The following is a 72089-nucleotide window of genomic DNA, read 5'->3' as shown; positions in this document are numbered from 1 at the left end:
GTTCTGTGGACGAAAGGTCGAGACAACAGCTGGCAAACACCAATTCAAATAAGCAGAGTTCTTTTATTCTTTACACTTCTTGATGAGCAGAGGGTGCTTGCTTTACAGAGCCTGTCAGCTTTTTCGCACTGACTCTCTGAAGTGCAAAAGCCCCATCATGGGGGGTCAGTTGTATTTTATAACAGAGATCTTCAAAGAAGCTTGTTAAAAAAAATAAGCTCAGTTTCATCGAAAGGTCACAGAACATTCTTACAGAATTTGTTGATTACAATGGAAAGCAGAAATTCTAATCTTTTCTTATATTTTTAATTAACCTTTTCAGAAAACTTGTCATATGTTTGGCATCTTAATTGGATGATAACCTTGGCACTGCTGAAGCAAGCTTGGGTGTAGCCAAAAACTGCATTCCACACACTGGCAGTCCTACTCTATGTGAGCACGCTTACCTAGCCATACAGAGAACATGCAGATTTTCATACAGAAGCTAGCAATAGATTTTAACTTCCATTCCACAGTTCCCTGCCTTGCATCCTGTGTTGGCTCGGATTGGCTCCAGCAGACCCCCGTGACCCTGTAGTTAGGATATAGCGGATTGGATAATGGATGGATGGATGGATGGAATGTGTGGTTTTCTTTTCGCTAATTAGAATTTCCTCTCGTATCACTCAAAGCGGGGTTAGGTGGACCGAAGACTAGAAATTGGCGGCTGTGGGCATGAGTGTGCCTGGCGATGTGCCTAGGTGCACATTTCATTAGTACAGTGACCATCACATCCAATTAAACTTATTTAACATTTTTAACACGAGACATAAAACACTTCATAGTGGAAATCTTGAAGTCTATGTGTTTACGTCACTTGGAAGATTTGAGTAATTCAGCGTTTTTAGTGGTAGCAGAAGTAAGTATTCAGCTCTGACCTGTCTGTTCCTTAAATTTAATGTGTGTCAGCAACGCCATGGTATGGTTGATTTCAAATTCTAATATGTGAATTGTATTTTATAAATAATGCTATGTGTAGTTGGCAGGATTCACACCTGAGCGGGGATACCCTAATGGAGTTCAAGTCCATCGCCTTAACCACTCGGCCACGACTACCTCACCTGTAGAAACATGAGCTGCAGCAGGTGGATTACAGTAATCTGTTACACTTACTGCCTTTTGTACATTTGCATGGGGTTTTGGCTTCTTGTATTTCTCCCTTACTGGTTTCCTCTTTTTTGCACAACTATAACACTATATTTTTATCTTTTAGGTCATTAACCAAAGCATAGATTAAAAGCATCTAAGTCCGGCCCTATAATGACCATACATTCTGCAAGTGCTATTTATTCTGTATCAATATATTATTTGAATTTTTCTCGGCTGAGAGTTAAATTCTGTTTTGTTGCCGTCCTTTTTTAGCTTTCTGATATATATATAGGTTGAGTAATTTGTTGTATACGTTCGACTTCACTGTATGCAATACTGTTTTCTTCAAATACAATTAAAAAAAAAATTATATGATTTTTCTTACAGAGCTGCTCGAAACATAATTGAAACCCTGGATCGGCATGGGGGGGTGGGATGGTGGGGTTTGGTTTGGAGGGGTGGTATGGTGGGGTTTGGTTTGGGGTTGAGTCGACACTACTCGGTGCCCATAGCGGGCTGTCTGTACTATTAGACTTAGACAACATGCGGGAGTTTCCGCCGTTGGTGCCCGGGTCGCAACATCAACGGTGCCCCACATATTTCCGAATCTATGGAGTTGATATCATATAACTTTCCCCTTTCATTTTATTTATTTATTTATTTATTAATTTTGCTTTGGCCGTCAGGTGCCACACCCGGCAAGATGCAATGCTTGTCGCCCAGACCTAAATCCGCCACTGGCTCAGCTCCACTATCCTTTACTGTTACTCTGTCATTGAGACACCGTTGATACAGATTGACAAGGTAATGCATTCCTAATGAGGAAGAATTTTAAATGATCGATTAACCCATTCATAAATACTTTAAGAATTAACAATAAGAAACAAAAATCCCCTTCATGACGCCTTTCCGCAGCGCTGCAGTTTTCTTTCACTTTCGTTTATTACTTTGCCTTTTCACTTCACTATTATCATGGCGATTTCCTCTGGTGATGCGCAATGTTAAAGGAACGCACTCTACATAGTTACTGGCCTTTGTCAATTTAATTTACTGGTCTGAAAATCATTGCAATATCATACTGAGACAATAAGGATCTGTTATTTAAAAGGCGAAAAGGGGCTTGAATCGTGCTGTGCTACGTTCTGTATGGGACTTCCTTTGCTTTCGCTTTTATTTAAGAACAAACACTGCAAAACGTGGAGCTTCTCTACTTGAAGGAGTGCAAGGAAAAATCCAAAATGTTTCGTTGGAATTCAGGTAAGAACAGTCGGTCAGTCCATTAGGCGACACGGGCGGCCGCCGTTATCTGAGGGGCGCTATTGATGAAAGTTACCCGCTGGGAGGTCTGCAGTTACACTGCGTTTGGGGGGTTGGGGGCAGTTTGTGAGACCTGAAGGGGCACGAGAGGGAAACAAATCGTCTTAAATATTAAACCAGCTACCCGTTTTGGACAACGATGGGCGACCTCCAATGTGAATTTCCCCTTGGTATTAATAAAGTTTCTATCTATCTATCTATCTATCTATCTATCTATCTATCTATCTATCTATCTATCTATCTATCTATCTATCTATCTATCTATCTATCTATCTATCTACAAATGGGCTTCGACCGGCACTGTGTACGTGTATACGTTGATAGATAGATAGATAGATAGATAGATAGATAGATAGATAGATAGATAGATAGATAGATAGATATTAATTTTAGTGTAGATAGATAGATAGATAGATAGATAGATAGATAGATAGATAGATAGATAGATAGATAGATAGATCTTCTAGCAGAAGTAACTTTCAGACTGTTTGTGCTGCATCTGAATAATTATAGATTTTTGCGTGACCGCTATTAGGAGTCATTTACTTCAAACAGTGCCGTAGTTATGGCCTAAAGTCCATCAGAATGTAAAAATATGGTTAAAATTCACCGATATTTAGATAAGGCGGAATTATAATCTTGACCTGTAATTTTTATTACCACATTGTACCATTTAGTGCAGGTGGCACGGTGGCGCTGCTGTTTCGCAGTAAGGATTCCCAGGTCCTCCCTGCGTGGAGTTTGCATGTTCTCCCCGTGTCTGCGTGGGGTTTCCTCCCACAGTCCAAAGACATGCAGGTTCGGTGCATTGGCGATCCTAAATTGTCCCCAGTGTGTGCTTGGTGTGTGTCCTGCGGTGGGCTGGCGCCCTGCTCGGGATTTGTTATTTTTCTGTCCTCTTTCCAAAAGACACCACTTTGTCACCAGTATATTTAACTAGCTGAAATACCCAGCGTTACCCGGGAGGAAAATAAAGTGTTTTTTTTTTTTAATTGTTTGAGAAAAATATGATTTAAAAAAAAAACACAACTTTAAAAATAAAAATAAATTAACAAACAATGAAGATTCACCAGTGGTCTTCGGGGTTTGTTCCTGCCCTGCGCCCTGTGTTGGCTGGGATAGGCTCCAGCAGACCCCCGTGGCCCTGTGTTAGGATATAGCGGGTTGGACGATGACTGACTGACCATTTAGTGCATAGCTGGAACCAGCGCTGAAAACGGCACCAGAGCACTGACACATAAACTCAAACTCAGTCAATTCTATCTACTTAATATTCTCCCATATGACAATTTTTTTTTTTTTGGTTTATTGATTACCTTGGGAAAATCCCTTCCATCAGAGGAAAAACGTGAAACTCTGTATGGAAGTGATGAGGAGTGAATTGACCTCAGGTTCTCTAGGGCAGTGGAGCAGCTCCTTTACCCACTTATAGCTACTGTATGTGATTCCATCCATCCATCCATTATCCAACCCGCTATATCCTAAGTACAGGGTCACGGGGGTCTGCTGGAGCCAATCCCAGCGAACGCAGGGTGCAAGGCAGGAACAAATCCCGGGCAGGGTGCCAGCCCACCACAGGGCACACACCCACTATGGACAATTTAGGATTGCCAATGCCCCTAACCTGCATGTCTTTGGACTGTGGGAGGAAACCCACACAGACACGGGGAGAACATGCAAACTCCACGCTGGGAGCACCTGGGAAGCGAACTCGGGTCTCCTTACTGCGAGGCAGCAACACTACCACTGCGCCACCATGCCGCCCACTATGTGATTCAAATGTCCAAAAAAAAAAAAAAAATTCAAGATGACTCAGAATATACAAAAAGGAACTTCCTATTATCTTTTTGCCTCATGACTATAAATAGGGCATCTTGACTATTTTAAGGTATTTGGAAATATGCTTAGTTAAATATAAGCTCTCTTATGTGCAATTTCATTTTGTGCTTATCCTGTTTTATCCAGTTTAAGGATCCTAAGGGCAGAGCCAACCCAGGCATAGAACATGAAACGAAGTTTGGATGTGGCACCAGAGGGCACAAACCCTCACTCACTCTTTCTCCCATGCTGGCCTGGTCAGAGCAGGCAGTCGACATGTTAAATCCTCCAATCTCTAGAAAAATAAGCTGCACAGGGAATTATGATGCTTTGATCACAGACTTCTCTACAAGTCCTTTCAAAACGTGGAAAGCTCTAATTTATTCTTAGATTTTTGTGATACATTTAGCAATTGAAGCTTCACTCATATTCAGCAATAAAGTGTAAGGCGGGTTCATATTGTGCTTTTTCCTGAATTTTCACCTGAGTAAGCAAAGGAGTTTTTTTACATAAAATTTAACGTGCCAACTCTTATTTCTCATTTTTGCAGGAGGTGTCCTTTTCACGATCACCCTGTGTTGCATCTTCACCAAAATCAGTAAGTCTAAGATGAATTATTCTTTAAAACATTTGTTTGACAATTATTACACTGAAATGACATGCTTATTGCTTTTACTTTCTGTTAATTGTAGATCCTTTTAAAGTGAATTGCACTTCTTCTTACATTGTTAATCTAAATGGGAATGCCACCCTTTCCTGCATTGTTGAAGAGAATGAAGATGATGAGGTGGCCATTGTCACTTGGGCTAAAGATAAAACCATCTTGGCTGAATATACTGCACAAACAACCGAAAAAAGAATATCTGAATCACCCAGATTTTTTGTCTTTGAGGACCACATAAAAAAGGGAGACATATCTTTGACCGTCATCGGTGTGCAGAAGACGGACCAGGGGACCTACCAGTATGCAGTTGGCACCTCAAAGGCGTATCGTTCTGGCGAAGTGAATGTACAAGTTTCTGGTAAGTAACTCCTCTCGTCTAATCTGATGCACAATAATTGTTGATTTATAGAAGTCATAAAACTTTAAACTCTTAGATGCACCTGAACAACATTTTTCATGTTGTTATAGTTGTTTGCCAGTTTGTTTAAACTCAGGGTTTAGACCGGGGGTTGCCAACTCCGGTCCTGGAGGACCACCATGGCTGCAGGATTTCATTTTAACTCTTTTTTTAATGAGTGCCCTGTTTGTGCTGCTAATTAACTTCTTGTGAATTAATTTTAATTTAATTTCTTTTTTAAGATTTGTTCCCCTGAATTCCTTTATAGTTCCTCTGAATTGCTTCATTTCTTTCCTTAAATGGCACCAAAACAGAAATGAAATGTGAAGTGAGGGAGTCAACAGAAGACCAACTAAGTCAGGACCTCAAACTCCAACCAGCTGCTTAATGAGGTGCCAATTCTTGTCGTCAATTACACCCGTTTTTTAATTCTGTGGCTTGTTGCCGCTCTCGTGGTGCAACAACGGACATTTCTGAAATTGCTAATTTTCTCTCTCTAAGAGCACCGTTAAAATTTTTGTAGACCTGAGCAGATCAACATTACTGAGACCTTCATTGTTCTTTATTTTCAGATATTGTATGATGGACACCAGTTGTTTTGACTCATTTTATATCTCATTATTGTTTGGATGCTAATTAAGGAAAAGGAAACAATTAAGGGGTCTGAGTCTTCAAGAGCAAGTCTGTTAAAATTAGTTCAAAAGAAGTTAATTAGCAGCAAAAACAGGTAACTCATTAAGAAAAGGGTTAGAATGAAAACCTGCAGCCACATTGGCCCTCCAGGACAGGAGTTTGACACCCCTGGTTTACTCTGAAGTCTGTTGCTGTTTCTGTGAAGATAAAATTGACCTGAAATTATGGATTATTGGAATGAAAATTAGCATTGAAATAGGAATGTTATATATTACATATATATATATATATATAGGCAAACATCTGCCACGCCCTCTGAGATGCGAGAAGCAGACCATAGAATGTTACATAGTTTACTGTCAAATAATACAAAGAGTACACGACACTTGTTTTGCCCTCATTTGGGCTCATCAGGCTTACACACTCACTGCACCCCTCGCGGGGATCGAACCTTGGACATCAGCGGTGAAGCCTCTTTATTCGGTGCCACGGTGTGTGGTTCGTTTATTTGACGGCCTGGAGATCGGAGTAATTACATTCATAGCATTCGTAGTCTGAGTCCCAACCTGCGTTACATGGTAGGTAACCACCCATACAATTCAGATCGGGACTCAGACTACGATCGCTATGAATATATATATATATATATTGCATAGTTTACTGTCAAATAAAGCAAAGAGTACACGACACGTGTTTTGCCCTCATTTGGGCTCATCAGGCGTACACACTTTACTGCTCCCCTCTCGGGGAATCGAACCACAAGCAGTAGAGTGTGTACCACTAATGAGCCCAAATGAGGGCAAAACACGTGTCGCGTACTCTTTGCTTTATTTGACAGTAAACTATGCAACATTCCATGATCTGCTTCTTGCAACTGAAAGAGGGCACCGTGGCGGATGTTTGCCGAATGCCAGACCAACCACAAGCGTTACCTGGTAGGTAACCACCCACACAATTCAGGTCGTCGAGACTCGAATGATATATATATGGTTGAAATAGTTTACTGTCAAATAAATGCAAAGAGTACGCGACACGTGTTTGTACGCCTGATGAGCCCAGAATGAGGGCGAAACACATGTCGCGTACTCTTTGCATTTATTTGACAGTAAACTATTTCAACCACTCTATGATCTGCTCCTCACAAACTGAGGGCACCGTGGCGGATGTTAGCAGATTGCTGGCCAACCACAAGCGTTATCTGGTAGGTAACGACCCATACAATCAGATTGTGACATAGACTTCGAATGTCGTGAATATATATATATATATATATATATATGCAGTGTTCAAATGTTAGAAACATTCATATTTTTGATAGAAATTAATGCCCTTTTTCTCATGATATTAAATATTAAATTGTTTTAATGGTACAGCAAATGGCTACAACTGCTTGAAATGATTGATTGTTTTTTTTTTATTTATTATTCATATATAACTGCAAATTCCCATTTTCAGCAGCCTTTCTTTCAGTGTCCTAATGGTCAACTCCCTTAGCATATTCTTAATTAGTCATGTGTAAATGACAAGTGGTTATTAGAGAAACCTTTGTAATTGTATTATCACTGCTAAAACCTTTTATTCTGTTCAATAAAGAGAAAAAATGTATCTTTCCTTGGGTTGCAAGGTACTGGCATTGCTCAATTTGGTATGTTATTAATGAAGAAGTCAACTGAGGACCTGAAAAGCATTTGTTCCTCACACTACACACTCTGATGCACTGATCTTCTAATGCAGTTGTCCATCTTGGTTTTCCTCTTGTTTTTCTATCCTGGTCAGATCCAGTTGTTCCTCTTCTCTCAAGACAATAATAGACACATTTGCATGAAATATCCAGTTGTTATGGCAATCTGCCTCATTGAATGACCTTCATCGTTCATAAAAAATAACAATAGACTAACATATTTCTTGTTAAAGCTGTTTCATTTTGGCCATTTTTGAGCCAAGAACTGAAATTTAGGAATACCAGAACCTTGCAACCCAAGAAAATACTTTTTTTTTTCTTTAATAAACTAGGGGGCTTTGTCCCCTGCTCACTTTGCTTGCCAACCCCTTGACCCGCACCAGCACTACGCACCATTGTGAAGAGAGGGGCTGAACACACCCCAAGGAGACACATTTGCTCCTCCAAAACCCCTCTTAATCGGTGATACAATGGGAATCAAATAACAGTTGTTTTTTTTTACTTCCTCTTTGCTCAATCAGCTGCTGCTGCTGACATGCTGCGTGATCTGCATTTCATGCGGCACTTCAAACATTTAAAAGCCTGTACAGCAGCTGTCCTTTTGTCTTACTGCTTTGTCTCTCTTCTCCCCCAGATATCCTCAAACTCTATTCGATCTCTTTTCGCTATTCCATTATTTCACTGAGTAATATTTTCCATTTGTTTGCGCTAATGTGATCTTTGCTCACATTTTTGTGAGACTTTGAATTTTCCTACTTCCATTATCTCTAACCTGCTGTTCATGTGTATAATGGGACTTGCTTCCAAAGGTTGTAAGTATAACGTGAGTTGACCGTCTCGCGGGACGTGAAAAAAAAATATCACATCTCCAAGCAGGAAAAAAGTCTCGTATCATCCCAAGATTTTTTTTTTTTATAATTGAAAGACAGAATAAGAGGTTTAGGCAGTGATAACACAACTACAAAAGTTTATCTAATATCTAATTCACATTGAAACATGACTAATTAAGGACAGGCGAAGGGATGTGACTATTAAGTCAGTGGAAGAATGGCTGCTGAGAAGTAAAGAAAAGAAATAAATGGAGGGTGACAAGGCACAGTGACAAGTGAGTGGCACTTGTGTACACACAATATGTAATTCTACTGCCTATGCCTAAACTAACTATCTATCTATCTATCTATCTATCTATCTATCTATCTATCTATCTATCTATCTATCTATCTATCTATCTATCTATCTATCTATCTATCTATCTATCTATCTAGTTTTTGCCACCAAAAAAATGACACTGGGCAGATATAAAAACAATTTTTTTTTCCCCTAGATGCAGCTATTCCCTATCAGCAGAACTCTGTTGTGAATGAGAACTTCATCCTGCATTGTAAACTCCCAGTCTTACTCAGCGAACAGGTCATACGCTTCACATGGAGTAAAGGCAACAAGACCTTAACAGCGTATACCAGAGGGGAGGAGAGAGATGAGACATCGGGATTGCTCCGATACCATCTGGAAATGAGTCGTGTTCATGATGGAGACATCGCCATGAGCATAAGCAAGGTGCTGGAGTCTGATGCGGGAACCTACCTCTACAGCTTGGAAACTGATAAGGGTCACTACACTGGGGAAGTGGAGCTTTATGTGTCCAGTATGTTTTTTTTTAATTCCAGAACTTACATTTTGTTTTCTGTAGATTGATAGGGAGAAACATCGATTGTATTTTTTCTTGTGCATTTTGTATAGATGGTGAGCTCTGAGAATCCAAGATGAAGTCTTCATATATTTAGAGTAGGGCTGTGGGATACGTAATTCATGCACAGAATTTTTATTTCATTACAAAAAATTAGTTACTGAAGTTTATCCCATTTCTTACAGTAATATAATAATATATTATGCATAGTTGAAAGCTGTACAGCCAACCCAAACAAAATTATCGCAAAAGTGCAGATAATTATTGACTTACCCTTCTTTGTGTGTGTGTCTATATATACCGTATATATGGTGCCTATGCCTGTGTTCATGTGTAATGTCACCCATTATCCACAAGAGGGAAATCATGTTCAATGAACAAAGGCAAGTGGCAGGCATAAGATAGTAAATCACGTGGTGTATGTCACATAAACCAGCAGACACAAATGTCTGGAATGTCTGACAAAGAAAGGCAACTAGAAGCACAAAGAAAGAGAAATGACAGGAATATCTGGTGAACAGTCATTCATAAATACACCACGCTATTAAAACAGAGAGACTTGTCATTATACCATTAAGCTAGTTTTAATAAATGGTTGTTTCATTTGCTAGTATCTATTATATGATAAAACACCTAGGTCTGTGTGTCCAGTCCCTCAGAGCAATCTGATTGGTCAGTTTAGCTTTGGTGATGTGAAGAAAGAGGAAGTGTGAGTGTGTGAGACGCACAAGGAGGTGTAAAGACACACACTGAGAGAGTCACCTTAATAATAATAATAATTCATTACATTTATATAGCGCTGTTCTCATTACTCAAAGCGCTACCACACAAGGAGGACCTGGGACACAAACCCATGATCTTTATTTTACTGCGAGGCAGTAGCACTACCGCTCCACCACCATTAAAGGCAGCAAGTGTAAACCTGAACTGGAGGCAAAAAAGGAGCCTTGAAAATAATGACAGAGTGTGAGAAGAAGGCTTTATAGGAAGACACTCGAGAAAGGAAGTACCAGTGAAGAGACGTTCAGACACATGCAAATACAGAAGAGAAGCACTGAAAGTACATGTAGGGCAAGAGATAACAAATGTTTAAAATGATTCTATTTCCTGTCTTTGACAGGTACCATGGCTTATAATATAATATAATATAATATAATATAATATAATATAATATAATATAATATAATATAATATAATATAATATAATATAATATAATATAATATATAAATGTCTACATGTGGAAATGTGTGTGTCTGTCTGAAGAACGAGGGTACAGCATGAAGCTCAAAGAAAGCAACTCTGTCACCAAAATGAAACCACCAAAAAAAGAGGAAACTCACTTAGCCGCTGATATGGAGGCGAGCACATCAGCAAAACGAAAACGCCGAAAAAAGAGAACCTCTCTTAGCTGCTAATGCACAACCAATGAGATTGATTGAAGTGCTAGAATCCATGGTTTTTAGGAGCCTGGGCTTTTTACAGCACGGGCTTACACATATAATATAATATAATATAATATAATATAATATAATATAATATAATATAATATAATATAATATAATATAATATATGAAGGTGAACACCGCAATCCTCACCGGTAAAAGCGAATGGGAAGACGAGATAAGATATAAGGCCGAATGTGTGTTTGTCTGGTATGCTAATCTACACCATAATTACCTCCACTAAATTTTGCCCAGTTTCCCCATTGGCACAGGGAAACATCTTAGGCTATTGCTTCTATCTGAAAATTATTTGGTGTCATCATTTTGAGCAGCACCTCCCCCCACACCACCGAATACCTCTACTAGTATAATTTAATAACAAAAACATTTATTAGTGTAACATATTTCATAACCAAGTCAAATAGCATGGCCCCTAGCTGACTTTGTTCAGTAGATATTGGATGAGCTTCCTAATTTGAGTGTTTCCTCCCAAACTCCAAAAGAGATGCTTAGTTGGATAGGAAACTATATGACAACTGTGTTGTGATATTTTTTCAGGTAAGGCTGACAGAAGTGTTGAGATAAGCCTCAGTAGTCACGTCATGTCATTTTCTAACCTCGCCTAATCCAGACCAGGGTCGTGGAGGTGGGAGAGACGGTATTTCTACTCATTAATCATGGTAATGGAGAATGGCTGACATGCTGCATGTTGTTTAACACAAATAAGAATTTGACTGTACTCTATACTCGTGATGATGGCCTTATAAACCTTATAATTCCACTGTAGATGGTATGGTGTCAGAGTGGCTAGCACAGTTATCTCTCTGCTTCAGACAACCAGGTTTAAATCCCAGCCCAGTGACTATCTTTGCGGAGTATACGTTTTCAAAAAGTGTTTGTGTCTGTTCTCCAGTTTCCTTCCCACATCCTTTAAAGCACGTTAGCCTATCTGACAACTCCAAAATGACCTGGTATGAGCTGTTTATGTCTGCTCATGTCTTTCAATGGCCCATTCTGTCCAGTAATGCTAGAAAAGGCTTCAACAATCCAGAATGGAGTTTCATTGCAGACCATACGTAAGCGCACACACAATAGGAAATGCTAATTAACCTTAAGAGGTGGATACTTGGATGTAGGAACCTGGGACACTTTTGGAAACCTCCACGCCCCATCCATATTGTAAATAGGGAAAATATGCAGACAATCCACAATGACTGAACCACGATAAGAACTCATGGTGTTTGAGAAAGCAATACTAACCACAATGCCGCTCAACAAACTATAGAACAATACGCTGTTTCTCAGTGGTTAGTGCTGCAGCTTCATAACTGCAGGCATCAGGGTTCAATTTATTGTATTATGGAGTCTGCACCATCTCAGTGACATGTATTCTAGGTTACCTAATTCTAATACATTTGTACATCATCAGTAAGTATGTGTGTAGGCCTATGTGCAAGAGCAACCTGAGATGGACTAACATCCCATCCTAGCTTGGTTCCTGTCATGAAGAGCATCTGATGCTATTGGGTTATGTTCCACCTCTGTATGAAAATGTGGTGGAAAAAGCAGTTTTAAAAAATGGATTTGTGGGTAAAATTTTATTTATTTAAAAATAGGAATAGACAACCAAGTAAATTGGATCATAAATTGGTACTGTTAAATTTTGATTACACGGTGAGTATGCATGTTTTGCTGATTCATGTTGTAGTTTGACTGCTTATTGTGAGTTATATATTTTTTTCTTCACTCATACAGCCCCTCTTGAAATAAAATGCAATCATCCACAAACTGTCCAAGCTAATTCAGAAGCAGCAATTATTTGTCATATTGTGGAGCTCTATGGAGAGAAGCTGACCAGACTGATGTGGAGCAAAGACAATAAGGTCCTTGTGGAATATTCTAGGAAGGACACGCAGTGGACAATCAGTGCATTATCTGGATTTAGACTTTCGAAGGACTTAATCAGCGAAGGCAACGTCTCCCTCATCATCAGTTCCTTGCAAGGAGCAGACCAGGGGATCTATAAGTATTTGGTTAGCACTGCAAAAGCATCTAAAGAGGGTGAAGTGATGCTCATTGTACACTGTAAGTGCCATTTATTATTTTTAAGGTCTAAGATGAAAATTTTTGCATACTGTCCAGTCTTAAACATGTAGTCTATGCATTCAAATTTCAATGTTTGACCCCACTTAGTCCATGTCAGAGTAGTAAGGACTGAGGCCCATCCTGTTTTCATTTGGGTTCAGCACAGAAAGGAGCATGGCATGATGCACCAGTTCATCATTGGACTCACTCATACACTCATCCACACATGCTAATAAATGTGGCACAAATTGTTGTATGGTTAATGACGCACATAAAGAAAAACACACACAGACATGGGGAGAGTAGAGAGTGAGAAGTAGCTGGGATTTGAACTCAAGAATCTGGCATTATGAAGCAGCAGCACTGACCTGTAAAACATGTTATTGTGCAATAGACACTTAAAAGTGATTTGAATTGTAATAAATTCAAATATAATTTCAGGTTCTCAGACGTATGGAAACAGTGGAGTCAAGTGTTTGGCAAAGTTAGTGAAAGTTTATATTTATGATTCAGGTGATACTATATTTCCAGGGAAATGCTGTGTTTCACTAAAACATCCTGAAACAAACTGAAGGGGCTTCTGTGATTACGCGTTTTTCCTGCAGAGAAATGCACGGTGGTGCATTATAGTGTGTCTTCATGTGGAAGATATGCAGCATTTTTAAAAATCTACTGCACTTCTCTGCAGTGAAATGAACAAGAGCGATAAGCAGAGTTGATTTAACTGGTGTATGGAAGATTAATTAAAGATCCAGGCCTTTAATGAGCTCTTGGGCACAGCCATCAGCAGTGTGTCTGTTTGCGGAGAGAGTGTTGACCTTGTTGAGAGGTTTACTTACCTTGGCCGTGACATTCATGTCTCTGGTGACTCTTCCCATGAAGTCAGTAGATGGATTGGGAGAGCATGGGGGCTCATGAGGTCGCTGGAAAGGGGCGTGTGGCGCTCCCAATATCTATGCAAAAGGACGAAGGTCCAAGTCTTTAGAGTCCTGGTGCTTCCTGTCTTGCTATATGGTTGCGAGACATGGACGCTATCCAGTGACCTGAGACGAAGACTGGACTCCTTTGATACTGTGTCTCTCCGGAAAACCTTGGGTATCGTTGGTTTGACTTTGTGTCAAATGAGTAGTTGCTAATGGAGTCCCGAATGATGCACATTACCTGCATTGTGAGGGAGCGTCAGTTACGGCACTACAGCCATGTGGCGCATTTCCCCGAAGGTGATCCAGCTCGTAAGATCCTCATTGTTGGGGACCCGAGTAGCTGGACCAGGCTAAGGGGTCGCTCACGTAAAACACCTGGCTGCGGCAGATAGAGGGTCATTTCCGGAGGGTGGGACTGGACCGTGTGTCTGCCTGGGGGGTTGCAAACCAGGATCCCAGGTTGTTTCATCGTGTAGTGGGTGCGGCAACGCACTGTACCAGTGCATGCTCCCCAACTTGACTTGACTTGATGGAAGATTACATGCAGTATGCAGCTGCAAAAAAGAATACAGATAAACATAGAAATGTGAACATGGGTTTAGGGAGTAGTATTCCTTACTTTCCACCACAGAAAACCTTTAAAAGCTACAAAATGCTCTTTCGTGAGTTGTGTGTTTCACATTTGCAAAATTACTTGCAAAGCAAATTTTAATATTAGTTTTGCAAAACTGTATGTGAATGAACTTTCTCTAATCATACACTGTAACATTTTTATAATCTTCTTATATAATACGCTACCATGGCTGTCCATTTGTCTGTCCAGGATTTTAAATCACCTGTAGCTTGCAAACCGTTTGAACTATTGACCTGAAATTTGGTACACATATACTACTATCCGCTTTTGGGGTAATGATTAACCTCCATGGTTATTCCTCTTTTTATTTTAATTTTATTGTAGAATCAACTCTCGGCAGCGGCCAGCAGGGCGGCCATACGGCACATGCATACGGGCGTAGTTCTCATTCCCTACCAACCTTTGCCTTCACTTCCCCTACCTCTTCATATCTTAAATTTATTCTTGAGGCAGATTGAAGACTTAAGTGCCACTTTAAGTGAAAAATAAATGAAAACATACTAAGTAATTGCAACACAAACACTGACTTAATCAGTTTTAATGCAAAAAGATCCTGACGAAAGAAGAGAAGTAGCGGGCCGCTAGGGTGGAGAAAAGAAGAGCTGCTCAGGAAGCAGCAAGCTCATCAACCTCTGAGAAAACGAATGCTAAATGTACTGAGAAAGAGTCTGAATAAACTAGGAATGCTCAAGTCAAGTGTTTTCACTGCACGCTATCGTGCAGTGCGCCGTTACTGGAGGATAATGTTTACTGACCAACACAGCTTTGTAACTACTTATGTTGCTGACTCACATCTCTAAGGTCTTGGATTCAAATTTCTGACTTGGTCACAAGGTCATCAGGTTTTCCAAATACATGGAGGAAAGGTTAACCAGTGATTCTAAATTGGTCCAGTGTGTGTGAATGTATCCGGTGAGAGATTGGTAGCCCTTCTGGGAATGGCTCTTGCCCCCAAGGGTTGCTGATATGGACTCTGACCGCCCTATTACTCTCATGTATGTCCCATTATAAATTTTTAGAAGTTGATTGTCTGAACATCAAAATTCTTCATTTGTCTCTCTATTATAAAAAAAAAAATCTTGGAAGAAGAGGAGACGTGATTGTCACAAAGACACTTTCACATCCCACGAGACGAGTCTTTGTGCCAAGTGATGTAACCACACCTGGCGCAAGAAGGCCCGCGAGACAGGAGCTTATGCAAAGAGATTTGGAAAACTCCTGCATGGTTATGTCAGACACATTTCATGTAGAGAGAAAGAAACGATATTCAGTCACGGGCAGTTATACATTGCGTTGTCACGATGTAATTCCAAACATGGAATCAAAATTCAATGCGATATTGACTAAAAAGGTAAAATCGAAAAGAGATTGAATATATAGACATAGGTGATATGACAGAAGTGCGCCACGCAAAATTCAGATAACGCAGCACGGCAGCAGCAGCAGCAAGCCAGCAGCTGATCGAGCAAAGAGGAGCTAAAAAAAAAACTGTATGTGTTTCCCATTTTGTCACCATTTAAGAGGGGTGTTGGGTGTCGGAGGAGCGGACGCGTCTCCTTGTGGTGCATTCAGACCCCTCTTCACAAAGCGAGCAACAGAGAAGTGAAGTGGTTGGTGTGTAGCACAGGAGGAGCGCAGGAGGGGCACAGGGTGTGTGTGTTTGGGGGATGGGGGGGGCGAGCAAAGTGAGCATTGGGTGTAGCCCCCTAGTACTGTTAAGTAATAATAATTCTTTATATTTATATGCCTCTTTTCTCACTACACAAAGCACTTCAGTGAGTGGGAAGTCACTACAACCACCACCAATATGCAGCATTCACTTGGATGATGCAACAGCAGCCATTCTGGCACCAGTATGCTCACCACAAATGAGCTATTAGGAGACGAAGTGATGAGAGAGATAGTCAGCCAGTTAGAGACAGGGGATGATTAGGACAACAGAATAACTAGGCCATGGTGGGCAATTAGCCAGGACATTGGGATACACCCTACTCTTTACAAAGGATGCCCAGTGATCTTTTATGACAACAGAGAGTCAGGACCTCAATTTTACATCTCATCCAAAGGACAACTCCATTTTTACAGCACAGTGTCCCCATCACTGTACTAGGACATTGGGATCCACACATAGACCACAGGGTAAGTGCCCCCTGCTGCCCCCACAGACACTTCTTCCAGCAGCAACCCAAGCTTTTCCTAGATGGTCTCCCATCCAAGTACTGGCCAGGCCTGAATATGCTTAGTTTCAGGTGGATGACCTGTTCTGAAGTGCACGTGGTATGGCTACAGTTTGTCGCACACTTTTCACACTGCATGGTTCCCTCAGGAATATTTTAGCGTCTGACATAGTTCATTCAAGTACACCATTTTTGCTTCCTGACCTCTGTTAGTTTCAGCTTGATGTGTCCATTTATTTATCGCATGGTAATAAATTATAGGCTCATACATTTATTGCGTTCGCTTCCCGGTTCCTCCCTGTGTGGATAGTGCTTTGAGTACTGAGAAAAGCGCTATATAAAGGTAATGAATTATTATTATTATTTATAGATGTATTATTTTATTTTTATGCACAAAATATGATGAAATATAAAAGTCAGATGCATTACAGACAAACTGTAAGGTGCCTAATGTTCTTGAAAATATGAGTGCAATGCATCTGACATTTTTCAAAATGAAGACTAAAATTCACGAATAATGTCGGGTAACAACATCAGAAGAGCCATAATTGGACGTATTTCATGACTGTCAGCGTAAGCAGGTTTGGATGTCCTTTTTGTAAAAATTTAAATAGACAAAGAAAGACGTAAGCACAAGTACCACGTGTGACACAGCTGCACAAATATGACACTAATTTATTTTTCCAAGAATTTTGGAATGTGCTGAGTAGTACATGTCTACCACATTTTATTGTCTTGTGTTGTTCTACTCCTTTAGATTGGTAAAATGCAATTTGTAACACCTCAGCTATGTGTTTTGTGGTGGGACAAAGGCGCAATTCTTAAATATCAATTTATTTTCAAGGTGCTGATCCAGTTCAGGGCCACAAGAAGTCAGTGTATATCTAAAGAGCACAACTAAGCCTAGATGGAATGTCAGTGTATTACTGGGTACACTCACACTCTCCCCCTACATCGGGACAAATTAGAGTCTCCCCGTTCACCCAAAATGTGGGGAGGAGAAAAGAGATGCTTGTCAGAAAACCAATACATACACTCGGAGATTCCACACACTTAGAGCCAGGACTCTGGGCAGGTGAGATATCAGTTGTGAATCGCGTCACCACCACACCACTCAGCTCACAAAACAGGATTATCATTCTGACTGGTGTTGTGGAAGAACGTTCATTGAAACAGTTTCACCAGTTTCTAAAATGAGCGTTTTATTAGGAATTGCAGTGTCATTTCTGTGATTTTTTTTTTGTACTTTATGGTGTAATTAGAAGAGCAATTGCCTCTGGCTAGGGAGAAGCACATTCTGAATGAGTTATCTCCTGTGTGTGCTAAAAATACTAGAAGTTAAATCATGCAAATGGCTTTACATATCTCTGTCCTTGTCTATTATTTTTAATTGTGTATTTTCTTTTTTTTTTCTTTCAGACAAAGCAAACCACTTGTGGTGGCTACTTGTTCTACTGGTTGTCCCAGTGATTTTGATCATCATTTGGTGGAAATGCAGGAAAACCAAAAATTAGTGTAAGTATTTAGAAAGCGTTACAATAAACCATGTTTCAGCCCTGTAAGGCGAGAGAGCTCCTTAGTACATATGGCAGTTGTCAAGAAAGCTTTACAGAAGGCTTTACTTCATCAAATCACTACAGTTGAATTAAAAAGCGGCCATTTTTAGGTAAAAATAGGTGTGATAATTAAATTAGCTAATTGTAAAACAACTCTAACTAGTTGATGCCTGAGAAGTTAAGATGGTTGTCCTTGGACATCCCAGATAAGGCCCGATTCAGCTCAGGGGCAACTGGGCGACAGACAACTCAACAAAGAAACAACTTGGCGAAATACAACTCGGCGACATCCTTTACCAGTTAGGTAATATTTAGGTTCAAAGAGATTTTTTAATGATATTTAAATGACAACGTACAGCGCCGGAAAATCCACAGAATCGCCTGCTTTATGAGAGTCCCAATATGTTGAGAGTAAAGATATTCCTTAAGCCGTACTCGCAGGTCACCTTATGTATTCTAAATATAAATTTATTTTTAACATTTTAAATCACGTTGTCATTTAAACATAATTAAAAAATCTCTTTGAACCTAACTGTTACCTAACTGGTAAAGGATGTCGCCGAGTTGTATTTCGCCAAGTTGTTTCTTCGCCGGGTTGTCTTTCACCAAGTTGTCTTTTCGCCGGGTTGTCTTTTCGCCGGGTTGTTCTTTCGCCAAGATGTCTTTCGCCGAGTTGTCTTTTCGCTGAGTTGACTGTCGCCCAATTGACAGTGAACCGCCTGATTCATAGACTTTATACTTTTGTGAATTACTTGGTTAAGGTGCACCTTGTTTGATGCTCGAAGCTGACTGAGCAAATTCAAGTATGTTTGACAGCAATCTGTTAGTTCATGTCACTGACTACTATTATTTTTACGATTCACGGTGGTGGCACGCAGTAAAAAGATCATGTCCTACCTGTGCAGAGCTGGTGGTGAAGTGGTAGTGCTACTACTGCCTCGCAACAAGGGGACTAGGGTTCGAATCCCAGGTGCTCTATGCATAGAGTTTGCATTCTCTCCCCATGTCTGCGTGGGTTTCCTCCCACAGTCCAAAAACATGCAGGTTAGGTGAACTGGTAATCCTAAATTGGCCCTTGTGTGTGTGTGTGTGCCCTGCAACAGGCTGGCACCCTGAGCTGGCTGGGACTGGCTCCCACGACCCTGTTCAGGACAAAGCAGGTTAGAGAATAACTGACAATTCATGGTGTATATGCTAAATTAGAAGAGTGACAATCAATCTGGGAATTATAAATCATCTCACATGACAACTTACCCAGAATGTGTGCTGTGATTAGTAGTGTGATCTCCTGAACTTCGCTGGTGCTTGGTCTTTCTGGGAGCAGATCAAAGCAGCTGATGAAACCCTTTTTAAGGGCTCTGAGAGCTCCAATGATAATTGGCACGGTTTTCACATTTGTGTTCCACATTCGTTTGATTTCAGTCTCCAGATTTGGGTATTTGGGTTGGCCTGGAAACAACCGGGCTGGATAAACAAACAAACAGTTTTAGGAAAGATGTCCCCCTTGAAATTTTACTGCAGCTCGGTTTATTGCTGGTCGATCTAAGGTCCAGGGTGAGTGATGAAATGATTGACATGACCAAACATAAACCAAATATAAATGTTAAGGGAGGACCAGGCTTCTGAATGGAGAAGTTGCCCACCCACCCCTGCATTAACATTTTCTGGGATAGCAACAGGAATAAGACATCAGGTCTTTGTCTTTCTATCATGGAGCACTGTATCTGGTGGATTGGCTGCCGTTGCTCGATTGGTGTCGCCCATAATGGTAGCGTCACTGATATTTGTGATACCTTGAAGCTTGTGCTCATACCAGAGGTCAGAAACTTCATGGTTGAGTTCCTGGCACATCGACCAGTGCAGCTCGCCAAATCATAATGCCTGTGCAGGCATTCAGCAGGTGCTAACAGCACTCTGTATCTTATGTGCTCATGAAATGCATGGTGCATTCTTCAACTGCTATTGACATTCATATTATGGATGGCATTTTGACGGAGTCGAGTACTGAGTGCCCGGTCTTGTGCTGGGAATATGAGACTCTCCATTTCTTTTTTGTATCCTGAGCTTCAAAGCCATGCACAAGATGCTTCTTTATCTACATGGAGTTGTTCTCATAGCTTAAAGAATTGGCCATACATTGGCTTCTCTTTCAGTCTTGCCTTCTCGTGCTTTTGCCTGTTCTCTTTCAGGTGGGTCTTCCAGGGATACAGGTGTAGACTCTTTCACCTGAAATTGTTCTCAGACTTCGGTTGCAATTGTGGAAAGCTAATAATATTTATTATGTTTATTTTCAGGACACCAGCTCCTCAATGACGACACCAACAGAAACCTGAACAAAACAAAATGAGAATTTACAAAAGTGAAATTGCAAAATCCCTTATTTCATAAATGTTCCATAGATTCCATACCAATTTTTCAAAGAAAAAGGCCATAACTGATATCTATAGAAACCAAGACCAGGATGACAGATTTTTACCAGAAATGTTCCCAAGCGATAGGAAAACACAACTTGACATTTTAGCCTTGACAATGGACCCATGGATGCTGTTTTTCAGGTAGAAAACATGTTCCTTCACCCCTGGGTCTGAATAATTATGCATCAAATAAGTGAGGTTTTAGGTGGACAATAATCTTATTTAAGAAACTCTGATGAAAATACTTGAACGTCATGTGGAGTATTTTAGATGCTGGCTGACATTCAGAGTCTGGAGTCCTTTGGTATCTCAGGTGCAGTTCAAATACAGAGCTCCACATGCTTTCTTATGGCTGATGTGACTCCTCTGATGTTTCTGTACATGTGTTAAATATTACTCTGCACCATTAAGGGAAACTTTACTAGGTGTTCTGACAGGACCGTGGATCCCAAACTATCAAAAAAAACATTAGCTTTCATAACTTATCAAATATTACTTTCATAAACTGAGAAAAACATTTCTCATGTTTAGTATTAGGTTTTGGTTTCTCATTTGCTGTATTTCTCTGGTGGACTCAGTTCTTGTCTACTCGAGACTTGAACAAATTACAGCTCAAAGGTTGTTACATCATTCATTCCAGCAGGATACTACTTAATGAAACAAGACCTCTTGAGATGTTCTGACAAAATAACTCTAAAGACATCTCTCCAAAGTAGTAAACAACCTAAGCATTGCAAGACATGGTTCTCCAGAACTGGGTATAGCACTAGATTAAGGGAGCTGATGAGAAACCCGCACTGATTCTCATGTTGCGAGGCTTTACATAATGTACGCTTTTAATAAAGTTGTCAGTGGTGCTTTGTGAACGTTTGGAAGCAGACAAGCAGTAACTGTCAGTCGTTTTACTGTATATTATCGTCAGTACATGTATTGTGTGTTAATTCTGTAAGCTGTTCCTGGCTCGCCACGCACTGCCTTCAGACTTTTCTATTTCAGCAGTGATGAAATCCATGCTATGTTCCAATAGATGTTCCAATTCATTACCGAGTGAAGAGGGATGACTTCCGAAAATCATTTTTGATCACACTGTGCGAGTTTGTTGATATCTTTGTCGACACTGGTGAGAGAACACCACTCTCAGGGGATAAATCTGAGAAGCAGGAGGTGAAAGATCACATCTCCATTTTACTTCTTTCTGATCTCATTGTTTTCTAGGGGAAACCAAAAAGATTTTAAGAAGATCTCTTTTTTGATACTTCATTTCTATGGTAATGTAGCTAGAACTTAATTGAAGGAATTTATTGAAGGAGAACTCATTGAAAGTGAACCTTTTCACTTGGTTATACATTTCTTTGATTTCTTTTTTTACATTTTCTCATGTTTGCGTGAACTCTAGATCTTCTTTATGACGCCCATCGTTGTGAAGATGTAAAGGCATGATCGAGTGCTTCCTACTTTTGTTAAAGCTTTACCAGCCCTCTCAACGAGGTCTACTGGTAGGTCAAAACCTTCGCTTGCCTGGTGGTTACCTCAAGTTTTACTACACTGGAGAATCTTCTCTCTTTGTTCTACTGTATGTAAACTCTCTGCTGCCTCAAAAACCCTAAAAACTGTCCACTCGCCCGGCAACGTGAAGTCATCCTCTAGTGTCTTAACTTCACATTCATTTCTCTAAAGTCGGGATTGCCTAAGCAGCTTCTCTCAGGGTGGCTGAAGTTACACTGAATTTAATGATCTCTTGCCAACAGTCACTCTTCAGATGTTTCAGACAAGAGTGGTGCATCTGGTTGCTGTTCCTTGTTGTAAGTTTTGCTCATTGAATTATTTTCTTATTTATTTTTATTTAAAAATGAATATTGCTGCTTTGGATCCTACTGTAGCTGTAATCATAAATACTTGAATGTGGCATTTGTCTTATCCGTATGAAAATCACTTCAATAAAGACTTTTTTTAGTTCAACAAGTCTGGATCCTCCTATTCTTAATAATTTAGCTAACAATAACATGCTGTTACATTTAAAATATGGTAGGTTGCCACAATTTTTACTTTCTCGCATAAGAGGTATAGGGAAAGTATTGTAATCATCCAAAGATTCGATGTCGAGATTTTGATGAATCTTGACGTTTTAGACCTCTCTGACTCTCTTGTATACAAAGTATAGGGAAAGTGTTTGGAATCCTCCAAAAATTCAGTTTCGAGATTTTGATAATCTCAACGTTTAAGATGTCCCTGAGTCTGAAGACACCATCTTTGGAATTATGACTGTGTGTCTGTGTGTGTGTAAACACAATAACTTGTGTATACTTTCACTTAGGGCAACCGAATTTTGCATACAAGTAATAGGAACAAAACAGATTTGTATCCACTTTTGGGCTATTTCCACTAACCGGAAGTGGTACTTTACCTTTTATTCATGCAGCTGCAGAGTCCGATTTATTCAACTTTACTTTTGTAACAATTGTTCGATATATTATTAATCTGATTTGATTTTTTTGTTGATAGTTCTTTAATGTACATTATATATAAAATATAATCATTGTCTTGTGGTTTATCTTCAAATATCCATCCCCATATCTGAGTATACAAGAAAGTCGAGGACTTTCGCCACTCCCGATTTTTTTTAATTAAAGATTGCGTGAAGATGAATAATGTTAATAAAGTGACTGCCATTACTTTTAGAGCCCCTCATGGATCATGACTTTGGAGTGGCGGTGGGGCTCATGTGTTCCACAGATGTATGTTTTCTTAAGCCTTTTCATCCTGGCCATTATTCTAAGGAAATAAGTCCATGGGAAAGAACCAGACAAGGAATAACTGAAAAACTGACTCAGAGAGAGCCATCATTGTTTGACATGGGCTTCACCCATGGCTCAACCATTATGACTTTCTTTAAGTGTTTTCTTCACCTCATCTTTGTTTTGTCCATGCCTTTTTGATTTTGCCTTTTCCGATTATTTTTTTTCATATTTTTATGTTAATGTAATTTATTTTTCATGTTAATGTTTTTATCTGTTGTGCCAATGGAAGGCATGCTACATCATAAAAATCCTGGTTCTAAAACGGCATTTTATGGTTCTTTACTGGGTTGTGTGGTTCCTCATAGAACTATTACTTGATATAGTAAAGCACCACTTCATTCTGGGATGGGTTCTCGACATATGAAGTTGGTTGAAAAACTTCCTAATATGTAGAAAATACTAAAATGTTTAAAACATGGTAGGCTACCTAGTGGGACACTAGCAGATTAAGAAATCTGGATTTAGCCTGTGTAATTATATGCAGCGAGAGTCCTTTAAAAATCACGAGCCATTGGTATTTCACAGATCTGTTACAATCGCTTCATGGTTATTCACTGTGTAGATCCTCTTACTTATCTAAATAAACAAAGATTCTTTCTGGAACCTTCACGTGAATGGGCCTTTTGGGAGCCATAAAATGTTCCCCTGTGACATCACTCTGAAGAACCACTCTGGCATATTTGTTTTTAAGGGTGCATAAGATAGATAGGACTTGTAAATAAACAGGACTCTTAAATAAAGAAAAAGACTAAACTTAAAGGACAGAAAGCACAATTTCTAAACCCAAAATGCAATCTTTACTTGTAATCAAAATCAGAATTGAATTAAATTATTGAGGACTTCAAACACACAAAACCGCACTTTGTGTTTTTTTTCTTTCTTTCGAAATCCGTAATCTTGGACAAACATGGGTGTAAGAGCCACTCATAGAAAGTTAAAGTTTTGAGTTAAACTCATATTAATGTTTGCTTAATTTGAATAGAATATAAATTTCTCCCATAGTCATAGACAATGGTATAGTCTTTCCCCCCTATAAGTTAGTAAGAGATAGAACTTTCTTGCTATAACTGAGAAACAGTGTGATATTGAATTGAGTCAGTTGTGTTTAGAGCAGGTCCCTGTTTGAAAGACCCATTCTCAACTCAGAAATGGGATAGGCATACAGTTTTCTGACCGTCGTCGTTTAGAAATGGTCTTTTCTTAAGAAGAATTTTTCTTATTTTTTGCTATTTTAATTTTCTTTTTTGTGTGAACTGTTTTACTTTGAATTTTAACTAAAACTTTTAAAAACAAAGATATTTTGTCTGTGGAATCATTTCGGCACGTCCGGCTTTTGTTGAATCCCATTTTTAAGTTAGAGCTGCTGAATTCTGACAATTTTGGAAAAACGCAGCTGCATTTTCGTCAGAAAACTTGCCCTCTGAAGGCTTTGAACTTGAATCTACCATCTGAGGACAGAGGACGCTTGTGCTCCAGAACTTGTCAACGAAAGAAAAAGAACTGAGCCATTCTGAGGTACTTTGTTCTTATCTTCTATCTCTGCATGATCGTAAATGAAAGCAAGGTCGCCGTACTTGAACTTGAGAGTATTTAAGAGACTGTGTCACAGTCCAAAGACATGCAGGTTAGGTGGACTGGCGATTCTAAATTGGCCCTAGTGTGTGCTTGGTGTGTGGGTGTGTTTGTGTGTGTCCTGCGATGGGTTGGCACCCTGCCCGGGATTGGTTCCTGCCTTGTGCCCTGTGTTGGCTGAGATTGGTTCCAGCAGACCCCCGATTGGTTCCAGCAGACCCCCGTGACCCTGTGTTCGGATTCAGCGGGTTGGAAAATGGATGGATGGATGATATTATAAAAGACATTGTGGATGATCGGTTGTGCTTTTGCCTGAGTCAAGGAGGCCTCGCTCTAAGGAAGTCGTCGGTCGTTAGAGTGTTCGACTTGTGACGTTTGTTGCAGTCAGGAAACACGCTGTCAGTCATTGCTGTCATGGCAACGTGTAAGCATAGCGCTAGTGAAAGTCGGGCGTGATCTGAGTACGGACTCAAAGCCAGAGAATGTAATTGGAGATCTTAAAGGTCATATAAGTCGGAGGAAAGATCAGCTTTCTGTGCTTATAACTGAAATCGAAAGCCTTAAAGATACTACAGAAAATCATTTAGAAGTAGCAGAAAGACTTGCAATTTTTCGTGAAAAACACAGTCAGATAGAGGAGCTGAATAAAAGACTACTATCTGCGCTAAATAAAGAAGGCGCGATTAAGAAACAGAAAACGACATCCACAGAAAGTTCTAAGAAATGGAATGAATTTATTGACACTACAACGGCATGGCTGAAAGATACAAATAGCCTGCTAACACACATATCTGACGAACAGCTAGTTAATCAATTCGAAGAGATGCAATTGCTAGAACGGGATCGCGAGCCTGCTGACGTACTGTATCACAGTATGGTACGGCAGACAGGGAGAGGCTTCAGCGAGTAGTAAAGGCAGCACAGAAGATCATCGGCTGCCCTCTCCCCTCCTTGATGGACATTTACACCTCCCGCTGCCTCAGCAGAGCAAAAAACATCATCAAGGACAGTTGCCACCCTGGCTCTGATCTGTTTGACCTGCTGCCCTCAGGGAGGCGCTACTGGCGCATCACAACAAGAACAAACAGACTCAAGAACAGATTTTCCCCAAAAGCCATAACCATTCTAAACTCACACATGCACTGACTACACGGTCTAACCCCCCAACCCCTGGACTTCCTTCTATCCATCAACTGTGCAATATCCAATATCTAAATGGTACTGATAATAACTGTGTAATATCTGTATACTGTACAATATCAATACTCTCAGGGTCCTACATCCACTACTCACTGCACATGATCAGCATTATTGTGCAATATTTAAATTATGTGCAATATCCCAATAGTGAATAGTTATTTATTCTTTCCAGTATTTAAATAACGTGCAATAACTCGATTTAGTTATTATTCTTTCCATTTGTATATAGCGTCGCAGAACTTTTTTTGCAACTATTTGCACCATTTGTTTATTTACTTGTTGTGTTCTACATATATGTCTGCACTGAAGGAGCTGCTTTTAATCTCATTGTAAATGTGTATAGTGACAATAAAAGGCATTCTATTCTATTCTATTCAATTCTGACTCGATAGAATCTTACAAAAGCTTCATGAGCTTGAGTTTATAGTAAAAAAAAAAAAAAACAGGTACGATTGGAAAAGCCTTCCACTAGTGCAATGACAGACACGCAGAGCTCCAGAAATGATTTAACGTATTAGCGCGAAATCAAGACGAATGTCAGAAAGCAATCACTGAAATGGCTAAATCGTTAACCCAACAAAAGATAGCTACTGCTCCACCTCCTCCTGCACCGCGTGGTGAAGTACCACACAGACAGGTCCCTTTATTTTCAGGTGACCCACTGGCTTATGCAAATTTCATCAGAGCCTTCGATCACGCTGTAGGTGACGTATTAGCAGACCCACGAGGTAAATTAGATTACTTGATTCAATACACAGAAGGACCAGCTCAAGAAATGATTAAAAGTTGTGCACGACTGCCACCAGATCAAGGTTATGAAAAAGCTAGAAAGCAGCTTGAAAGTTACTATGGCAACCAAGTGTTTGTACTAGATGCGTACGTAAGTAAGGCATTGAAGTGACCTCAAATAAAACAAAATGATGGAGAGGCCTTGAGAGACTATGCAACCTTTCTTGATAACTGTATGGACTGTATGATTAAAGCAAGAAATCGAGCAGCATTTAATAGCAATGAAAATATCCGTACTATACTCTCAAAGCTCCCACGTATGTTACAACATAGCTTCAGGGCCGGATTAAGAGCTTTGGGGGCCCGTAGCACATTTCAAATTTGGGGGCCCTTTTGGTCTGCATCATCTGAAGTTTAGATTCTGAACAGTTCAAACCGGACTAAATAATTATTTTACTCTCGATTATAATAAGAATCTTATAATATTTATGTGAATTTTATGTGTTGGGCCCCTAAAGTTTTGTTGTGTAAGAAATTTACAGTTTAAAAACGTAAAGATAATATTTTTAAAGACCAGTTTTTCAATGCTACACTTTTTCATTAAATATTGGGTCCACCATTTGGGGGCCCCCGAAATTGTGGGGCCTGTAGCATATGCTACATGTGCCTATTGGTTAATCCGGCATTGCATAGCTTACGAAATTGAAGAAGGAGAACACAGAGAAATAGACATTCACGATTTAACTACCTTTTTACATAAACAGGCTTTTGTTGAATCCCATTTTTAAGTTAGAGCTGCTGAATTCTGACAATTTTGTAAAAACGCACCTACAATGGGATTCAAAAGTCTGAAGTTTACACCCCATGACCTGTGATGTTACAAATTCATGACTGCTGCCGTTACTTTTGCCAACTGCTACATACATCCACAAAACAACAAAAACCACGAATAATCAAAATTGGTATTGGAAAAGGATGCAAAATTATCATAATGAATTTAAATCAATGAGGTACAAAAAAAATAGCTTAATCAGACCAAAAAAATGTACAAAATGAGAAAAAAACTTAAAAGAAATTATGATATAATAACAAAAAATAAATAATCATGGTAATGTTATTGTGGAGTGGCATGGTGGCGCAGTGGGTAGTACTGCTGCCTCGCAGTTAGGAGAGCCGGGTTCACTTCTCAGGTCCTCCCTGCATGGATTTTGCATGTTCTCCCCGTGTCTGCGTGGGTTTCCTCACACAGTCCAAAGACATGAAGGTTAGGTGCATTAGCGATCCTAAATTGTCCCTGGTGTGTGCTGGTGCCCTGCCCAGGGTTTCTTTCCTGCCTTGTGTCCTGTGTTGGCTGGCATTGGCTCCAGCAGAACCCCGTGACCCTGTAGTTTGGATATAGTGGGTTGGAAAATGGATGGATGGATGTTATTGTGGTGCCATTTTGAAAGAGATTTTTATCAAGGGTGCTGCCATTTCACACTTACTTGTTAAGGTCGTGGTTATATTATTTATAATGATGCTGTCTCTTGCCAAACATGTGATTGACAGTGTTGTGACATGTGATGTGATTGCTATACAACATCGATGTCCCACCTTAGGACTTCGGTGGTGTAAGCAAAAGCTTTTCTTCATAAGCAAACGTTTTTCAGTACATTGCCCTTTCATCTCCACTTGCTACTAAACACTAATGTTTTCTATTCATATATAAAAATCTGAAATTTTAAAACATTAAAGAACTTTCTTAAAAATGATTTTATTAAGATTGCATGTTTACTTAAAATATTCAGTCACAAATATTTTTTTCATTTTTAAACCTTAACAGGATGCTTTGAGAAGTTAATCTGTTCCTAAAAATCTCTTTGTACGTTGAGTTTTTGTAGAGCATAATGACCTTAAAGAAAAATTAATAAAAAACAATATACTCAAGTAACAAAAAAACAAATAAATTAACAAAAAAATGCTTAAACTAAAACAAAGAAAAATTAAATAGAAATCCTCAAAGTAGCCCTGACTTGCTGTTTTGCAATGGGAAAGAAATATTAGATTTAATGTGGACACCACAGGTTTAGGCCAGACTAGTTACGTGACCATAAGTGAGTTTTAAACTTTATATTTATTGTCTAAAACATTATGTTCTATCTCTTGCATGTGAAACACCTTGTGGAACTGCAACCTTTATTCATTAATACAAATACTATTTTTGTATAACCTAACAACTGCTCCAGGGTTGCTGTACAATGGCTTACCTTGCGCTCTGACCCCCAGAGGTCACACGAAAAGATTTGCAGTTTCCCCTCGGGGATTAACAAAGTATACAAAACCAATCCTGTTATCTTACTGTTCCTTACTGTATTTGTAGCTTGAATACAAACATTAGTCCAGTAGAGGTCAGTATTTCATCACGTACCAATGCACCAATTCCGAGGGGCGCCTTTTCTTTACATTACGTCTTTGAACTGCAATATGAAAACAAAATGAACGTGAGACACCTTGGCTAGTAATCAAGTGAGGGTTACAAGCATTCAATGGCAGCGGTGCGACTGTTTCAACAACCGTGCAACCTAAAGTTTGTGTTTCAATGCAAATTAATATATAAAATATTAATATAAGTCAGTACAGGCTGAAATCCAGTATAAACAGATAAGCTTTTAATGCTAATATTAACTGCATATGAATAACTGTTCCGGGACATTCCCCTTCATTCCATGTTGATTATTTTTATTCTAAGTTGCCTTAAATAAAGGTGTCTGCTTAATAACGATAATAATAATAATAATAATACAAGTTAATTAATAATAATAATAATAATAACAATAATAAAAAGAAGACAGGTTTATAAGGTCATTTCTGTATAAAATAAATTGCAAAAAGTTATTCTACAAACTGTCAAAATTTGATTCACATTCAAAATCTCCCACGAAATACTGCACTACAGGTAGATTTTAATGATTTGTTTAGTTTTTCATTTATTTAATTAATTCCATTTAAACTGACTTAACTTTTTTCACTAACACAATTCAATAAGATAAGTTCAAGAAGACTTTGGTGCAGTGGTACCGCTGCTTCCTCACAATAAGGAGATCAGGGTTTACACAGCTGCATGTTTTTATTTCATGGAGCTTGGACGTTCTCCCCATGTCCACACGGGTTCCTCCCACAGTCAAGAGATTTGCAGGTTAGAACGTGTGTGTGTGTGTGTGTGTGTGGTCACTCTGGATGGATCGACACCCAGTCCAGGGTTTGTTACTGCCTTGTGCCCTTTACTTGCTTGGATAACTGAACGTATGGTCAAGAAGAGGAGTTCTGCTGATAACATATTTATTCTGTTCAACAGTTTGCAAAAATAACAATGACCACAACCGTCTTAATTCTTACTGCTGAGACTATTTAACAAAATGGAAGATTAACTCCAATACTCTCTGAGAGACTTATGCATACATTGAAAGAGGAAGTTAATTCTGTGTTTCATTTTCAGGTTATTGAACTTTTGTCGAGAGCGTTCCCATGGTTTTAGTGCCAACAGAAGATAATTCTGTCTGCTAGGTCAAGGCACTTTCTAAATTTAACAGTCACCCTTTGCTCTGAGTTGATTAATCGTCATAAAGACTTGGGGGTACTTCTGATATAAGCACATTATACTAAGACGGGGGTTACTGGCAGGTGTGTCTGAGGACTTAGGGTTTGACACACTCTTTTTCAGCTTTGAAAGTTTTGTGTCAGACCTCCGCATATAATACTAAATATTAAATTGATGCTGGACATATGCAGATTTATCTTGGTAATAATATTATCTGTTCCATAAATCTGAGAAAAATATGAGATTAATAATGTGGTCTGTGCGTGGATCCCAATGCCCGTTGTAGCGATGGGGACACAACTCTGTTAACATGGAGCTGTTCTTCGGATGACACATACAACTGAGGTCCTTACTCTCAGTGGTTATAAAAGATCCCTGAGCATCCTTAGTAAAGGATGGGGGGTTTTGAAGGGGTGTAGCCTGATATCCTGGCTAAATTAACCACCACGGCCTCGTCATTCCGGCCCTCTAATTGTCTCTCTTTCTTTCTCACTCCTTCACCAAATAACAGCTAATATGGGGTAAGCATACTGGTGCAATCCTGTGGTGGGTTGGCACCCTGCCTGGGAATGGTTCCTGCCTTGTGCCCTGTGTTATCTGGGATTGGCTCCAGCAGACCCCCGTGACCCTGTGTTCGGATTCAGCGGGTTGGAAAATGGATGGATACTGGTGCAAAAATGGCTGCTGCCACAGCATTCAGGTTGATGGTACACATTAGTGGTGGTTAAAACTGGGTATCCACTCACTAGGAAAAGTGCTATATAAATGTAAAGAATTATTATTATTATTATTATTATCAATGATTGCCGGTATGCTTTAACACAATCTGAGGTGCAGTATGTCAGGATGATTAGAAAGACATAAAGGTGCGAAAGGCCATGCACTGTACAATGACTGACCTTGTTCTCTGATCCCCAAACGTCATGCAAAAAGACAAATTTCCCCTTGGAGATTAATAAAGTGTGTCAAAAAAATCAGGAGATGGATTAAAGTGTAACGGGGCAAGACAAAATTATTGACCTTCACAACTGGACTTATTGTTTATTTTTGAGAAATGACGTGCATAGGATTTGTCAAGCTTTCTTGGGCAGAATGGCCTGTCCTCATCAATTTGTTTCTAATGTTTCAAAGCAGAATCGTCACAATTTTACAAACAATAATGGTTATGTTCTCCATCTTGTGCTCTTCTGATGTCTTTTTCCAGTGTAGGTCACTTTTACTGTAACTCCATGGTTACAAATGCTGGTTCTTTAATGGCACTTTATGGTTCTTTATTGGGTTGTGTGGTTCCTTGTAGAACCATCACTTGACACACAAAGTGCCATTTCATTCTGGGAAGCTTTCTCTGCATATGAAGTTCGTTCTTTGTGCTTTGAAAGAGTAGAAACATTTAACAAATGGTAGGCTACCTAGCAGGATACTAACAGAAAACCTGGAGTTAGCCTGTGTGATTAGAGGCAGTGAGAGTGTTTTAAAAATCAGGACTTATATTGGTATTTCAGAGACCAGTTACCATCTAATATTGGTTATTTACCATATGGGGCCTGTTACAGATCTAATTAAATAAAGAGCTCTTTCTGGAACCTTCATGTGGATGGGTCCTTTGGGAAACAAAAAATGGTTCCCCTATGGTATTGCTCTGCAGAACCACTCTGACACCTTTCTTGTTAAGAGTGTAGGACGGCAGTGTAAAAACAGCTCTTTGATTTGTCCGGGACATGTTGCTGTCTTTGCTATCCTGTAGGTTATCAAGTTACACAAGTAACACCAGTGCTGGAATCCTGCAATACCATAAACTTTATGGTCAGCAATGTGGTTAACCCTTCATGTTTTTGATAAATCAAATAATTAGCTGTATTGATGGAAGAAATCATTACAACCTGTAAAGAAAACAGATGAAAAATTCAAAGCAAGTTAAAGCGTAAAAAAGCAAAACCATCTAAATTATAACCGTATAACAATTCTTAGCTGGGCTTCCTTCTGTGCAGTCATTGCACCTCTCTCTGTGGATATGAGTGTGTTCTTCTCATGGGCATATTTTACATATTTGATAAAAGGGAAATTATTAACAATGTGGAAAGGTTTATTATATTTTTGCTGCTGAAGAGCATGCAAGCAAGAGCTTTTAAAGCACTAATGGGAGTGGGAGGGTGCAAGGTGGTCCCTAATCCAATTTTGTGTCACTCTGTCTCACAGATTGCGGCTCCAATCCCTGCCGCTCTGACTCTACTTTTTTTTTTACCATGAGGAAGCGCCATCTATATAAGTAGTAAAACTTAAAAAACAGGAACTTACTTTTTATACATCTGCTCATAAATGAGAACCTGTTTACTTTTACTTGTCTATCAGACATATTTGTAGCTTGTGCCAAACCATATCTCACTTCTCTTCATGATGTGGTGCCCTTTTTAACCTCTTCTTTACAATCGTCAGTCAACGCAAACCCGAGTACAGGCAGTTGTCTCCGCTCACACGAAGTAACAAGGAGCAGAACACGGACAACTGGATCAGAGGACGGTAAGGAAGAGAGAATAATACAAAAGAAAGTGAGAGAATGCTGGGCAACCCATGTCCTAACCGGCGCCTTCTTAATGTTTGAGTAGTACATTTTATTTTTCCTTATTTTAGAGATCATCCATTGTGCGTCTAAGAATTTAAACAAAATTTCAAACAATAACGGAGACTGAGGACCATTTTGGAGGAGCTTGGACATTTTATGAAGAGATCAGATTATTAACTTATTACAAATGGGATTGAGGTAAGGTCTGTGAACCACTGTTTGTATTATAGGCTGTGAGGATAGATAGATAGATAGATAGATAGATAGATAGATAGATAGATAGATAGATAGATAGATAGATAGATAGATAGATAGATAGATAGATAGATAGATAGATAGATAGATAGATAGATAGATAGATAGAGTTTTCGCAGCACAGGATATCAGTCATTGGCACAGTTTATTGCCGCAGTATGTTGCATGTAATAGTCTGATAAGAAGTGTGAATGACCAGCTCAATACCCACCAGCACACAGAGAACAAGACCCTTTTGGCTGCAGTGTGACTACTTACATGTGTTTGACAAAAAAACAAAAAAAAAAAACAATAATGATTCACTCCAATCAAAATTTGTAATTTTTTATTTAAATAAATTTGAAGAAAATGTGCCTTTCTGGTGGGATGTAATCTGTACTAAAGTGATAAGCCTAGTGTTGTTACTACCTGTTGTTATAAAGTTTCACTCTCAAATCACACAGTTCTGTCACAATCAGATTCTGAGACATAAAGCTTTTAAAGGAAAAAAAACATTATTTTACACAAAAATGTGTATATATATATATATATATATATATATATATATATATATATATATATATATATGGGCGGCACGGTGGCGCAGTGGGTAGCGCTGCTGCCTCGCAGTTGGGAGATCTGGGGACCTGGGTTCGATTCCCGGGTCCTCCCTGCGTGGAGTTTGCATGTTCTCCCCGTGTCTGCGTGGGTTTCCTCCGGGCACTCCGGTTTCCTCCCACAGTCCAAAGACATGCAGGTTAGGTGGATTGGCGATTCTAAATTAGCCCTAGTGTGTGCTTGGTGTGTGGGTGTGTTTGTGTGTGTCCTGCGGTGGGTTGGCACCCTGCCCAGGATTGTTTCCTGCCTTGTGCCCTGTGTTGGCTGGGACTGGCTCCAGCAGACCCCCGTGACCCTGTGTTCGGATTCAGCGGGTTGGAAAATGGATGGATATATATATATATATATATATATATATATATATATATATATATATATATATATATATATATATATATATATATATATATATATATATATATATGAGACAGCAAGGTGGCGCAGTGGTAGCGCTGCTGCCTTGCAGTAAGGAGACCTGGGTTCGCTTCCCGGGTCCTCCCTGTGTGGAGTTTGCATGTTCTCCTCGTGTCTATGTGGGTTTCCTCCGGGTGCTCCGGTTTCCTCCCACAGTCCAAAGATATGCAGGTTAGGTGCATTAGCAATCCTAAATTGTCCATAGTGTGTGCCCTGCGGTGGGCTGGCACCCTGCCCAGGGATTTGTTCCTGCCTTGCACCCTGTGCTGGCTGGGATTGGCTCCAGCAGACCCCCGTGACCCTGTGTTAGGATATAGCGGGTTGGATGATGACTGACTGACTGACTATATATATATATATAATTATTAGATTTGAAAAACGATAAATTACACCTATGGGTTTTTTAAGTAGAATCAAAAAGTGGTCGGATCGCCTCTTAAAAAAGTGTCAGACGAGGAACTTTTGTTGACTCCATTATGGCTTAGCTTTTACCTGGTCAAGGCACTGGATGGATCAACTCGAACGTGAATATTTTTGTAAAATACATTTAAACAACAGCTTTCTCTCTTCTGCATAATAATGAGTCGCCATTCTAACTTCTAAATATGCCACAGTCCAAAGACGTGCATGCAGGTTTGGTGAACTGGCAACACTACATTGAGTGTGTGTGTGTGTTTGTTTGCCCTGCAATGGACTGTGCAGGGTTTGTTCCTGCCTTGTGCGCTGTGCTAGCTGGGATGGGTTCCAGCATCCATTTTCAGGAATAAGTGGGTTAGAAAATGACTGACTGATCTTCTTAAACTGAAGCCATCATCATCACATTATACCATCACTTCCATTCTGTTAGCTCTGCTCACAGAGGCTAAACAGAGGAAATTCTGTCAGTGACGCCATCTTGGCGAGCAGCTGCACAGTCAAACTCTTAACACCCCCTTCAGCCTTAAATCTAAAAAAAAAATCACATTAACTCCAGCCATTTTAATTTTGCAGAAAGACAATCTGGTTACTTGTTGGTCTCCTCTTCAGCGCTCCCATCCAGATCAGTAAGTAAATAAAGTTTTTCTGTAATATTATGACATTTTTCTTTTTACTATGATGCATTTGAATAAGAATTAGCAGCACTGACAGGATTTTGATCTAAATGGGAAGGTCAAGTTGAATTCCACATCATAAGGTGACTATTCTGACCTGCTCTAGAAAAAGGACGTTTGATTAAATGTATAATTGAATGGTTAAAAAAAAATCATGTTTTCACTAACATTTCTGAAAAATACCATATTTATTCAGAAATAGGACATGTGAAGGCTAAATACTTTAATGAACAGGTCTATGAATTAAAGAGCACTGTTATAAAAATAAATATTTTCCTGGTGTTTGCTTCTGATTGGTTATGGTGGTTAAATTAACTATAACTTAACAGTAAGGTAAAAAAAAAATACTGTAGCTTAATTATGAAAAATTATGCTTAATTAACTGTATATATTTAAATGGTAAAAATAAAAAAATAACAGTTAAAGGTATGCTTTAAAAGGATACATATTTAGACTCATAATGACACAATTGCTACAAAATTTTATATATCTCTCTTATATAAAAAAAAATCTTGGAAGTTTGGAAGGAGACGAGATGAGATTTTCTCAGAGAGACACTTTCATATCCCGCGAGACGAATCTTTATGCCAAGAGATTTAACCACGTCCGCAAAGGGAAATAAAACCAAGTGAACGTCGTAAAGAATTCAAAAACGTTGGCGTGGTACACATGCAGAGCAGGTTAGAGATAATGGAAGTACAAAACTTCGAAAGTCTCAACAAAATGATATAAAAATGGCATTAGCGCAAACAAACAGAAATTATTACTCGGTGAAATAATGGAACGCACAAAGAGATCAAATATATTGTTTGGATTTAAACTTTAAGTCTGAGACTTGTAGATCGTCTAATTTGTGTTGCCATCAGGGAAAAGTAGTGTTTCTTCCCAATGAAGAGGCGATTTGGCGAGAATTAAAAGATTTGCTGCTTGGTGAAAGTGAAATCTCGCGAGAGAAATCATTTCTCACTTGTGTGAGTGCTATTGTCGGACACATTTGTCGTAGAGAGAAAGAAACGATATTCACTCACGGGCAGTTATACGTTGCATTGTCACCTTGTAATTCCAAACACAGAATCAAAACTCAATGCGATTATTGATGAAAAGGTAAAAGTAAAAAGAGATTGAATATATGGACATTGGTGATACGACAAAAGTGCGCCACACGAAATGCAGATCACGCAGCACGGCTGCAGCAGCAGCAAGCCAGCAGCTGATCGAGCAAAGAGGAGGTAAAAAAAAATATGTGTTTCCCATTATATCACCGTTTAAGAGGGGGTTTCGGAGGAGTGACGACGTCTCCTTGGGGTGCATTCAGCCCCCCTCTTCACAACGCGATCGGCAGAGACGGGGGGGGGGGGGTTACGGGGGGGGGGGGGTTGACGAGCAAAGTGAGTAATATGAAAATATTGTAGAATCTGTGTTTTCTCTAACATTTCTGAAAATATTTATTAAAATAATACAAAATCTGAATGCTAAACACTATTATGTAATTTAATGGATAGGTCTATGAATGAAAGAGCACTGTTATAAAAAAGTATTTTAATGGTTTTTGCTTCTGGTTGGTTTTGGCAATTAAATTAATTTAATTAAATTTTAATTAAAAATAATTTAATTTTAAATATTTTTAATTAAATTTACGGGAAAAAAATTAAAGTGTATAATTCAGTAATTATAGCTGAATGAAAAACAACAGAAAGTCAGATGGTGGAGAGCACGTCAGATAAGATAAGGACGAGGCCGAGGTTTTATAAATTCTAATGTACAGGAGGTGGACCAGGAGACCTCGGATTTATTGGGTCTGTGTGTTCACATGTCAGCAGCGATTCTGTACGGTGTGGAAACAAATCTCAAGGGAGAAAAATAAAAGCTAAAAACATCCAAGAGTAGTGAATGAAAATGAAGAACGGAGTCAACTATATGTAAGTCTTTTAAAATGAAAATGGATGATAAAGCAGCAACTTCTAGCAATCAGTTGATTGATTGATCCTTCAATCCATCCAACAATAAATCAATCAGTCCATCGATGGTCTATAAAATCTGTAAAAGATCTACAATAGAAGCACCTTTAAAAGCATTAGGATGCTTATTGTGTTCTTTTCCTTGAATTATGAAGAAAACTCAAAGTGTTTTACTTTGTTTGAATTTAAGCCCCACTTGAACAGCAATGCCAGGCACAGCAGTCCGCTTGCCTCGATGACAGCTTTGTGCTGCAGTGTAACGTCCCAGAGCTGCATGGTAGGAAGGCGATGTACGTCTCCTGGAAGAAACAGGACAGAAAGTTAGTAGAGTACTCCAGAGGTGAGAGCGGCACAAAGACGTCCGGGTGGACCGGGTATCACCTGAATCCAGGATGCTTTGGTCTGGGAGACATCTCCCTGGGCATCAGCAAGGTGAATGATTCGGATGCTGGAAGCTACCAATACAACGTGGAAACTGACAAAGGGAGATACCAGGGAAACGTCGAGCTCCATGTCTGTAGTGAGTATTTCTTTCTCTTTTAGTAACGCATTGTCTTTGTAATTTTATGGTTGACAACTGAAAGTTGGTTACCAATTTAACTTGCATGAATGTACTCTGAGGTGGTTTTGCATCTCATTTTGGCCTTCTGCAACCCTGTATTTTAGCAAGCAGAGTTTGGAAAATTAATAATATAATATAATATAATCCAAATACAGCTACTCACTCATCACAAAATCTCTTGAACCATGAGGAGTTGGGACTTGAAATTTGGAATGTAGGTTACCATTGGCCCATAGGTGCTCACTAAGAAACGATTTAAAACATTTTGTGGTCCAAGCACGAAATTTCTTACAGTTTTTTAGACCTGTTTGTATGTCTGTCTGCTTTTCACAACAGAACTACTTGACGGATTTAGAACGGGTTTTTTTCTATAATTTGCTTGAACATTCCGTTGATTTTGCGACTTTCTCATCGCACTAAGTATCATAGTTCATTTGCAGTACCGATTTATTAATGCGAATCCGAGAGAGACTCATCAGGTTGCGGGAAGGGGGCGGGGCCCTCCTCTCTCACGCGTCTGACTTGGGGCATAACCTTAACTCCGCTTAGCTAGCAAACGAGAGAACTACTTAAAGGATTTAGATTGGGTTTTTTTCTGGAATTTGCTTGAACATTTTGGTTGATTTTACGACTTCTCTCATCGTGCTAAGAATCATAGTTTGCTTACAGGAGCGATATATTCACGTTAATCTGAGACAGAGGCTGCGGGCCGATGGGAGGGGGAAGAGTGACGTCAGGAGTACAGAGCTGGGTGGGGCCCTCCTCACTGTCCTGTTTCACTAATACGCAGGCAAAGCCACGGGGGATGGCTAGTATAATATAATATAATATAATATAATATAATATAATATAATATAATATAATATAAGGGATGTTCTATTTATTAACAGTTTCAAAAGCAAATTACATCACATTTCTACATAGCTTCATTTCTTTTTAATGCCCAATTATGACTACTGCCGCCTTCACTGTTTACAATTAAAATATAAAAGTGCAAAAACTTTTTGAATGTCCCTCGTATAATTTAATATAATAAAACACTAAGGTCTGTGTGTCCAGTCCTTCAGAACAATCTGAATGGTTAATTTGGCTTTGGTGACAAGACAAAAAATGGTGAGTGTGATACACACCAGGAGGAGTAAATGTATGCAGCTCAAAAGTATAAAATTTGACAGGAAGCAAAAAAGGTTCATCAAAAATAATGACAGAGTCTGAGAAGCAGGCTTTACGGCAACACGGTCTGAGAAGGAAGTGCTGGTGAAGAGATGTTCAGACACTCTCAAATACAGAGGAAAGGCACTGAAAGTACACATAGGGCAGGAGATAATAATTTTTAAATTATTTTATTATCTGTCATCAACAGGAACAGTGACTAGTAACTTTATTAAAGGATAAGTATCTGTGTGTCTGTCTGGTTGCTATGTCTGCCACTCCAACAGATGGTGCATCCAAAACATTAACTCTTCTTTTACAAATCTTATACTAAATGGCACATAAAAGAGACATATGCATTGCATTTGTTGTTCCAACAGATGGCACATACGACAAGCATTTTTAGTAATAAAATGCACTGCATTTGAAATTCCAACAGGTGGCACATCACAACATTAAAGCTGCTTTTATGAATCCCATACCAAATGATATATGACAGAGACATATGCATTGCATAGTGCACTGTAACCTTTAACACCGAGGTCTATGTTGATTATGCAGATTTCAACCCATCTAAGGCAGGTAGCAAAGCTTGTATAATATAATATAATATAATATAATATAATATAATATAATATAATATAATATAATATAATATAATATAATATAATATAATATATCTATCCATTTTCCAACATGTTGAGTCCAAACACAGGGTCACGGGGGTCTGCCAGAGCCAATCTCAGCCAACACAGGGCGCAGTGCAGGAACCAATCCCAGGCAGGGCGCCAACCCACCGCAGGACACACACACACACACACCCTCACATCAAGCACACACTAGGTCCAATTTAGTATCGCCAATACACCTAACCTGCATGTCTTTGTACTGTGGGAGGAAATCTGAGCAAACCCATGCTGACACGGGGAGAACATGCAAACTTCAATCAGGAAGGACCCAGGAAACAAACCCGGGTCTCCTTACTGTGAGGCAGCAGCACTACCACTGCACCACTGTGCCTCCCCCTAATATAATATAATATAATATAATAATATAATATAATATAATATAATATCTCTATTATAAAAAAAAAATTCTGGGAAAGAATGACTAGGGAGATGAAATGTGATCTTCACATAAAGATCACGGAAGACACTTAAAAGACCCGCGAGATGAAAGAGATTGGACACGGAGTGTCTCGCAGAGACCTTAAACATAAGACTTTGTGCCAAGAGATTGACTCAGGACCGTCTCGCAGGGACGTAGAACATGAGATTCTTGCAAGACATGCCCTACTTACAACCAATATCAAATAAGACCACAGGCAGCAAAACACTCATTCGTGTCAAGGCTTTGAGGACACACAGATCCAGGGCTCTCAGCGCATATAAAGCGTATAAGGACAATACGTTATAGATAAAACGTCAACAACTAAGCGAAGAAGAAAGAGCAGTGCAGAGAAAAGAGACCCAAAAGCGTTGGAGAGAAAAAATGCAAAAAAGAATAATCTAGGTGCAAATTCAGAAAATAAGGAAAGTAATAATCAACCCGGAACAAGTGGAATTGAAAAAAAAGCAGGTCCAATCGGGCTCAGAATTAAAAGACAAAGAGTAAAAGACAAAGTAGAACTTCATAAAGACGTTCAAAAACGTGGGCACTGTACACATGCAGAGCAGGTTAGAGATTATGAAAGGAGTGGAATTCGAAAGGCTCAGACATACAATGGAGCAATACACATGCAGAGAAAGGTAAAGAATATGAAAGCAGTAAAATTCGAAAGTACTGTAGCGTCCCAGGCAGGTTGAAGACTTTTTTTTTTTTTTGAGTGACTGTTAGGTTCAATTGAGGGAGGGCAGAGTAAAGCATGGAAGACTGACAGTGGGGTATTAATTGATACGGTAGGGGGTGGTAGGGTCAGGACGGGAGGAGGGGTTGGAGAGGGCACTTAAAGGTTGTGTTTGAGGTTACAAAGTCGCCGTTCTTTTTCTTGAAAAAAGTAAAACTTTTGTGAGACTTTACAACGTCTGTCTGTTTTTTTTTTTTTCCTTCTTCTCTTTTCGAGCTGGACGTGGAAGTCGCCACAGTATCAAAAAAAGATAGTAAAGATTGCATTAGCACAAACAAAAGGAAATTATTACTCGAAAAAAGGGAACATAATCATCACGGACCAGGTGTAATTGAAAAAATAGCAGGACAAAGTGAGATCAGAAATAAAAGACAAAGAGTATAAACAAAGTAAAATGTCATAAAGAGGTTAAAAAACAAGGGGCCCAAACACATGCTGAGCGGGTTAGAGATAATGAAAACAGTGGAATACAAAGGACTCAAAAAAAACATAAGCGCGAAACACATGCAGAGCAAGATACAAATATGAAAGAAGAAAGAAACCAAAGTGTCAAAACAAAGAAAGAAAAGATCGCATTAGCACAAACAAAGAGAAATTATAACTCGGAGAAACAACGAAAAGGCGAATAGAGATCGAATATATGGACATAGGTGATATGTCAGAAGTATGTAAATATTGTAAGGCTTTGAAGTTTAAGTCAGAGAATTTCAAAAACGAGATTTACCTCACATGCATTTATTGGTTACTTGGCAAAAAAAATTATTAACTGCTAATGATGTCGATCGTTTTGTCTGTGCTGAAATTCCAAACAGAGAAACCTATCCTGAATTATGGTACAAAGTCCTTAAACACATGTCTCAAGGACCTCATTTAAAAGATTCAGCATGCTGGGACTCGAAGGATTCCAAATATTGTTTTTAAAGAAGTTCTGAAATAAAAGTGAAACTAATGAAATAGCAACAATTCATACAAAAAAAAATCTTAAAAGTGTGTATCCGGAAAAACAAACACAGGGGTTGGCGAGCGAAGTGAGCAGGGGGCGAAGCCCCCTAGTATAATATAATATAATATAATATAATATAATATAATATAATATAATATAATATAATATAATATCTATATTAATAAAAGGCAAAGCCCTCACTGACTGACTGACTGACTCACTCATCACTAATTCTCCAACTTCCCGTGTAGGTGGAAGGCTGAAATTTGGCAGGCTCATTCCTTACAGCTTACTTACAAAAGTTAGGCAGGATTCATTTCGAAATTCAAAGTGTAACGGTCATAACTGGAATCTCTTTTTTGTCCATATACTGTAATGGACGGGGCAGAGTCGCGTATCGCGTCATCACGCCTCCTACGTAATCACGTGAAATGCCTTGGGGCCGATCTGGAAGAAGGTAGCGCAGCGCCTTGATTTAAACGATTCCATGTCTTAGTGGGTTTAATACTGTGTAAGCATACATATTAACACATGTGCAATTAAACGTGTGCATTTACGGGGTGATTTCTCAGGCTTAAAAGCTCGCCTTTTATTAAAAAAGTAAATGCAAACTGTTTTCATTCTGAAGGGCACAAACCACGTTGGATTTTGTAATGATAGTTGATTAGTAAGGTCTATTAAGGGATACTTACAGAATGATTAGTAATGCCTGTGAATGCCGATGCAAGTAGGAGAATGGGCGTGAACTAAAGAACGAGTAGTAACTTGTACAGTAAATGTCTCTAAAGTCTGTCTATTAAAAAGTTATTATATCTTTCAATCCTGTGTATTGATTAAACTACGAACCTAACAAGATCACTACATGGTGTCAGAAGTGGCGGATTGGAAGAGGAATGTGAAGAAGAGGTTCAGCTTTTGAACGAGTCTCGTGTCTGTGAGTAACCCAAAAACGTGGTCAGATAGCACCAAGATGTTCTAGCAAAAGAGAAAAAAAAATATGGAAGGATTACAGCCCCCACCAAATCTCCAGTTAAAGGGAAATGTAGCTGAAAATTGAAAAAGATTTAAACAGAGATTCGAGTTGTATCTTGCTGCGATTGAAGCAGATAGGAAAAGTGAAAAAATGAAAGTGTCTATGCTTCTACATGTAATTGGCGAAGAGGCGCTAGAGGTGTATAACAATTTTCAGTTTGAAGAAGATGGAGACAATATGAAATTGAACAAAATAGTTGAAAAATTCGAAACGTATTGCAACCCAAAGCGCAATGTGACGTTTGAGTGGCACAAGTTTTTTACGTTTCCAGAAAAGCGGAGAAACAATAGACCAGTATGTGATGGAACTGTGTAATAGGAGCTGTTCTAAGAAGAAACCGTCGAGACATCAAAGGACCAATAACCTCTAATCAGAACACTAACACCAGCGAAACAAATATTAACGAGAAAACAAGTATAAATCAGAAAAGAACATCTCAACTGCAAACACAATTAACCAGAAGATCAAAACGTCACGTAAAACCACCAGAACGACTCATTGAGACATGTTGAGGATTAAAGGAACATTTTCAATTAAGAAATGCTGAATTCCTTTAACAGTTGTGCTTTTTATACATACTTTGAATGCTGGATGTATGCCTGAAATGTTCTGGATAGTTCAGTTGTTTGAAGTGATAAAGAATTAAACGTGTGCATTTACGGGGTGATTTCTCAGGCTTAAAAGCTCGCTTTTTATTAAAAAGGTAAATGCAAACTGTTTTCATTCTGAAGGGCACAAACCACGTTAGATTTCAGCCGTTAAACGCGCAAAAATGTCGGTACACCAGATAAATAAGCGCAACATATTATCAGTTGTATTGTATGCTTACAATACATATAGAAATGTCTTAATCGTTAACTAATAGTATCGGATGGTGTTTTTCGACTCGCGCCTTGATTTAAACGATTGCATGTCTTGGTGGGTTTGCGTAGCTTATTGTCAATATCTTTATACCTCTTTTTAAGACTTATTGACTGAAACGGGCTTTCACGAAAAAAGTTAGGGCTTTGCTACAGGACACAACCTCCACAAGTTAAGGAAGTAAAAATAAAAGTATATATTTCTGTTTTATTTAAACCTTTTAAGTTCGTATGTATAGCCCCCTGCGGTGGGTTGGCACCCTGCCCAGGATTGGTTCCCTGCCTTGTGCCCTGTGTTGGCTGGGATTGGCTCCAGCAGACCCCCGTGACCCTGTGTTCGGATTCAGCGGGTTGGAAAATGGATGGCTGGATGTATAGCCCCATTTGGCTGTTTTAGTTTTTTTTTTTTCTTCAGTAATATTTAATCTCCTTAAAGAAAAAGAACATATGCATTTTACTTTTTTTGTATCTCTTTAGTAATATTTTAGTGTAAAAGGATAACCAGTATTTAAACCTTTTATGTTACTTTATAAAGTTATTTTACACAATGTTGAAAAATTAATAAGAAAGCTACATATTTTGGCAGCTGCTGCTTTAATTTTCAATGAAATGAAAAAAGCTCTCCAAGAGAAAACCTCAACGAAGAAGAAACAGTCTAAAAAGGAGAAACCCTCATTTATAAAGGTTTGCTGCAGATGACTTAACTGAAAATAAATGAATAGTTCCTAAGTGTATAATACATATTTATCTATTTGACTTATGCCTTTATTCCAGCAACTTGCAACATGTGAGGTACAATTTGTTACATTACTTTTGTTTTTTGCAGCACAGGCAGGTGAAGTGACTTCCTCAGGGTCACACAGTGGTGTCAGTACCAGGATTTGAACTGACAAGCTCCGGGTTTGCTGAAATATTACCGAAGAATGAAAAAAACTGAAAACGGGCAAATGGGGCTATGCATACAAATGTCCATCCATCCATTATCCAACCTGCTATATCCTAAGTACAGGAGCCAATCCCTGCCAACACAGGGCACAAGGCAGGAAACAAACCCCGGACAAGGTGCCAGCCCACCGTAGGGTGCACACACCCACACACACCCACACACCAGGGACAATTTAGAATCGCCAATGCACCAAACCTGCATGTCTTTGGACTGTGGGAGGAAACCGGAGTACCCGGAGGAAACCCAGACAGACACAGAGAGAACATTCAAACTCCACGCAGGGAAGCGAACCCGGGTCTCCTAACTGGCACCTTTCACTGCGCCACCATGCTGCCCGCATACAAACTTAAAAAGTTTAAATAAAACAGAAATTTATACCTTTATTTTTATTTCCTTAACTTGTGGAGGGTGTATCCTGTAGCAAAGCCCTAAGTTTTTTCATGAAAGCCCCTTTCAGTCAATAAGCCTTAAAAACAGGTGTAAAGCTAAACTTGCAGCACCGCTATTCAATTACACTTGCCTAACGCCTCTCCTAAGGGGACATACTGTGGGATCTGGGCATCAGTCAAAGCACCAATCACAGGCCCGATTAGAAAGCGGGAAGCTGTAATTTGTCGTCTCCCTCCCATGTAACAATCACAGCCCGTGTTACAACGCACTATGGAAGTATGTATATATGTATATGTGTATATGTGTGTGTTTATGTATGTGTGTATATGTATGTGTATATATATGTTGATATGTGTATATATATATGTGAATGTGTATATGTATATATATATATATATATATATATATATATATATGTATATGTAGATATGTGTATATGTAGATATGTATATATATGTGTATATGTAGATATGTATATATATGTTTACAAAACCTCTTTAACACACTACTTCTCCGCTGCGAAGCGCGGGTATTTTGCTAGTAATATAATATAATATAATTTTTGAGTGACAATATACTCCTGAGTTTTTTTGCTTAATTTTTTAATCTTTTATTTTTCAAATGCAGTGAACTTAGTAGTAGAATGTAAACAACCACGTACCACTATAGAGAAAGGAGACGCCATCATCACATGCCAGACTGGAAAGCTCTGCGGAGAAAAGCTGATCAACGTAACGTGGACTAAAGACAACATGATCCTTGCAGAATACTACATGCAGGACATGCAGTGGCTAGTCAGTGAGTCGCTCCGATTCAGACTTCCAAGGGACTTTTTCAGAGATGGCAACGTTTCCCTAATCATCAGCAACGTGCAAGAAGAAGATCAGGGGACCTATCGCTATTCTGTTGGCACTGCAAATGCGTATGTACAGGGGGAAGTGAAGCTCAAAGTGAACTGTAAGTCTTTTTATTTTCTGCTTTTACAGTGCCTCTAAAAAGTATTCTACCCCTTTGAGGTTTTTACATTTTCTGGTTTTACATTATTGAATCCCAATGGATTGAATTTGGCTTTATTAACATTGATCAACCCAAAAAGACTTTTCAATGTCAAAGTTGAAACAGATCTCTGTAAAGCGGTCTAAATTAATTACAAATATAAAATACAACATAATGGATCTCATAAGTATTGACCCCCTTCAAGTCAGTATTTAGTACGTCATGTCAGCCATGACGGCCTCGAGTCTGTGTGCTCAGGTCTTTTGATCTATCAGCTTTGGACATCTGATTAAGCTCAGTGAGCTGTCATGTTGATCACAAATAAACAGCACAAACATGTTAATTAAACAAAATAAGTAAAATGATGAGGTCCATACTAACTTTGATTGTTATGTTGTAATATAACATGAATGGTAAGTTTAATAATGATTGCCACAGTTTATGAATAAAGGAGCTGCATGTCAGATGACAAACCTATGTAACCTACATCTCTATTCAAATAAACTGGGAACAAAGCTGTCCCCATCTTTTTATTATCATCTTGTAGCATTGCATTATCTTATAGTTTATTTATTATGTTCTTTTCTTTTTCAGTGAGACTGAGCTACTTGTGGTGGCTTTTGATCTTAATAATGGTGACTGTATTGGTGCTGGGGATCATCATTTGTAAAGCTTGCAAGAAGGTAAAGTACCAATGAAGTGGTCAGCTTTGTGAGGGCTCAGCTCCTTTACAAGACACACTGAGAATGGCGGCCATCACAAGTCTGGAGGACAATCAGTACATTTAAGTGTATTCTGTAACATTGTGTCTTAAATCAGACAACTGTTCACAATAAGATGAAGCACTAGATTATCTTGCTTTTTCTTTTGTTGTTATTAACTCACATAAATTAAACTCAAGATATTCTCCAGAGACAGTGAAAGAGGAATAAAGGGTCTATTTGGGCTAACTGCACATTGGGACAGTAACCTCTCCGACCCCGACATTGACTGCAATTATGACAGGTTAAGAAATCAGACTAGTTTAACAAAATAAGTGATTTTATTTAAACAATTCTCTTATTTAAGAGGCATTCAGGACCATCTATAAGTCCTTTAATAAGTCAATTTAATATACAATTCACATTGGATAGATAGATATGGGGTGGCCCAGATCTAATTATGCAATTTTCATTATGCTATAACTTATTAAGTTTAATACACAGAAAATCACCTGAGAAATCCTGGACCATCGAGAAGTGTGCGAACTGACGACATGAAGAATCGTCTCCGCGCCTAACTGGAATTGTCCCCGCATAAATCAAAGTTATCCAGATGATCTGGATCTGCATAATTATATCTAGACCACCCTGTAGATAGATAGATAGATAGATAGATAGATAGATAGATAGATAGATAGATAGATAGATAGATAGATAGATAGATAGATAGATAGATAGATAGATAATTTTAGTATAGTAGGCAGGATAGATAGATATACTTTATATCTATTTAACCTGCCTACTATTTATCTATCTATCTTGCCTACTACAGTATATTAAAACCTATCTATCTATCTTTGTCCCAAAGGGGAAATCTTAAACTTTATGAAAGCTTAAGAAACATACTATAACAAACCACGAACCCCCGAAACACACACAAGAACCTTTCGCTTGGACATTGAGAGAGCTGCTTTCGTCTGATAACAGGCTTGTAAGATGTGGTCAGATATGCCCAATTGTGTCACGGGTTTACATTTAAAGACATTGTCAAGTGGAAAGGACATGTCCAGCTTGTTGTGTCCACAAATGGAACATGCTGATTGACTTTTGTTCCTTCCAAAGTTGGTTGAAGTCATGATGAATGATTAATCATTGGAGTATTGGTAACAGAGTGAATTACTTCTGTTGCAGAGTTAAAAACGTTTCCCAGGATGATATACCTTATCTCCCTTGGCAGCAATGCAGGCAAATTCAGTCAGTATTTCAATGTCTGTATAACACATTTTAGTTCTAATTGTAATGTGCTTGCTGTTTTCGCTTCGCTCATTCACAAAGATGTCCAGTCCCCCACCTTCCCTTTCCACAACATCCGATTGTGTCAAATGCAACCCATCCAGCATTAAAATAGCCCCTGAAATAAGACATTGCAGCTGTTTCACCAGAGCACTCAAACGTGCTGTGCTTACCATGAGATGTGACAATTCACTCAAATTATTTAAAATTATTTAAAAGCGATCAAACGTTCCTCTGTATATCAAGGCAGGTCAGATCAGAAACTTTATCACTTTACTTTTATCCTCACTTCAGGTCTTCACCTTTTTCATCTTTAGTTAAGCTGCTCCTCTAATAAGGTGTAACATTGCTCCTTAGACGGCAGTGAGCGCTGTGCTCCAGCTGAGTACGGAAACATTTAATACATCCCACCTTACATTCCCCAGAGTCTGTTGACCTTCACAATTCACCATGATGACAATCACCACCACAGTAAATTATAAAACCTGTTCAGTTTTTCTGCCATCAATATTGTTAGGAGAATAGACAAGACATGGGGCTTCAATTTTCTTCTTTTTTGGGTTAATTGACTGTGATCTCCTCCAGGGTTGATTTCAGTCTTGCTAATTGTTCTTTTTCTTTAAATCCCTCCAGATTCAAAAAATTCTAATAACAAGCCAGATGGAAAGACTAACAGAATTGGCTGGAGAATGATTGTTTATGAATAAAATAAATAAATAAATAAATAAATAAATAAATAAATAAATACAATGTCTGATCTGTTTCTGTGTTTTCATTAGGAAGCAGACTTAGAAGGGCATGAAGAGAGGACTGTGAAAATAGGAATCTCAAGCAAAGTTCAATATCTATAAAGTCTCGTTCTCTAACATCTTTCCACAAAAACGATCAGATAACAACTAATTCTCTCAGCAAGGAAGGATTACAAGATGGTTTAACATTACAGGACTGGTGTAGGCCCACAGTTCCAGGGAACATGACTTAGAAGACTGGAGTTGAGTCTGAGCAGATGCTCAAAATTCCTTGCTCTGATTTTCGCTTGGCACTGCTCAGTATACAAGATAATTCAGGATGACAAACTTCATCCTTATTGTGACCAAATGAGTTTAAAAAATAAGGCCAAATGAAATTGGACAATTAACAATAAAGACCAAAAAGATTAGAAAGCCAATGAGGATATCAAGGAATAATCATTGGATCAGAGGAAAGGGTCAGAATTTGGAAGTCAAAAAACAAATTTTCTCAAATTTCTTGGGTCAGGATAACAAAGCGAAAGTCCAAATCATATCCAGAAAGTCATTCCTTAACAATATAACATTGAGATAACCAAGGTACTTAGATTTTAGACAGAAAATTTAGATACTTAGATTTTAGACAGTACCAAGGTACTTAGATTTTAGACAGGAATCTGGGCATAGTAGACTTTATCACACACGTCTTGTTAGGTTCAACTGCTTTATTTAACTTTTTCTGAGTCGTCTTTGGGCTATTATCAAATGTTCATTGTGTAGTGTTGTGATGTGAGATTTTACATATAACTTGATAAATATTTTGTATGTCTTTATTTGTAATTTAGGCAAAGCAATGTAATTTAGTGTTTACCCCCCCTTACGAATGGGTCTGTTTGAATTTTACTACAGGATTTGGGGGTTGTGTCTTAAACCAGTTTGCCGAGTGTTTCTTTGCTAAAGTCATTTCTACCCCCGCAAGTAGGCTAAGGTGTACTTTAACATATGGTTTCGGGGCAGGTGTTAAGATGTTCTATTCCCCCATTGGTCTGAGGTATGGCTGTTTGGAATTGGCTTGTCTCAGAGGCCTTTAAGTACCATGATGTCCTAATGGCTGTAGGGGTTGGACAGAACATCTATAAATGTATGTGTTTAACCTCACAATCTCTCTCTTGCTAACCTGTGATGATGTAGAAGTATCTCTCTCTTACCAACCATCATATGATGAAGTATCTCTCTCTTGCTAACCTGTGATGATGAAGACAACACAATGAACAGCACAGTTTAGCAGCCATTTTGAACAGACATGTGGCTGAAAGCTAAGCACCAATGATGCCTTAACTAGTGACATTTAAGTAACTACAAGTCTGTGTGCCGCCTGAACTACATATCACCATTTAATCAGGTTGTATGGTTGCCAATATTCAAATATACTTTGCATTTTGTTATTATTTATGAATATTATCAATAATACATTATCTTATGTGTAACTTAACTTCTGCTTGTCTTTTTACTACATATAATTGCCCGAGGTTATAGATATAGAAGGGAAGGTGGGGATAAGTTATATACAATAATACCTTATAAACAGTGGTAAGTCTGTGAGATTAGGCATTCTGACAAAGGCTACATATTAATAATACAATAGGGGAAAGTACAGCAATATATATTACTCTACCAAGACAAAACATGTAGAATACTACTTTCAAATTCAAGGAATCTTTTTCTGAAACTTGTTTTAGACTTCATCATGTTAAACAGTTTTGTCATTTTACCTTGATGCCATTTTGTAACCCAGCCACAGAAAATGCACAAACCATTGTTTTTCTTCATGCCAGTCCCAAGCCAGGATAAATGGGGAAGGTTACATCAGGAAGGGCATCTGGGGTGAAATTTTGCCAAATCAATAAGCGGACAACAATAGGATCGATCGAGGCCTGTGTTAACAAAGGCCGCCACCAGTACTGTTAGCAGAAATTGGGCTACTGTTGGCCAAAGAGGGGGAAGGTAAAAAGAGTCGAATTGGTGGTAGGAACTTTGAATGTTGGCAGAATGACTGGTAAGGGGAAGAAGTTAACCGATATGATGGAGAGAAGGAAGGTTGATATATTGTGCGTTCAAGAGACTAAATGGAAGGGGAGTAAGGCCAGGTGGACATGGCTGCGGTGAATACGTATTCTAAGAAGAGGGAGGAACAAAGGGTGACATACAAGAAGGAAGGAAGATGCACACATGTAGATTACATACTATGCAAAAGAGTCAGTCTGAAGGAGACTAAAAACTGCAAAGTGGTGGCAGGGGAAAGTGTAGTTAGGCAGCATAGAATGGTGGTCTGTAGGATGATGTTGGAGATCAAGAGGAGGAGGAGAGTGAGGGCAGAGCCAAGGATCAAATGGTGGAAGTTGAAAAAGATTGCAAGGTTGAGTTCAGGAAGAAGGCGAGACAGGCACTGGGTGGCAGTGAAGAGTTTCCAGACAGTTGGGCAACTACAGCAGAAGTAATAAGGGTGACCGCAAGAAGGGTGCTTAGTCTGGCATCTGGACAGAGGAAGGAGGAAACCGAAACTTGGTGGTGGGATGGGGAAGTAGAGTATACAGAGGAAGAAGATGAAGAAGAAGAAGTGGGATAGTCAGAGAGATGCAGAAAGCAGAAAAGAGTACAAGGAGATAAGGTGTAAGGTGAAGAGAGAGGTGGTGAAGGCCAAAGAAAAGGCGTATGATGAGTTGTATGAGAGGTTGGACACTAAGAAGGGAGAAAAGGACCTGTACCGATCGGCTAGACAGAGGGACTGAGCAGGGAAAGATGTGCAGTAGGTTAGGGTGATGAAGGATAAAGATGGAAATATACTCACAAGCGAGGAGAGTACTTTGAGAGGCTGATGAATGAAGAGAATGAGAGAGAAAGAGGGTTGGATGATGTGGAGATAGTGAATCAGGAAGTGCAACAGATTAGTAAGGAGGAAGTAAGGACAGCGATGAAGAGGATGAGGAATGGAAAGGCTGTTGGTCCAGATGACATACCTATGGAAGCATGGAGGTGTTTAGGAGAAATGGCAGTGGAGTTTTTAACCAGATTGTTTAATGGAATCTTGGAAAGTCAGAGGATGCCTGAGGAGTGGAGAAGAAGTGTACTGGTGCCAATATTTAAGAATAAGGTGGATGTGCAGGACTGCAGTAACTACAGGGGAATAAAATTGATGAGCAACAGCATGAAGTTATGGGAAAGAGTAATAGAAGCTTGGTTAAAAAGTGAGGTGATGATTAGTGAGCAGCAGTATGGTTTCATGCCAGGAAAGAGCACCACACATGCGACGTTTGCACTGAGGGTGTTGATGGAGAAGTATAGAGAAGGCCAGAAGGAGTTGCATTGTGTACTTATGGACCTGGAGAAAGCATATGACAGGGTGCCTCGAGAAGAGTTGTGGTATTGTATGAGGAAGTCGGGAGTGGCAGAGAAGTATGTAAGAGTTGTACAGGATATGTACGAGGGAAGTGTGACCATGGTGAGGTCCGTGGTAAGAGTGATGGATGCACTCAAGGTGGAGGTGGGATTACATCAGGGATCGGCTCTGAGCCCTTTCTTATTTGCAATGGTGATGGACAGGTTGACTGATTAGACAGGAGTCCCCGTGGACTATGGTGTTTGCTGATGACATTGTGATTTGTAGCGAGAGTAGAGAGCAAGTTGAGGAGACCCTGTAGAGGAGGAGATATGCTCTAGAGAGGAGATTAATGAAGGTCAGTAGGACCACCAAGACAGAATACATGTATGTGAATGAGAAGGAGATCAGTGGAATGGTGAGGATACAAGGAGTAGAGTTGGCGAAGGTGGATGAGTTTAAATACTTGGGAACAACATTACAGAGTAACAGGGATTATGGAAGAGAGGTGAAGAAGAGAGTGCAGGCAGGGTGGAATGAGTGGAGAAGAGTGCCAGGAGTGATTTGTGACACACGAGAATCAGCAAGAGTGAAAGGGAAGGTCTACAGGACGGCAGTGAAACCAGCTATTATATGGACTGGAAACGGTGGCACTTACCATAAAAGCAGGAGACTGAGCTTGAGGTGGCAGAGTTAAAGATGCTAAGATTTGCATTGGGTGTGACGAGGAGGGATAGGATTAGAAATGAGGACATTAGAGGGTCAGCTCAAGTTGGACAATTTGGAGTGTAAAAACATAAAATGATGTAATTGAACAAAATGTATGTGTGTAAGTACAGAAAATAGGACAGAATGATCAAACTTGTTTGTGTTTTGCGTACGTGACAAAAAGCATATATACTTTCTGTAAGTTTTCTTTCAATGATGTGTGTGACAAGAAAATGTACCTTTAGGGTAAAGATTTTACCAATTGGAATAATACAAAATGAGTCAGGACGCTATTTTTATTGCTTACGTGGTCTACAATCAGGAGACTAGAAAAGCTATAAAAGAGCAAGGACATCTGCGCTCGAGGCAGATGAAGTGCGGTGTCCTAGGACTGTATTTCTCTGTCATTTTACCCTTGCCTGGTATGTATCAATAAAAGGTTTTTACTAATTTTAATTTTCTTCTCTGTCTTCAGTCACAAAAAGTGTCCACAGTTTTTTGGCGCCCGGACGTGGGGCAGGAGACGGCCGGTCGACTCCTCCGGCGAGACCATTTCAGTGATCCGTCTTACCAGCGGACTGCCGTCAACTTGAGCTCCGGCAGCAGAGCATGCAGCTCCGGCAAAAGTTAGGACTGCCCTGTCCTGAAAGAGTTCTTGCGTGAGGAGCCCCTGGTCTCCTCTTTGCGACATCCATGGTGACTGAACGGATTTCCAGACAGAGTTTGCACACTTCCAGGCTGGGGTAAGCACTGGGGAATTTCCAAACATTTTTTTTATTTTCTAAATTACGGGAGGGCGAGTTTCCTGTTGACCGTCTAGTCATATTCATATCTCAACGGGTTGCTTAAGGTGATGGAGACTTGACCCAAGCAGTTTGACGCATACGAAAGGTCTGACGAAAGGATACTGGCCTCACCCATATCCTAGACTCGGTTGGACGTATTGATGTAGTATTCTGCTGAACCGAATCGGACACGAAGTCACCTGAGCTGGAATCCGGGGATGTGAGCGGACAGGCTAACGGGACGAGTAATGGGGTGGTATATATATATATATGGAAACATAAACAGAAAAAGAGCACAGATTGCAGGTTTGCTGTTAGGACGGAATAAATAAATCTACATACTAATAGGAATACCGTGTTCTCCTGGGAACTGGGACAGGACCGATAGTTGGGTGTCTCCCCTTGGGACTAAAGAAGGGAACAGTAAGGGAACAGTGAGTGGCACACTTAATACCTCGCTAATTCATACGTACAAGGGATTAGACGAATCAGTATATAGTTGGAAAATTAAATACAGGACTCGGGAAGAGCAAGGGGACATAATGGGAACTTATAACAGTAAGCCTGTTAATCGCCGCACAGGGGGATCAAAATCATTAATGCTGGAAGAATTATTTTCGGAGGATCAACAGACGCCCCGTAAAAATGGGTCTCCTAGGAAATTTGTAGAAAAGAAGACAGGTTTAGATTTCAAGAAGGCATGTAGGAAATGGAATAGACAGAGTGGTGGGCGTTAGCCGATAGAGGGGACAGGAGATGCAAGTGAAATACAGGAAACTAGGAAGATCCTGTGTAGAAATAAGCAGGGTTGTTATAATAGTGGACCGTATCGAATGGATATGTTCGATAGATGGGAATTAGTAATAAAAGACAGAAATTTAGAAGCAGTACAGAAACAGAATGAATTGTTGCGGGAAAATGAGGGAAAGGCTAAAAAGGAGAAAGAGGAATTACTAATTACATTACAGAAAGTTCAGACAGGCACGGAACCACAGGCAGATGGGAGGAAAAGGAAGAATAATCCAAATAAAGACCCCCTTTATCCTATTATTTGTTCCTCTCCTCAGTACCAACCTCAGGCACCTCCATTATCCCCTCCTCTATCCCCCATTCCGACTGCCCCCCCCTGCACTACAACTGGCAGAAGTTTCCCCCGATGATCCCCCAGGCACAGATCACTATGACCCCTCTACCCATCGTGATGACCCGCCCCGTACTAGACAAACCCCCGTCTCCCAACGCACTCGAAGTCAAACCTCTACTCACAAACCAGCTCCAACTTTTTTCTCTCCAACCTCTTCTGATCCTTCACCTTTACTTACTTGCCCTTTAATAGAAGTTCCCAATCCCCATTATAACCCTGCCCATCCAGCCGGACCCCACAATCCCACAACAGTTATGATAAATCGGAACTGGGACATCCAAGAACTAAAGGATGTCGTGAATGCACTTCCAGATCCAATGGAAGTAGGAGGACTAAAATTTGTTGAACAACTTGATCAGTTAGATAGCATGTATAAGCCTAACGCTGCTGAATGGACCCAGGTACTTCGTCGAAAGCTTGGGACCACATGGGCCACTGTTTGCAAGGGTGTCCGCAATGACGTTCCATGGGTATGGAACCCAGCTTTAACTCGAGGACAGGGGATTGGTGGAGAAGGCGAATTTAACCCACAATGGGAGGCGTTGAGACAAAATATTGCAGAAAAATATAAAAAAGGAACGGACTGGTCCCTTATTTCTGCTGCAAAACAAGAGAGACAAGACGGTTGATGAATGGGCACATAGGATTCAAGACCTTATGGCTAATCACTCGGGCTTGGAAAATGTCGATGACCGTACCCGAGCTGCAGTTCCTCCTTTTGTTTCCGGTTTGCGCCTTGATATACAAAACAAGGTCCGCACTTCCTGTATTGGGTGGGAAAGTGCCGCGTTTGATGAAGTCAAACGACATGCTGAACATGCCGAAAAACAAACTAAGCAGAAGGAATCGGACTCTCATGCCAAATTATTGGCAGCACAGATGAACTATTATACCAGGAATACTCCTGACCGAGGCCGAGGATATGGCCTTAGAGGAAGGGGACGAGGACGAGGAAGAGGTGGTTTTGGAGCTCCTCCTGCTGACCACAGTAAGAATCCTTTTATTCCCTCTCCCTTTAATCCCAATGTTAATTCCTACTCTTGCTACGCCTGTGGTGAAACTGGACATTTTCGTCGGGAGTGCCCTCACAGACAGCAACAGCCCCCGCCTCCCCCTATTCCACCTGTTTTTTCTGACACCCCTGACCAACAATACTGGCCATAGGAAAACGCAGGGACCTCCAGCCACTCTTTTCAACTACCTCTGCTCACCCATAATTCAGAGACTGATCCTTTACTGACATTGTTCGTTGATGGCACTGAGACTATTTTCTTAATCGACACTGGTGCCACTCGATCTACCCTCTCGCTGGCAAAGGTCCCTGCCTCGAACGAGACTGTTACTGTGCTTACTGCTTCTGGACAACCTCACCTTCTCCAAGTATCAAAACCTCTTCAAGTCCAGTCACGTCCTGGCGGACATACCTTACTGCATCGTTTTCTTTTAAATCAGCTCTGTCCAGTTAACCTTTTAGGAAGAGATCTCATGACAAAACTTTCTCTTTCTATTTCTATGACTGACAAAGGTTTTTTCTGTTCTACCCCCAAGTTGTTGTGTCAAATTGCCCCTTACCCCAAACCCTCTTTTGCAGCTTGGACTTTAAATATTTCCCCACACACCATTCTCCTCAAAGCCCTACACTCTTTTTCCCCCTGTCTCTTTCCCAATTTACAGGCCCCTGACATTTTACACTGTACTGCCCAATACTTCCCTATAGAAGTAGACACCCCCTGGCTAGAATCTTTCCTTATTTCTGGTACTCGCCCCGAAACCCTTCACATCTCCTGTGTACTTATTTCATCCACAAAGGCAGCTGCTTCTGTTCATCTTACATGCTCACAACATATACTTTATCTTGGCGGCACAGTGCCTCATATTTCCTTAGCTAAATCACGCACTGTTAAATGGGGGGAAATAGGACCATGGGTAGAACAATGCCTTAAAAGAAAAGACTGGTTACAAGTTGCTCCAGGTATTTTTGATACTCCTGACCGTTTAATAACTAAAGTGGTGCTTCAAACTGATTTTTTAGTACATCGCGCTTTGTGCCGTCCTTCCTCTTTTGCTTGTTCATTGCAAACCACTTTCCCTTCTTGGCTCTCTATGCTCCCTGATTCACTATGGTCCCAGGGAAAGAATGATTATGGAAGGATAGCCCATTGTGAGCCTCTGGTGATCCACCCGAAATCCTCCTTCTGCCCGCACCGTGCCCAATATCCTCTGTCTCCCGAAGCAGAGGCTGGCATCTCCGCCGTACATTCTGATCTCGTCAAACGCGGTGCCATTATTCCAATTGAATACTCTCCAGTCAATTCCCTCATTCTACCTGTAAAAAAGGCTGACGGTTCATGGCGTTTCGTACAAGACTTGCGACAAGTAAATTCTGCCATCTTCCCTAGGGCCCCAATCGTCCCTAATCCTTCCACTATCCTCTCTACTATCCCTCCTTCCGCTCGGTACTTCTCCGTTATTGACCTAGCTAATGCTTTCTTTTCTATCCCTGTACACCCTGATTCTCAATTTTGGTTTGCTTTTACTTTCCAAAACCGCCGTTGGACATGGACCGTCATGCCTCAGGGATACACTGAAGCCCCTTGTGTATATGGACAAGCTCTTGCCCAAAATTTAGAAGGCTTTTGGCCGGACAGAGGTAGTACATTGATACAGTATGTAGATGACATAATGCTATGTAGCGCTACGGAAGAAGATTGTGCAAAAGATACCCAGAAATTGTTGCTGTTTTTGGGGGACAATGGCCATAAAGTTTCTAAAGTTAAGCTGCAGCTAATCAAAACAACTGTAAAATATCTAGGTCATGACATTACGTGTGGAACAAGAGCTCTCTCTAGCGATCGCATTACAGCCATCCAAAATCTTTCTAGACCGGTCACAAAACAACAGGTTATGTCTGTTTTAGGTATTCTGGGCTAAAGCAGACAGTGGGTTCTAAATTTTACTGACAGAGCACAGCCGTTGCAACAATTGGCTAATACTCCTGGCATCCCCCTCTCTGGCCAGGTCCAATGGAATGAACAGGCTGAGAAGGCTCTCTGTGACTTAAAAACTGCTCTTCTATCTGCGCCCGCGCTTGGTTTGCCTGATCATTCTCGTCCATTCACTTTGTTCGTGGACGAAAAGCAGGGATTTATGAATGCAGTACTGACGCAACAACACGGAGATAAACAGAGACCGGTGGCTTATTTTTCTAAAAAACTGGATCCAGTGGCCGCAGCACTTCCTCCGTGTCTTCGTGCTGTGGCTGCAACAACAGAAGCTGTATTAGCAAGCACGGATGTAGTTCTCATGAGCCCCCTAACAGTTAAAGTGCCTCACGCTGTACATTCTATCCTAGTACAAGCCAAAACTTCACATCTCACTACTGCTAGGGCAATACACTATCAGAATGTACTCTGTACTTTGTCAAATGTTACAATTGAAAGATGCTCCACTTTAAATCCAGCCACTCTTCTCCCAATTAACAACGAAGGAGAACCACATAATTGCCATGATGAAATAGCAAAGGTTGTAAAACCTAGAGTAAATCTACAGGAAACACCTTTAGAAACTGGAGAAATGATTTTTGTGGATGGATGTTCCTTGCGATTGAAAAATGGAGCACCCTCAACCAGTTACGCAGTGGTCCAAGGGGACCGCCTGCTGGAAGCAAATCGAATTTCATCAAGCTTGAGTGCACAAGTAGCTGAACTCGTAGCACTCACTCGAGCGTGTCAGCTGTCCGAAGGGAAGTTCGTAACAATTTATACGGATTCCAGGTATGCTTTTGGAGTCTGCCATGATCATGGAGCACTATAGAAACTAAGGGGATTTAAGACCAGTACTGGCAAACCCATCCAACATCACAAATTGATCGAATCCCTTTTAGAAGCTATAACCAAACCATCGAAGCTAGCGATTGTTAAATGTCAAGCTCACACAGGAAAACAGGATCCTGTTAGCAAAGGAAATGAATTAGCTGACCACTTTGCTAAAGAGGCTGCATATAATAACACACCAATTTCTTTATTCCAACAGAGAAATGACCAGGACCCTGATAATCAAATTATTTCTTTACAGAGTGCAGCCACGGATATCGAAAGGAGAAAATGGTCCAAAGAAGGGTCCCTCTCTTATGGAGTCTGGACTCATAAACACACTAACAAACCTTTTCTCCCAAAAGCCTCTTTCCCAGGAATGGCAAAAATCGCCCATGGCCTCGATCACGCAGGTAGAGATGCCATGGTTCGAGATGTTGAAAAACATTGGGAAGCTGTAGGTTTCTCTACATATGCAGAGCAATTTTGCAGACGCTGTGCAATATGTCAAAAGTTTAATGTGGGAAAAGGTACCCAGGTAAGTCCCGCCGTTACCCCTAATCCAATGGGTCCGTTTGAACACCTCCAAATGGATTTCATTGAACTAACCCCGTCTAAAGGGTACCGATATTGCCTTGTGGTTGTCGATGTGTTCTCCCGATGGGTAGAGGCTTTCCCTTCAAAACACAACGATGCCAAAACAGTAGCTAAAGCACTAATTAAAGAGATTATTCCAAGATGGGGTATCCCTCAAAAGTTACAAACAGATAATAGCACTCATTTTGTGAACTCCGTTATAAATGAATTAACCACCTGGCTCCAAATTAATGTGCACCATTATTGTAAATACCATCCCCAAAGCGGAGGCATCGTAGAACGATGCAATGGCACTTTAAAAGCTAAACTCGCAAAAATTTGTGAACAAACTAATTTATCATGGCTGGATGCACTACCCTTACCTTTAATGGGACTAAGGGGACGGACACACCGACAACTGGGACTATCGCCGTTTGAGATTCTGACAGGACATCCCATGCCCATTGGCATGGTTGTAGGAAATGTGAATTTGCATACTGTGGACAATGATCTTCTCTCTAGTCTTGCAGGTCTCCGAACCTAGTTGAAGGAAGTCCACCAGCAGGTTAATCAAGCCTGGAGGACCAGCCCACCTTCTAAGGATTTACCAATTCCCTTGGGCACCTGGATCCTGGTTCGAGATACTCGGAGGAAACACTGGCATCAGCCTAGGTGGAGAGGACCATTCCAAATTCTTCTATCCACACCACATGCCGTGAAAGTTGAAGGACTGCCTGCCTGGATCCACGCATCGCATTGCAAGAAATGGCTATCTTAAAAATACTTTTTCTGTTGACTGGATTAATTACCTTTATTATAACCAACAACGTTTCCTTAACTTCACCAAAGACGCTATTGAAGGCATACATGAACAGCTTGACCGTACTTCTCTGATGACTTGGCAAAACCGTCTAGCCTTGGACATGTTACTTGCGGAAAAGGGAGGCGTCTGTGCTATGTTTGGCGATGCTTGTTGTACATATATTCCTAATAATACCGCGCCAGATGGATCAATAACTTGTGCATTGGCAGGTCTCACTGCTCTCTCTAATGAACTTGCCACTAATTCTGGCATTACAAATCCCTGGGATCAGTGGTTTGCATCCTCCTTCGGATCCTGGGGACAATGGATAAGATCTGTTTTTATTTCTTTGGTTGTGGCATTTTGCCTCCTCCTCCTGGTTGGTTGTTGTATTATCCCTTTGATTCGCTACATAATATCTAAGTACTTTACCGCCTCTATGGAAAGGGCATATATGCTACATGAGGAGCACATGTCTTGTATAGCTTCTTCCATTTTCTCCTCCCAATCCCCTTTCCCCCCCCCCCCCCCTTCCCCTTCATCAACCATTTCAATTTAATTCTACTGCCCATATCATTTTGTTCAAAAAGGGAGGAGTGTAAAAACATAAAATGATGTAATTGAACAAAATGTATGTGTGTAAGTACAGAAAATAGGACAGAATGACCAAACTTGTTTGTGTTTTGCGTACGTGACAAAAAGCATATATACTTTCTGTAAGTTTTCTTTCAATGATGTGTGTGACAAGAAAATGTACCTTTAGGGTAAAGATTTTACCAATTGGAATAATACAAAATGAGTCAGGACGCTATTTTTATTGCTTACGTGGTGTAAGATCAGGAGACTAGAAAAGCTATAAAAGAGCAAGGATATCTGCGCTCGAGGCAGATGAAGTGCGGTGTCCTAGGACTGTATTTCTCTGTCATTTTACCCTTGCCTGGTATGTATCAATAAAAGGTTTTTACTAATTTTAATTTTCTTCTCTGTCTTCAGTCACAAAAAGTGTCCACAGGAGACAACGTCAGAGAGGTGAGATTGCGTTGGTTTGGACATGTGCAGAGGAGAGATGCTGGGCATACTGGGAGAAGGATGCTAAGGATAGAGCTGCCAGGGAAGAGGAGGGCCAAAGAGGTTTGTGGATGTGGTGAGAGAGGACATGAAGGTGGTGGGTGTGACAGAACAAGATGCAGAGGACAGAAAGATATGGAAGAAGATAATCTGCTCTGGCAACCCATAATGGGAGCAGCCAAAAGAAGAAGACAACCTTGACCCCATTTTGTATTCCCTTGAGCACCGCTATTTTAGTGAATTTTTGTTGATGTTGCTTTTTTTAATGGATTCTGGTGTTTGGCGAGGTCAACGGTGTCCTGTCTGTTAACTGGCATGCATATTTTTAGAGTAATACTGGGAGAAGCATGGAAAGGGAACAAATCAAAACAAAAAAAAAGAAAAGAATAAATAATAAAATACCAACCAGGTTCCAAATATGATGCCAAATTAGAAGTCAATAGAACAAGCAAGACGTTAAAAATTCAGTCACAGTTTTTGTTATCTAGAGATTGGATAAGAAAGATAATTCACAAGCCAGCCCTTTTAATCCCGCTACGCCAATTACAAACAGGTCACAACCTCTGAGGCCACACACTTAGAAACATGGGATGCAGGCATAACGAGGGATACTCAAATATGGTGGCAATTGGTGGACCCAAAATAGCTTCGAAGACATAACAAAAACCTGAATCATTAGGAAAATCAAGCAAGTAATAACAGGAAAAGAATCCTTGACCTCAAAGGACCCCACAATTCAGTAACAAAATATAACTTTTTATATCCAACAAAGGCTAAACACAAAAAACAAAACTAGATCATGACAAACAGAATGTGTGTGACAGGTGACATCACTTTGTCAAAAATGTAAAGGCCCAAGCCGTACATTTCCCTCTTTTCCAGATTTCAGATACCATTTGAAAAGACTTTTCATTGCATTTGTTTCCTCACTTGTCTTTTTAGTTAATGGACCTCCGTTTGTTTCCCTCATGAATAACTTTAGTATAATATTTGGGATTAGACGTCATGATTGATTGAGATTTCGACTAGATTTTATGTCATGATCTTTCATTCAGAAAAATTGATACATAAAATTATATATAAAAAATTAAATCTTTGTCGATTGACTCATGAGTGTTCTATACCTCTGCTACACTGATGTGTTCATTCATTTTCCAAACTTCACATATCCTGATCAGGGTCACGCTGAAGCTATAGCTTATCAAAGTAAACTTTGGGCACAACACAGGAACAATCTCTGACCAGGGCACCAGGCCATTACAGCCTCTGTCTAATTGTGAAATTAAATGATTCAAATAAAAACACCCGTAACATGAGCTCTTTTCTCCGTGGAAATATGTTCTCAATGTGACAGGCAGAGCCCCAACTTCCAGTACACCATGAACTTTGAATTTCATATGTGAATCATCAGAAATGCTCCTAAAGTTGAGGGCTACTAATCTCTCCCTGTTTCTCTTTGATATACACAGTACACAGACCTTCCAGTACCACGCTGGGCTCCAGGAGATGCAGTTTCTCTCCATTGGATCTTCTCTTACAGAACTCAATATGATCAGAACATTCAAAGCCATTTTGAGACATCAATATGATTTCAAACAAAACCAAGCAATTGAACAGATAAAAGATTTCAGTACTTCTAAAATTAAACTCAAAGAAAACAAATAAATAAAACTTAATATTCAACCATTTTATAATAAGTCTGGTTGTGTGCGTCACCAAATTCCTGGTATATCTCTCCGTGACAATCTTTCACCTGTCGGGGAAGAGATTCTAGTGCTTACAATTATCCAGATAAGAAAAAGAAGAAGAAAGGCAGTATCATGGTACACGGCTTCAGACATCTTTTTGTTCCATTTACCTTCCTTATTTATATGAAAACTTTGCCCACAGCAGTCATTGTGTACAACAACACATCCTTACCTCAGGAAATCGTGTGCCCAGAACCCGAGCTAAAATGTATTACCTTCCAATTTCCTTTTGTTGTCAAAAACATACTTTAGAAATGCAGAGGACAAGGCATTCTGAAATCAAAACATCTGCTGCTATAAAGTGGACGTACTCAAAACATTTTAAAGATTTTGTTATCCAATTAGTCTGTTCCCAGTGGAAATCATTTTAACCAGCAAGAAATGCCCAAGATGTTCTTTTATTTAGATTAAAAAAAAAAAAAATTTAATTTAAGAGTAGAAACTTTCCAATGGCAAATTAATGTATACCAGGATTGTGAAAAAATAATTTTGATGTGAAAAATATGAGGGACATTCAAGAAGTTTCTGCACTTTTGTATTTTCGTTGGGAACGGTGAGTAGTAATTGGGCATTAAAAAGTTGGGAAAAATGCATTGCAGTGTTAAATCAATGAAAAGAGTTGGAAAAAAAAGTGTGAAATAGTTTTGAACATCCCTCATACCAAATATATCCTTTAAATATTATGTTTCAGGTACTCAGAAAGGTTTCCTTGCATTTTCTTCACATGTAACGTGTATGAAAAACTGCAAATACCCTCTGCCACATTTCATTTGGGCATGCTGACACTCAACCAGGCAAGTTCAACCATCAATTTCAAACATTCTACAGGTTCTTGCCGATGAGATGCTGGTTTTCATTACAACACATCTCTTCAGAGACTAATGCCCTCTTTTTGGATGGAATTAGTGTTATACCAGGGGATGGTGTAAAATAACTATGACCTCTGTAACTTTAGTCCTATCCAAACCACTCACATTAGTAACTTTATACATATTGCGCATTCACGTCTCAGTTAAGGATTACAGAGCCTTTTATCTTCTACTAATAATCTGTAAAAAAATAAATAAATAAATAAAAATAAGTCAAAGTTAAACTAGCCCAGTGCAAATCAACACGTCAGTAAAATTCTGTCATTTGAGCCATTCGGATGGGACTAAAATTATAGAGGTCCTCCGGTAATAATTACTTTGGTCAGTGCCTGAAGTTAAAAAAGAAAAGATCCACCAGTACACCTTGTTGTGCGTTCTGAATAAAGTGGGGCGGGGTATCCCCTTGGTGGTCTGAGGGGGCTCTAATTTACACAATGTACAGTGCATCCAGAAAGTATTCACAGCACATCACTTTTTCCACATTTTGTTATGTTACAGCCTTATTCCAAAATGGATTAAATTCATTTTTTACCTCAGAATTCTACACACAACACCCCATAATGACAATGTGAAAAAAGGTTGCTTGAGGTTTTTGGAAATTTATTAAAAATAAAAAAACGGAGAAATCCCATGTACATAAGTATTCACAGCCTTTGCTCAATACTTTGTCGATGCACCTTTGGCAGCAATTACAGCCTCAAGTCTTTTTGAATATGATGCCACAAGCTTGGCACACCTATCCTTGGCCAGTTTCGCCCATTCCTCTTTGCAGCACCTCTCAAGCTCCATCAAGTTGGATGGGAAGCGTCGGTGCACAGCCATTTTAAGATCTCTCCAGAGATGTTCAATCAGATTCAAGTCTGGGCTCTGGCTGGGCCACTCAAGGACATTCACAGAGTTGTCCTGAAGCCACTCCTTTGATATCTTGGCTGTGTGCTTAGGGTCGTTGTCCTGCTGAAAGATGAACTGTCGCCCCAGTCTGAGGTCAAGAGTGTTCTGGAGCAGGTTTTCATCCAGGATGTATCTGTACGTTGCTGCAGTCATCTTTCCCTTTATCCTGACTAGTCTCCCAGTTCCTGCCAGTGAAAAACATCCCCACAGCATGATGCTGCCACCACCATGCTTCACTGTAGGGATGGTATTGGCCTGGTGATGAGAGGTGCCTGGTTTCCTCCAAACGTGATGCCTGGCATTCACACCAAAGAGTTCAATCTTTGTCTCATCAGACCAGAGAATTTTCTTTCTCATGGTCTGAGAGTACTTCAGGTGCCTTTTGGCAAACTCCAGGAGGGTTGCCATGTGCCTTTTACTAAGGAGTGGCTTCCGTCTGGCCACTCTTACCATACAGGCCTGATTGGTGGATTGCTGCAGAGATGGTTGTCCTTCTGGAATGTTCTCCTCTCTCCACAGAGGACCTCTGGAGCTCTGACAGAGTGACCATCGGGTTCTTGGTCACCTCCCTGACTAAGGCCCTTCTCCCCCGATGGCTCAGTTTAGATGGCCGGCCAGCTCTAGGAAGAGTCCTGGTGGTTTTGAACTTCTTCCACTTATGGATGATGGAGGCCACTGTGCTCATTGGGACCTTCAAAGCCGCAGAAATTTTTCTGTAACCTTCCCCAGATTTGTGCCTCGAGATAATCCTGTCTCGGAGGTCTACAGACAATTCCTTTGACTTCATGCTTGGTTTGTGCTCTGACATGAACTGTCAACTGTGGGACCTTATATAGACAGGTGTGTGCCTTTCCAAATCATGTCCAATCAACTGAATTTACCACAGGTGGACTCCAATGAAGCTGCAGAAACATCTCAAGGATGATCAGGGGAAACAGGATGCACCTGAGCTCAATTTTGAGCTTAATGGCAAAGGCTGTGAATACTTACGCACATGTGCTTTCTCAATTTTTTTATTTTTAATAAATTTGCAAAAATCTCAAGTAAACTTTTTTCACATTGGCATTATGGGGTGTTGTGTGTAGAATTCTGAGGAAAAAAATTAATCTAATCCATTTTGGAATAAGGCTGTAACATAACAAAATGTGGAAAAAGTGATGCGCTGTGAATACTTTCCGGATGCACTGTATATCAAAAAAAAAAAAAGGGGTGGACATCCCTCGGTGGTGCAAACAGACATACAGATATTAAGGTTGCTAATGTGGTCCAAACTGATGCATTAACTACAGGGAACAGGGAAATACCGTCCCACTTTAAACACCGACTGTGCCCCAACCTCCTGGTGTGAAACTAATCCCATCCAAATAGGGCTTCAGACATTTCCCTTGATCCAGGACTTTGAGTAACGCACAGCCCTTTACTAAGAATACATTGCAATCTAAACACAAACCCTTCCTTGAGAAGTTCACCTTTAAACAAAAAATAAAAACAACCCTGATGAACATGTGCTAAAGTTGAATACCTCGACAATAAAATGATTGCTGAATGCTGAAGTAAACAGCACACCTTCTGGTTGCATGACATGCTTTTATTTTGCAATACTTATATAAAACAATGTAATTTTTTTTAATAACAACTTACTATTTTCAATAAAGGATTGCTTGGGGGAAAACAAATCTAAAAAAAAATTAGATAACTGATTTATATTAATTAATATGGTATTTTGGAATTATGATGGCTTTTTAAGCATTATTCAACTATAACTGCCAAGTAGCAGCCTTTTAAATACAAAATGCAATCTTTCAGAAACAGAATGCAAGCAACATATGAACAAAATCAAAAATGGATGCTCTATTTACAGAGCTGATGTGCCCTGCAGAATTTTTTTTTTAACAATTTCAACTAGTACAGTGAATTTTTTAAATTGTTATTGAAGGGTCACTATTCATGAGCCTTCTTCTCAGGAGCATTTTCTTTTAACCCAGCAGAAAAAGGGCTAACATATTTCTGTTAAAACATAAATGTCTTTTCTTGTAATGGTAAACATTTCCCATTCACTGCATAACTAAGATTTGTCTGGGTTTCAACGTACCAACCAAAGATGGCATATTTTCATAACTTCTCCATTTAAATTCCTTGGTCTGCGTCATCTGTGATTCTTCCCAAGCACTAACTTTCTTGAATCCTCAGTGGCGGCAGAGAGTCCCAAATGTCCGAAAGACTCCTGAGACAAGCAAGATTTGTGACTGGTGTGCAACTCCCGTGGTTTTGGAAATCACAGTTTAGAAACCACAAGCAGTAAGTCATACAGTTCACTGTAAAATGTGCCAGTGTCTCAAAAGCCACCCAGACTGGATGAAAACCGGCCATTCATTTGGATCACCATGGTTCCCGGACTCAAACTTCTTCACAGTAAAGGTATTAAACCATGGAACGACTCTAACAAACTCCCGGGACAGACCATATGACAGAAGCATGTTAACTCTTTAGCGGACACTGCTCATCAATTTCACGATCTTCAAGGCATGGCTGCCCACTTAAAAGCCCTAGTACAACAACTAGTGGGCATGACTCACGGTTCCTGTGAAGATGGTCTTGTGCTATATGTACACACCTAGGGCAGCATTCTTAGAAACCTCAACCTCTCCTTATTGTTTCCTCTCCTTACCTTTGTGTCCTTTCTGCAAGGCTCCTTCAGGCCTCAATATTGAATTTCAAACTAAAGATAACACTTGTCTTTGCTATAGAACAATGAAAAAAAACAAGGAATTGCAAATGCCTTTTTAATCTTGCTCAGGAACAACGACGCTAATCCCAAAAACTGCCATGCAGTATGTACCCTACAACCTCCATTTTTCCAGTTTCCTACACTGTAGTGTATTATCTAGGATAACTTCAAAGGAGAAAAAAAAAAGTATAGAGTATTTGGTAACATTACTCTCAACTGCTTTGTGATCTGCCAACAAAATAGAACTTAAGCAATGAATGATTACTTTTATGGAGGATGCGTGTCCTAATGACTTTTTTTTTTTTGCAAACTCTAAACAGAAGAATGGCTACCTTTCTGTAAGAATCCTTCCATTTACCTGAACTTTCCCTACCAGTTCTTTAGAATCCAAAAGGGTGGCTTCTTCCTGTCATTGACTCTCCAAAGTGACCAATGTTCCTACAAACAAAGGGAAAATGGGAGTTCTGGGCAGCTTGAACTTGCTAGATACTTAAAAGCCCATTAATATCCAATGCACCATTAGGCTGCTCTCCTACATGAATCCGCCGGTGTCTCTGAAGATGCCCAGATTGGCTAAAGGCCCTGCCACATTCAGGGCAGGTGTATGGCTTTTCTCCCGTATGAATCCTTTGGTGTCTCTTGAGGTGATCTGAAGTAAAGAAAGCTTTTCCACAGTCAATGCAGCCATATGGTTTCTCTCCTGTGTGAACTCTCTGATGTGTTTTAACTTCTGCTGCTGTCCCAAAGCCCTTGTGACATTCGGGGCAAATGTGAGGCTTGTCTCCCGTATGGCTCCTTAGGTGTGCTTGGAGGTGGTCAGAACTTATGAAGCCCTTGCCACACACTGGGCACAGATGGGACTTCTGACCAGTGTGAATCCTTTCATGCCGTCGTAGATTATCCACGTGTTTAAATGTTCTCTCACATTCAGCACAGCTAAATTGCTTCTCTCGGGTGTGAATTCGCTGATGTTTCTGAAGAGGTCCACACTGGCGGAAGGTTTTCCCACACTCTGTGCAGATATAAGGTCGCTCTCCAGTGTGGATCCGCTGATGAGCCTGAAGGTTGCCCGACTGGCTGAAGGCCTTTCCACACTCATTACAACGATAAGGCCTTTCACCTGTGTGAATTCTCTGATGGATCTGGAAATTAATTTTCTGCTTGAAGCTCTTCCCACAAGTCATACAGCAATACTGTCTTTCCTGGCAGGATGCAGGCTTCTTTTCCGAACGTTGCCTTTTACTACTACACGCTCTGCTTGGTTCAAGCTCTGTTAGGGTGGGAAACTGACTCTTCTGCATTGGCTCAAACTGAATTCCCTCAAAAGGCACGTCAGCAAAGATGTTTTCACGTGGAGACTGTGGTTTCATATGCAGCAGGAAAACATCCATTTCATAGATCTCCTCTTGTTTAACCATCTGCTTATGTACCTCCTCCTTAACAGGCATCAAATCATGAAGCACAACCTCTTCTCTGAAATGAGCCATGGACCTCTCTCTGCAGGGACTTAAACCCTGTTTATGTGCCCAGTCTTCTCCCTTAGGAGAAATCAGTTGGAGGGATCCATGGATGTTTGCACAGCATTCTGACTCTGGGAACTCTTTTTTAATGTGAAACATTTCGGTTTGTATCCCCTTTTCTGCACTGGGTGGATCAATGTCCTTGAGATCTGCAGAAGAACACAAAAACTTGTAACTGATAGCTCTTTTTGAGAAGCAATTTAAAAAGTAACTTTTAAAAGTTATAACTACTTAAAAAGCAATTAAAAATATCATATAGCCAGATGTTGAAGAGCAGAAAACGATAACCTGCATCTTATCCTCCCCACGTAACCATCATCTGAAATAAGTCTCAGCTCAGATGGGAGCCATTTAACAAAATCTGTGTCTGCCTCACATAACTGCTTCCCAATCCCGGTAAATCAGGAAAGCAAAAGCAATTAAAATGCACAGAAAGAAAAAGTGGATGGGAAATAAAATGCTGATTGAAGCATTTTTCCCCATTCTGAGCAAGACACTACTGGTAACATCATCCCAGGAGCTTTGCAATGTTCAAATGCTAAGGGATTATTTGGAGTTTTGCAAGAAATTCAAGGGTGAGCTGATTTTCAACTCACACAAAAAGTAATTAAAGATCTCTTTTAATTTTGTCATTAAAATAAAAAGAAAGAGAGACATTAAGTTCAGTAGGTCTCATACTACACCAAAAACAATGCAACTGCCAAAACACATTTCTTGCTGAGATTAATATTATTGTTATCTTATATACTGAAATGAGGTTGGATATCAGATTTGGATGAATTTCAGCAAATCAGGTTAACAAATTTACCCCCCTGAATGGTCTAACAAGGAGCTACCACTGGAAAGGATATTTAACAAACTTCCAATTAGGAAGCCTGTTTTCCCAGATTTAGATATTAAATACAGGCAAACATTATTTTCCTTCCAAAAGCCATGATTATCATGGTCTCATTTAGGATCTGCTGCTCTTATAAATGTACAACTGTACCAAAACTGCTGTTACATTTTCAAATATGCATACTGATTTTTCTATTTATGCATTTCCTAAATACACTTATTCAATGACTACGCTTCTGGTCAAACGTTTTAGGACACATCAGGTGAAATGTAATGAATGACTGAAATGATGAAAACATAAGCAGTAAACTGCCAGAGGTTTAAATTTAAAGTTTAGGTTTGCAACAATGAAAAAGTGGAAATTTCATAATACTACAACACAGGAACTTCAACAACTTCAGAGAACGACTAATAAGTTACAATCTACAGAGGTTTGACAGCAAATAAAGTAAATTAAGCCTTGCAAGTTGAAGCAAACAATTTGCACAGGTGTCCCAACTTCTGTGGATTACTTTAAAACCCCTCTGTCTGTCTTAAAGCAGAGTTGGAACAGACTGTGTTACAACACCAACCCTCTAGACCCTAGAAAGTTATCAATTCTAGCGATAATGGCAAGAAAACAGGAATTAAATGAGACAGAGCATTATTACCCTTAGATGTGTAGGTATTTCATTTAGAAAAATTGCAAAAACAAAAAAAAAAATCAAAGTGTCAGTGTATCCAGTGGTGTCCTACACATTCCAAAGACAATTGGAAACTAGAAGAAACTCCAATAGAAAGAGGTCTGGCGGACCCAAAGTCACAACCCAATCAGGAGACAAGTATCTGAGGGTCACCAGCTTGTGTGACAGGAGGGTCACAACACAGCAACTTTAAGCTCAGCTAAACAATGGATGAAAGAAGTAAGTCTCGGTTTCTACTGTGAAGAGGAGACACTGTGCTGCAGGATTGACAGGGAGAATGGCAGTAAGAAAGACATTCCTGAAAGGACAAAATAGGGCCTTGAAATACCAGCTGTGGATCACTGCAGACTGGAAGAAAGTTTTATGAATCAATGAATCAAAATGTAAAATCTTCAGGGAGTTTGTATGCCGCCAAGTTGGTTAAAGGATGGTTCCTCAGTGTGTGACCCCAACTGTCAAACATAGAGGAAGAAGTGTGATGATCTGGAGTTCTTTTGCTGGAGGCAGAGTTGGTGACTTTTACAGAATGAACAGCATCCTGAATAAAAAGGTTTACCACAATTTGGCTGTTATATCAGCAAAAGGTGGCTACATTGATGAATCAAAAATCTGAATAAAATTGTATACACTTAATGCTTCTTCCACTTATTCTTTATTTGCCATAGTTTATGCGTTCTATGCCAGTGTAATATTGTCCAAGTAGTACTTCAGAGGGTGTAGTAACACAGTCTTGTCCAACTCTGCTTTAAGACAGAGGATTTTTAAGTAATCAACAAATGTTGGGACACCTGTACAAACTGCTTGCTTCAATTTGCAAAACTTAGTTCAACTGCTGCAGAACATTTGTAGATTGTAACCTATTAGTTGTTCCCTGAAGAAGGCACATTTGTAATATTCTGATATTTAATTATTTTCTGTTATTGCTAATCTAAACTTATATTTAAACCACTGGTAGTTTACCTTTTCACCATTTTAGGTCATCCATTGCATTTTAGCTGATTAAATGTGAAGAAAAACTGAAGTGTTCTAAAATGTTTGACCGGTAGTGTATGTCACAGAAAGCCAGAAAATATCCTAACACTATTGTGTACAATGCAGTGACCAACACTGAGCCAATCTTCAAAAGGACACACTCACACAATGCTACTATATGTTCACCAAATTATGCAGAAGCATAAAGACAATGTTTTGTGGTGGCTAAAACACTGGACTTTAAGCATTTAGGCCCACCATCAACTTACTGTATGACCGTTACCAAGTCATTTAAGGGCCATGTCAGATTTAACAACTTTTTCAATTGTAGTCTTCTTTTATATAATCTTACAAGTTGGAGGAAGTCTGTGGTGTGCTCCCATAAGGGTCAATCATCCAGTCTGACATACCCAGCGTCTCACTCCAACAGGTCCGCAGCACACCCTGACTTTTTAGTAGTAGGGGTGGGCTCAATGTACATTAGAGCTGGCAACCAACGAATGCTTGCCTGGAAGTACAATGATAGAATGTAGCAACAAGAAAAAAAAGGTCATAGTGCTATGGAGTTTATACCTAGAAAAGAAGCTTCTCTGTGGTTTACAAATGTCAACAGAAATGAAAGAAGGAAAAAAGTATAAAGAGGGCTGAAATTGCTGGTGAACTCCAAGGACGCCATTGGCTTTTGGACTTGTGAGAAAAACACAAGGCTGCTCCCAGAAAAAAATGGCAATGCAAGTGATAAATTTAACATGCCCATCATCGTAAGATCACTGAACTCCCAGTAACCTGATCCTGCCTGCCCTGTGTACTGT

At 39.8% G+C, this 72089-nt stretch overlaps 2 protein-coding genes across 2 annotated transcripts in view; one reads left to right on the top strand and one right to left on the bottom strand.

Moving 5' to 3' along the window:
• Positions 1-32671: 32671 nt before the first annotated feature.
• LOC114662281 (uncharacterized) lies at positions 32672-48749 on the top strand. Its single transcript, XM_051934612.1, has 7 exons — positions 32672-32950; positions 33062-33191; positions 35250-35302; positions 37499-37828; positions 45668-46001; positions 46635-46719; positions 48664-48749. The coding sequence occupies exons 2-7, from the start codon at positions 33181-33183 to the stop codon at positions 48721-48723; spliced, it is 873 nt and encodes a 290-aa protein (XP_051790572.1). The 5' UTR covers positions 32672-32950; positions 33062-33180; the 3' UTR covers positions 48724-48749.
• Positions 48750-66104: 17355 nt separating this feature from the next.
• The window catches only part of LOC114661846 (zinc finger protein 3 homolog), a 12570-nt gene continuing 6585 nt past the window's right edge, over positions 66105-72089 (bottom strand). The window contains exon 2 of the mRNA XM_028815058.2: positions 66105-68934. Within this exon, the coding sequence (XP_028670891.1) occupies positions 67748-68934 (1187 nt within the window). The 3' untranslated portion in view covers positions 66105-67747. The remainder of the gene's footprint in view (positions 68935-72089) is intronic.

Source organism: Erpetoichthys calabaricus, chromosome 12, assembly GCF_900747795.2.
Source record: "Erpetoichthys calabaricus chromosome 12, fErpCal1.3, whole genome shotgun sequence".
Lineage (NCBI taxonomy): Eukaryota > Metazoa > Chordata > Cladistia > Polypteriformes > Polypteridae > Erpetoichthys > Erpetoichthys calabaricus.
The sequence above is the reverse complement of the archived record's forward strand: the minus strand, read 5'-3'. Positions and strand labels throughout refer to the sequence as shown.

What these genes read in the sequence shown, in the direction of transcription:
- LOC114662281 (XM_051934612.1), top strand. An exon ending in CGTCGAGCTCCATGTCTGTA is followed by an intron (nt 37,829 to 45,667) that starts GTGAGTATTTCT and finishes TTTCAAATGCAG; the next exon opens with TGAACTTAGTAGTAGAATGT. An exon ending in AAGCTCAAAGTGAACTGTAA is followed by an intron (nt 46,002 to 46,634) that starts GTCTTTTTATTT and finishes TTTTTCAGTGAG; the next exon opens with ACTGAGCTACTTGTGGTGGC.